Source organism: Spermophilus citellus (assembly GCF_964194105.1).
Source record: "Spermophilus citellus genome assembly, chromosome: 16".
Classification (NCBI taxonomy): Eukaryota; Metazoa; Chordata; class Mammalia; order Rodentia; family Sciuridae; genus Spermophilus; species Spermophilus citellus.
In genome coordinates, this window is record NC_138196.1 from 10298333 (window position 1) to 10369330 (window position 70998).

Here is a 70998-nt window from a genome sequence, read left to right on the forward strand (position 1 = left end):
ATGAGTGTGTGGGGGTGTGTGCCTCATGCAATGTGGGGAGGGCCAGAGGAAGTGGTTTCTGAAACAGCAAGAAGTGTCCTGAGCACTAACCCAGCCCCCAGCGAATCCTAGAGTCATTTACGGATTTTTCTCGAGGACATTCACTTAACTGTCTTAGCAAAGTGAGTGAGAGAGAGGGCCCAGCCGTCCCAGCACTGCTGCCCCCGGACCCACCACTCCACGCCTGGTGGGCAGCTCCAGGCCAGTGCACTGCTCCTGGGACTTCACACCCTCGCATAAAAATCAACTTACCATGCACTTCCATGTCCACGGATTGGAAGGGTGTCCAAGGAGCAATAGGTTTAGGACTTCCATCATGCCCACTCTGTCGGTGAGAAAACATGTAAAAATCGTCCTGCTCTTCCTCTCCCTAGTATCGAGGATCCTCGCCAAATCCAATTGGTGAAAATACCGATTTACAGGAAAAGACACCCAGGACACGATTTACAAAGTCAGATGAGAAGCGATGTCCCATATCCACAGACCTGTCAGGAACACCGGAAGTAACCCGCTGTCAGGGAGATGCGTCCTTATTCCGTGTCTTGGACCACAGGCCACCTAGGCTCCCTGGCACCTGGAGAGATCTGAGTTTGAAAAGAAAGCCACACCCTCAGTCCATTGGCATTCAGGGCTCAGGCTCTGAATGTCTGGGGTTTAGACAGACCATGGTGCAGTGATGGTGTCCGCAGGGCAGCGCAGACCCTTGCTGGCCTGTTAGGACTTTTCCCTCTCTCCCCACTGGGAACAGCAAGCGCCTCGGAGCCCACCAGGCACACCCTCCCGAGGCCCCCCTGCAGCAGGCTTCCAGCCAGATGAGAGGAGGAGGCAGCTCAGGACACATCCCATGGGGCTCGGCCTGTGGTCTCCCAACAGGCAGCATGGGCACTGGCCCATCAGGACGCGACAGGAGGCGGCCAGGAGCTGGGGACAGACATCCATGAGGCAGTCATGAGGAGGCACAGTGTGGCTTCAGGGACCCCTTCCTCACCCGCTGATCACCCCAGTGCCCTGCATTCCCCCATCTCGTGAGAGCGCTCAGGAACCAGGGGCTGTCCCTCAAGGCCTTGCCTACCTCAATAGCACTCAAGAGCCTCAGAGTGTCCAGCTGGTGCACTGCCCATCTCCTGACACTCCCAACTTGCCTGCCACCTCCCATGGCCTGTGTCCAAGCCAGTCCCCGACCCTGAGGACCCTTGTCAGGAGTCGGCTTCAGATGAACATCTCGCCCACGCAGGCCTTGACATCCTGTGGCTTGGGGGTGTGGCCCTGCTGGCAGGCCTGGGAAAAGCTGGCAGCACTGGACACAGGGCCCATCCTCTGTGGTGGCAGGTGATGGAGCAAGGTGGGGACAGGGAGGAGGGAGCAGGCATCCTCATGGGCAGACATCTGCAGCTAGACTGGACAGCCTGTCCTGTAGACTGGGCTGTGGAGGGAGGCACTGCCCATGTCTGCCCCCTCCTCTACTCTGTCACTCCTGGTCAAGTCCCCTTGACCATCAGCTGCCCTGGGCCCTAAGTTGGGTCCCTCCTGGGTCACCTCAGTGGGTTGGTCCTGCTCCTTACCCAGGAGAGGGCTGAGGCCTCGGGGCTCCCTGGAGCAGATGCTAAAAGCCTGAGTTGGGGGCAAGCAAGTCCAGAGTGGCATGTGCCCAGCTCTCAACAGCACACCACTGGGACACCAAGTACTGGACGGGCTTTCGCCCCCTCCAGCAGCTGACCCTCAACAGACACACTCCCTGATTCCAGGAAACCAGTCCTGCAGCTGGCCCGCTCCTGGGCACCTGGGGCAACACCTACCGTGGGATGCTGGCTGTGCGCGTTTCTGGGACGGTCCTCAGCTCCCTGCGGTCGCTGCAGCCTCCTATAGCTTGTAGGGAGGGCGACCAGTCCCCGGCCTGCCCGAGTTCCTCACCCCATCGCAGCGGCCCCTCGGCCAGCACATTGGCTGCACGAGAGGCCGTACACTTGAGGAGGCTGAGGCCTGAGGCTGAGGTGGTACGGCACATCATTGGCATTTACTGATGGCCATGGAGTCCCAGGACACGGTCCAGCAAGCCCTCTTGTTTCCTCCTGCCCCTTCCTGTAGGAGGGTCCTGGCCTCCCATGGGGACCAGTGTCCATCACCCAGCAATTCAGGAACTCTCTCCTTTGCTGCCCACCACCCAAAGGTCAAAGGTCCCACTACTCTTGGTGGAACTCTGACTCTGTCCCCGGGGGAAATTTCTGTCTTTGGAAACCCCAGCAGGACCTGAGGGTGCAGCCATGATAAGGTTGTTGGGGGAGAGACAGGGTGGGTGGGCGGGATGTGCCTGCACTGGCCCCTTGGTCCCCAGGCCTGGGGTTGGCCAGGCTTTACGTCACCCACTGATGGTGCATCAGGTGCAGCGTCCAACCCTGAGACCCCTCCAGCTGCTGCAGTTCCTGGCCTCCAGCAGGCGCCCTGCTGGCTCCCTGGGCCGGCTGCCTGGGGCACCCCAGCTCCTGGCCACCGGCTCTGGCTAGCTTCTTCCTGAGGAGGTGCAGGGCTGAGCGTGGACTGTGGGCTCCCCAGGAGGACTCCCTTTGGGGCTTCCTCAGGGCCTCCTTGCACAGGCCAGTGAACTGTCAGTCCTGTGCTCCCGTCCATTCCCAGCTGGCCTGCGGCCTGGGCTGTCTGGGGCCTGCACACCGACCAGTTCTGGAGGACAGTGGCAGTGAGATGGGCGTGTGGGGATCTGCTCTTGCACCTGCTCTGCTCCTGGGTCTGCTCTTGGGCTGCAGCTCGGGCCAGTGCCCTCTGGCAGTGGGTTGCTTACTGCCCACCTGGCCACAGCTCCCCGGGTATGAGGTCCACTCACAACAGGCAGCTTAATTCACAGAGGACAGTGTCTGCTAGAGAGGCAGGCTGGCGTCTCCCCCAGGTTTGTAGGCAGAGCCCTGACCCCACGTGGGAGGTGACGAGGGGGTCACCTTGATGAGGGGAGACACCGGACAGCATGCTTCCTCTGTCCATGGCAGGGCAGTGAGAAGCCAGACCCCTGCCAGCCAGAACAGTCATGCTGGGACCCTCACCTTGGACCAGTGGCCTCCAGAGCTCTGAGAGGCGAGTTGCAGGTTCCTGTGTGACGTTTCCGCAGCCTGAGCCGGGACATTGTTCGGTGGCCAGGAGCCCAAGTGCTGCTGTTCCAACAGGTGATAACTCCTGCTGCGGAACTCAGTCACGCTCAGACTCTAGCGGTCAGGGCTCGATAGGGCCCACCCGGGAGCCAGTTTTCTCTCTCCACCGAATCTGCCGCAGATGGCCCAGTGCTGTCTGATCTGCCCTGTCCCCAGGCCCTAGGTGAGGCACCTGCCCCGCAGAACTCTGCAGATAGCTCAAGAGGCTCCCCAGGGGGCTGGGGGACCCGACATGCAGTTGTGCTCCATCCGAAATCCAAAGAGGCCTGTAGTCATGTAGCCATGGTGGGACAAGCCGGTGACACCACCTAGCCTTACGAGTGCATCCAGAAGGCCTGGGGTCTGAGCCCCTGAAAGCCTCAGGGACCAGGGCTCCCAGGGGAGGGGCTTGCATCCCACCTCTGTCCCGTGTGCACCTTCCTCGGGGACCTGGTTGGCAGGTCTCCGGGCCGCAGGACACCATCGACACAGTGGTCAGTGGGCCTCTGTGGGCAGTGTCGTTGTGGACTATACTAGGGAGCAGGCTTCACAGCTGAGGCGAGACAACACGGAGTTTGGGGGTGTAAAGGCAGACTCCCCTCACCTGCAGGTGGTGCTGAGGCACAGCCACGTGCCCTGCCCCCGCAGACCCTGGGCTTGATGCTGTGGCTGTGACAGGGTCCTACCCACACCTCCCATGGTGCCTGGGCTTGCTGTGTCACCCCATGAATCGCACAGGGATGTGTGGGGACAAGGGCTGGCCATCCTGTCTTCCACGGTGGCTCTGATCTCTGCCAGCTGTCCAGGAGGGCAGGGTGGATGTGCCACTGTGGGAGGGGCAGTGCTCAGGGACTTCCTTCCCACTGGCTCTCCGACACGACTACGCAGGCCAGGGGGCAGAATGTGGTTTCGCCAGCTGCTAAGTCCCACTGACACATGAGGAGAAGGACCTGGGGACTCAGCTCAGGGTGCGGCTCTGCTCACCTGCTCAGCCAGCCCCAGCTGTAGCCTGCCACGCTGCGGTTTCCCTCCCCCCTGCAGCCTGCCCAGCTCCGAGGACGAGGGACTGCAGCCACCCACACCGGCTCTCCCAAGTGGTCCCCGCTCAAGCGGAACTGATCTCGCCTTCAGGTCAAGAGCTCCCAGCGGTGACTGTCAGGGGCGGGGCCTGGGACGGCTGGAGCTGGCCATGTGCCAGGGTGGTTGTAACAAAGTGCCACCGTGTGGGCAGCTCACGAACAGCAGAAATCCATTTCCTCAGCTCTGGAGGCTGAAAGTCCAAGGTCAAGGGGCAGCAGGGTGGGTCCAGGGAAAGCCTCTTCCTAGGGGCAGAGTCCCCGGAGAAAAAGGGCAAGGGAGTTCTCTGAGGCTCCATCCTGACTCCTGCAGGGGTGGCCCTCCTGGCTCTGCCCTCACAACCTGACTGTGCCCACGGACCTCGCCTCTGGATGTTGTACTTGGGAATAGGATTTCAACCTCTGACTCATCGGGGGGCACGGACACTCAGGGGTACTTCTGCTGTCTTCAAATGGAGAAGTTATCTGGTTGCCCATCTGATTCAACTCCAGGAAAAAGAAGACCAGACTTCTCCACCGAGTGCTTCATCTTCCTGCCGTCTCTCACGCCCACTGTGTGCAAGGCCACCTGGGCTCAACTCTGTGGAGCTGAGAACCACCATGGAGTATCATCAAGGTGTTCTTGCCCAGAGAAGGGGGGTCTTCTGAGCCCCCCAAGGAGCACGGTCACTAGATGAGTTCTGTGCTACTTGGCAAGTTCCGTCTAACACTCCCAATTGCCCTCTCCTTTAGTAAGATGTGGAAGGGCTGTGCTCTGAGTCGCACACTCAGGCCACCCTGCTCTGTAGGACCCAGGAAGCCGTCCCAGGAAACCACACAGCCACCAGCGTCCTTAAGAACCTTGCCATCACCCTCTCCCTCCTGGTCCATCTCAGGGAGTCCCCTGCCATCCTCCTGGTCTGCCTCAGAACCCAGTGCCATCCACCCTCTCCCCTGGTTCCTCGGGGCTGCAGAGAGGTGAGCTGCTGCGCAGCCTCATTCTGGGCCCAGACCGCACCACGGGGTTCTCCCTGGCCTTACCACACGTTCACCTGGTGGACATCCGCACCAGGAGAGTGGTGAGGGCCTGAGTCTCTTGCAGGGTCCCCTGTGGTCCAGAGCAGTCAGTGCTCTGGGGTTTACACAAAGTCTCCCGGCTGGCCAGTGGTGATGTCCGTGCTAAAGGACTGGCCAGACCACACCTCCCTTCCTGGGCATAGTTACCCTTTTGTGTTTATGCGGGGGAGCACCCTTCTGGCTCTGCCCTTACAACCTAATTGTGACATCATGCACCATCAGAGTGGTGAGGGCCGAGTCTCTGGCAGGGGGAGAAAGGCAACTTGTAATGCCGAATTTCTTTTTTAATAAGAAGACTTTATTTATGAAAGGAGATAGCAGCTAACAATTTAAGAAAGCTTGGAAGTGTATATGCAACTCAGAAAATATTTGGCTAAGTCATAAAATCAGCATTTTTAGTCATCTGTAAAGTGCCAAGAAATGTTTCTGGGGGATGCCTGCAATAGGCTTTTTTCTTACTGTTTTGACCCAACTTCACCAGGTACTAGCACCTGGTACAGAAACACAGGAAGAACAAACGGAGCTCAGCAGTGGCCGTGCACCCCAGCAGGCAGCATGGACTTGCAGCTGCAGAGGGCCAACCCAGGGCAGAGTGGGGCTCTCCTCTGGGCTGCTCCCAGGCCAGCAGCAGTGTCTTGCAGGGACATTTCCATGGCAGAGTGGGGGCATTCCTCTGGGTGCTTCCAGGCCAGCAGCACACCTGTGCTGATGAACACTGTGAATCCTCAGGGTGAGATTTCAAACGTGCACAGCACTCCAGGTCTATGGGGCAAGAAATGCCTGGGACCAGAAACTCAGAGCTCTCTCCTGTACTCAGTACAGGACTGAAACCCACACATGTCTGATGAGGATGTCCAGAAAGTATTTGATATGCCAAGGGAAGAATGATTTGGCATTGATGCCTGAGTCTAAACGTTGACAGGCACTGAACATTTTGGTTCAAAGCAGATTATTTGTCAAACACCATAGATAATACATTGGCTTTAACTGTTAATTTTTAATAGAAAATGCAATATAAAAATAATGCTTTGTTAAAATATATGGTACAAGCATCAGACCCCTTAGGAAAGCCCAGGTCCCTTCCAAAGGTAAACCATTCTGACTGGACTAGTGTGTGTTAACTGGCTTTTAAAAACTGTTATAAATTCTACCCTGGAACTTGCAAATACAGAACATATAAATAAGGGTAGGGAATCTGAGCCAAGCAGAGTTATTCTGAGAGCTACTATTAGTAAGTCCCACATTACTGAACAGCTACATGTCCCCAGGAATTCACTACAGGAGAAGGTGCGGGGGCATGTAGGACACCGACAGCCAGCCTGGGAGGACCAGGCCCTGTCCTCTGCACATGGAGGCAGAGGCTCACACTCTCCGAGGGCAGGCGGGAGCCAAACACACTTCAGTTGGCTCTGCTGGTGTGAAGGTGGCCTCAGCCACAGGGGCCTGCACCTGCTGAGAGGCTGTGTCCACCTAGGCGCTCAGCAGTGGGATCTGCCAGACCATCACAGAGGACACCATCTCCTCCAGGGGCTGCTGCCGGGCTTTCCGGCACATCCGCCGGTGGCCCTGGCCCCCACACACCACCAGCACTGAGGTGGCCTTGGCCTTCCTGGGCCGACGGGCCCTGCTTCTGGGGGGGGCAGTGGGGTCCTTCAAGAGGTCACAGGTGCTGCTGTCCTCAGACCTGTGCTCGAGTGAGCTGGAGCCCTGGGATAAGCTCAGAGACCCAGATGAAGAGGACAGGTCACTCTGGTGGTTCACTGGTCCCCAGGAGTCTGCCAACCAGATGGCTGTGTCCAGGTCGCCTTGGCTGGGACTGGCACCAGTGCCCTCAGGGGGGAGCACGTCCCTCTGGTCTTCTTCCTAGGGCTTGAGGCCAGGAGGTGGGCTGTCCCTGGCTGGGTCCTGGTCCTTCTTGTGTAACGCTGTGGCCATGACGATGGACTTGACAGGGCCGTTGTGAGCATGGTAGGAGACCATGCCTCTTCCTGAAAAGGGAGCAGGTCAACGGCCGTCAGTCCGTCAGTCAGAGAGTCAGGCAGAGAGCAGACAGCAGGGGGAACCGAGCCCCGCCCACCCAGGGCCTCTCTCCACCGAGCCGCAGCCTCGAGCGCTGACCCGTGCAGGTCCCTCCAAGAGAACGCAGGACCAGGCTTTTACATAAACAGTCTGTTTCCCGTTTTCCCTATTAAATACCTTCTCATTTGTTCTAACTTTCCTAAATCTTGACTTTTTTTTAAGGTCTTTGGATTTATTTTCCAGATCCTTCAAATTTACATCAAAGGCAAACACCAGCCCTGAATCTTGACTTTTTAAGTTCAAGACTAAACTGTTGTCAGTTTTAGAAACTAAGTGACTATATTCTCAGCAGCTTCTGTCAATGTTTTAAGAATTTAACCTTTCTATTTATTTATTTGGGTCTAAGTGGTGCTGAGGATGGACCAGGCCTTCCCTGCTAGGCCAGCACTCTACACTGAGCCACACTAGCCCCACTCTGTCCTGTTTCATTGCAGAAAGTTTCTGGGGCTTAGGAAAAATCAATTCTATGATTTTAATTAAAATCAGGACTTCTCAGTTTCCAGGAGTGAGATTCAGATTTTAAAGCATCACTGCTATCAGAGACCCCTGAGGCCTCCTGAGCACTGACCCCACCCAGGTGGGCCGGGCTGCAGACTGGGCCCTCCTCACCAAGCGAGTCCAGGCGGACAGGCCCCAGCTTCACCGGGTTCCTACTCTGGCCAAGGCGGGTGGAGTGGTAAAACCAGCCACCACCACTGCGAGACTCCAGCACTTGGCAAGTGGAGTGGCAGAGTGAAGTCTGCCGTGGCGGGCGGGAGCTGGTCTGCGGCGGGCAGCGGTGCTCACCCACGGGGAGGCCCCAGAGCCACCACTGTGGTGCCACCGCTGTGGCAGAGTGGTGCCTGGGGGAGCAGGACAGGCGACGCAGCAGCAGGACAGGAGGGCAGAGGCCCCCTGCTAGACCAGGCCCGGGCAGGGGCAGGGGCCGTGGCCAAGGGCCTCAGGAGGGACAGGCAGGGAAGCCCATTGCTGAGCGTCCTGCAGATCCTCGTCCGTTAACCAGCCCCCCAGGCTGACTGCAGGATGCATGGACGTGAGGATGCTCACCACGTTTCTCAGCCTCCCCTGCCACCTCAGCCACTTTCTGAGCACTGTCCTGCCCTGCCCTGGACGTTCAGGTTCTCTGTGTCCTGCTACTGAGAATGAGATGCTGGGCGAGGGTCTCTGCTCACGCCTTGCTCCTGGCTGGGCGTTTCCCAAGACGGCCTCCTGGACTGGAGGCTGGTTCTGGACTCGGGTGTTAGGTCCCAAGAGCCACAGTGCCGAGCTGCTTCCCTGGAGGGCCGCACTGAAGGGGGCCCAGCCGAGGAGCAGAGAAGCCCAGGGAGCTCCTCCAGGGCCACCACGCCCAACTGACAGAGATCAACTGGTGGGTGTGAAACGGGCTTCCAGGAGGAGCTTCTCACGGGGCCCACGACACAGGCAGCCAGACCTGCCAGGCACCATCTGCTGCCACAGCAGAGCTCACACCTGCGTCCCCCACCCAGGTGAGAAGGCACACGGGAGGCTCCTGGACCTGCAGCTGGAACAAGGGCACTTGTTCCACTACACCCGGGAAGTAAGACCAGACCAACCGGCACTTCAACTGCGGAGTCTCTCCTGGGAGGGGCGTATGTGTGGAGGCGTCCACTCACCGGTCACCTTGGGAATCCCCTGCAGCCGAGGGACCGGCAGGGCCACAACCACACCCAGGCTGGTGCTGACCATCAACAAGCCGTGGCAGACGAGGAGGCTGGTCACAGAGAGCCGCTGGTGCCCTGGGCAACAGAGAGGGAAGCGGCTTTTGTGTCCTGCAGTTGGCTCATGCGGCCATGCCCGGAGTAGGGCAGCGGGGAGCTGTATGCTGCCTGGAAACACCCTGGACTGGGGGCCAGTCTCCCAAGCCGACACCCAGCCTGGTGGCAGGATGAGCCACAGCAGAGCTCACACCTGTGTGTGCCCCCCACCCAGGTGAGAAGGCACACGGGGGAGGCTCCTGGACCTGCAGCTGGAACAAGGGCACTGAGGCACCGGCACCTCCCTGCTGCACCTGGCCAGCTCCTCCAGAGGGAGCCAAGCCCCTGGGCGTCCGCTGAAACCATGTGCTTCAAGGAAGTGCAGCTACACGTGTCCATGACACACACGTGAAGAGCCGTCCCTAACCACAAGGGCACACTCTGGCACACCACAGACAAGACGCTGCCTGAGAGAACCCAGAGTTCTGTTCAGAGAACCTCACAGACATGGTGTCAGGACAGAGGCAGGCCGGGAGTCAGAGAGGCCCCTGAAGCCCCTTGTTCTGCGCAGCCAGGGCTCTGACCAGGCCAGACAGGGCAGTGGAGGGAGGGCCTTCCACGCACCTCTCCTCTCCAGGGCAATGCCAGAGCTGCCCCAACCCTGCCAGCTCTGCACCACTGGGAGGTAGGCAGGTCCCACGCCCCTGGGCCAAGCCAGCGTCCAGGGGATGGACCCGTCTTCTGTAGACCTGAGCTGTTTTCAGTAGCTCTGCACTGACCCATTCCAGCTCCAGGGCCAAGGCAGACTGGCAGAAGTCACTCCATGAAATGTTTAGGCAACAGGAAAAATAAAGAAACAGACTCAAAACCAAGGCACTTGGTTTTATTTGAAACAGATAAAACCTGGGCTTGCCCTGTGTGAGCAAGGTGGTTTCCTTCTCAAAGCTCCCGAGAAGATTCCTCAGAACACTTGGAATGAACCACCACTTGACCCAGTTATCCACTCCATGGTATATAGACAAAGGATTTAATACCAGCACCCTGTAGGGACACAGCCACATCAACGTTTATAGCAGCTCAACTCAGAATAGCCAAGCTGTGGAACCAACCTAGGTGTCCTTCAACAGATGAGTGGCTAAAGAAAATGTGGCATCTATACAAAATGGAATATCATTAAGCCATAAAGAAGAAATTATGGGGGCTGGGTATGTGGCTCAAGCGGTAGCGCGCTCGCCTGGCATGCGTGCAGCCCGGGTTCGATCCTCAGCACCACATACCAACAAAGATGTTGTGTCGGCTGCGAACTAAAAAAAATAAATATTAAAAAATTCTCTCTCTCTCTCTCTCTCTCTCTCTCTCTCTCTCTCTCCTCTCTCTCTCTTTAAAAAAAAAAAAAAAAGAAGAAATTATGGCATTTGCCAGCAAATGGATATAACTGGAGACTGTCATGCTAAGTGAAATATGCCAATTCCAAAAAAACCAAGGTTGAATGTTCTCTGATATACGGATGCTAACCCAAAATAAGGGGGGAGAAGGAATAGAAGTTCATGGGATTAGACAAAGGGGATCGAAGGAAGGGAGGGGGTGGGAGCAGGAAAGACAGCAGAATGCATCAGACGTCACCCCCTCCTTCATATATGAAACATGACCAGGAAACTCCACACCACGTGCACCACAGAATGGGATCCTATTTGGAGCATGTCTTATGCCGTGTATGTGCAATATGTCAAAATGCACGGCACTGTCAAGTGCATCTGAAAGGAGTAAAACAGATTTCAACAAAACAAAACAAAACAAAGCTCCTGAGACAGGCGCTGAGGCAGCTGGGGTGGACGCTCGGCAGAGGCCACACCCCTGCTGCCTCTCCGACCTCGAGCCAGGCTCAGCAGGAGTGTGGAGGAGCAGGAAGATCTTCCTGAAGCCTCAGTCTGAGCCATGGTGAGTGTTCTGAGCATTAAGTGCCATCATCTGAGGAGACAGGGACAGATGTGCACAGGAGTCCAGTGAGACTCTGGGGCCACTCCCTTCGACCCCGGGACAGCGAGAAGGAAGAGCCCCGGGCTGGTGGCAGAGGTGCACTTGGGACTGATTCGCTGCCCTGCACTTCTGTTTGGATCTCACAAACAGTGTTCTCCACAACCTGAGTGCAGGACGGAGAAGCTGCTCACCACCCGTGGGAATGGGAGGCCTCCAAGTTCACAGCTGCCCCAGGGGGGTGAGGCTGCACTCCCTGCGGCCTTCTGAGGCCGTGCCTCCTCAGCCAGGACAAGGAGGAGGGTGTGCTCAGGAACGGTTTACTCCATTCCCGTGGTGCCCCACCTGCCTGTCCCAGGGGCCTGGACTTTAAGAGGGCCCAGACCCAATTAAAAACTATGCAAATGAATATAATGACTGTATTACGGTCGTTTTAATCTGACATTCAAAAATATTTTGGTTTGGGAAACAATCTTTTAATTTTTCTACAGAGGAATGTTTGAATTGAATTTTCCTCCACAGTGAATTATAAATTTGAAGTGTTGGCTTAGGGCTTTTTAAAAAATATTTATTTTTTTAGTTGTAGACGGACACAATTCCTTTACTTTACTTATTTTTTTGTGGTGCTGAGGCTCGAACCCAGGGCCTCGCACATGCTGGGCGAGCACTCTGCCCTGAGCCCCAGCCCCTGGCTTAGGACTCTGAAGAAACATCTGAAATATCTTTACAAACAACTTCAGAGACAACTAATGGGCTTTCAAAAGTCCCCTCTGAACAGTCAGATTTCCAACAAGGGCTTGTAATGTTGTTAAAAAGCACATCAACCAGGAGGGGGAGCTTCCCTGCTCCTGCTGGCCGCATGTCCTCCGGCTCCGCCCCTCTGTCAGGAGCTCCTGAATAAACACACAGGCCCATGCAGCCTCTAGGGCAGGAGGCCGGGTGGAGGAGGGCGGGAGGTGACCAGCAGCAGTGGGCCAAGGCTCTGCAGAGCATGGCCGGAGCTCAGGTTAGTGACCAGGTGGAAGCAGGTAAAACCTGGGTTTTCTTTCCTAACTGGTTTGAAACCACTGAGGAACCAGGTAAGAGACCAGTCCCCGGGACAGCTGCTTATTCGCTTTCCAAGGGGCCCAGGGCCAGGCATGACAGCACTGCTGCCCGTGTCCTGGGATGCAAGGCCCCGGGCACTGCCAAGTCGCTAGGAGGAAACCCAGCTGCTCTGCATGTCCCTTGGCACACCCATCACCTGGCGCCCAGGTTAAGCTGCTCAATGTCCTTCAACATGCTCGGTGGCTTATTTTAAATGGAAATTTTGGTGCTTTTATTAGGTCACATCACTTCTGCGGGCTACATCTGCTCGGCAGGGACACAGAAGGGCTACATGTGACCCACACGTCCTGCTTTGTGTAGGGTGCACCATGCAGGAAACATCTGTGCCTGGTGCAAAGGACCCTGGCTGGATAAGGCCTGCAGCAGGCACAGTGCCCTCAAGTCCACAGCTGCCCATTCTTCACCCTGTGCTGGACATCCTGTGAGCAGCCCCACAAATGCACATCTCAGTCCTAAACTGTGTCCTCTCGCCGCTGGATGACACCACGTGGTGTGTGTGTGGTGGGGGTGCCACGGAAGCAGCCTGGCTACCTGGTTCCACAACTGACCCACACAGAAGGCAAAGACCCGCTCTCAGGGCCCGGAGCCCCAGGCTCCAGGGTCGGAGTCGCTGCCGTCTCAAGGAAGGACAGACTGGGCGAGGCTGTGGCTGTTCCTTTTTCCTTCGAATCCTGTTCTCTGTGGGCCTGTGTTCATCGCCTGCCATCTTGAATTCTACATCCCTACGACAGCCCAGAAAGGCACCTTCGCCTCACCCTGGGGCGTGGAGTCCAGACACCAAGCACTTACACGTCAACACAGTCATGTTCACAGACCCGGCAGAGGGGACCCTACAAGACAGGAGGGAATGATCCCACACTGCACCCCGAGGACACCACCTGAGCCAGCTTCAGAGGCACAACAGACGACTCTGCCTTTGCAGTGCTGCCGAGCCCGCACTCGACCGCCCACCTTCCCAGGGGACAGGCAGCGTGGAGCCCAGAGCCCACATGGCCTCGTGGGCACAGGGGGCAGCTAGAGGAGAGGGCAGCCTGGGCGGGCAGGACTTGATTCTGTGATGCCACGCACACACTCCGCCCACACTGGCTGGGGCCTTCCTTTTCTCAGTTTCTTTCTGACTGTATCAGCAGAGAGAGGGACAGACACCAAGGCAGAGCAGGCCCAGCCTGCTGTGCCACAGGCATTTCTGTGGCTCTTTCTCAGGCTTCTGGAGCCATGGCTGCAGTGGCTGCTGGCCCGGGAGGCCCTTTACCACCATGCCCCATCTCCAGGAGCCCTGGGCACGGCAGCCAGAGGAGTGGGTGTGTGGGCAATGGTAGATCCCACTTGTCTCCTCCCAACAGTAACAGGTCCACCAGCCGACACCTGTCCCCCGGCCTGTGCTTGAGAGAGCGATCTTCAAGTCCCCACCGTGTCCACATGCCTCTGGCCAGGGGCTAAGCCACTCCACTTCTCTAAACATGCACGTTATGTTACACAGGCCTTCGCTTTTCTCACTGAAAGTGTCGTCTACACATCCTGAAGACGGTTTGCACAGCTGGCCCCAAGGAAAGAAGCGTCACCACAGCACCCCACGCCTTCACCCTCACAGTCCCCAGGCCTCCACTGCCCCATGCCCTGCCCCGTCCCCATCCCTCCTGTAGAACGACACCCTCTGTGCCTTGAATCTCTATTACTGGTCTCTTACAGGGCATCATAAATGGCCACCGCTGCGGTCATGACGGGTCCACTGCCCAGCGCCTACGATGAGGTGATGCCTCAGGAGGTGAGGCCAGGAGGGGACGGGGCCTTGGGCACCAGTGGGGGTCCTGTGTGGGGTCAGACTCTAGAGCCCACTTCCCTTTTGCCTGTGTGCACACATCCAGGAGCGAGCACTGGGCTGTCCTCAGGACCTGACACGCACGCACTGTGACCAGACCTTCAGAGCCAGAGCCCTGTCCTCCTTAGCCTGGGGCCTTCTGCATTCCATTACAGCAGCTGGCAGCAGCCAAGAAGCTCCCCAGGCCCCTCCCTGGCCCCAGGAACGCCCCACAACATGCCCAGCCCTCCCACCAGGCCCACCGAGCCTCCGCCCCCACCCCAGGCACACGAACAGAGCACACTGCCAGTCATCTGGCCCAAGAGGGTCTGACCGCTTCGACTTGCTCTCCGTAGGCGAGGAACCAAGCACACAGAAACACCACCGAGCACAGGAGGCCGGTCACCAGCTGCTGATGGAGGGGGGGCTCTGGTCCTCAGCAGCAGCTGTGCTTTTCCAAGGTCGAACCAACTCCAGTACCTACTGCCCAGTTTCCATCCCGCCACTCCCCACTCCCATTCTTGCTCCCGTCCTCCCTCACACTGTCCAGGGCAGGCAGTCTGGAAGGAGACGCCCCCCGTTCCTCCTGCTGCCTTTCTACACTGCTGCAGACAGTCTCCAAATCCCTTTGCCAGGGCTGCCTCCCATCCTGAGCCCTCAGTGACCCAGGTCAACAACATGGCCACTCATGGCCATGACAGCCTGCAATCCTGTCCTGGGGGCCCTGCAGTCCTTTCACGCTTACCCATACACACAGGCTGCACATGCTACAGACGGGCCCCTCGCCCACACCAGCTTCACACTCGCTCACAACTGCTGCACACTCATACCACAGGGCACATGCTCACGTGTGCTAGTTCCATGCTCACGCACATAAACCTCACACAGGCCACAAGCTCACACACACGAGTGCACACTCGCAGAGTACATGTGCTCACAACAGTAGCTACAGGCCTGTGCGCAGGAAGAACATGCACACCAGGGGCTGTGAGCCTACACAGAGAGAACGACCCTCAAAGTCCCAGCAGCACCCACAGGCCTCTGGCCAGGGGCTAAGGAGCTCCACCTCACGCCCTCCCTGCCCTCTGCGACCCCTCTGCTCCAGGCTCGACTCTCCGGGGCACCTCTGCACCTTGGGCTTCCTTCCTTCCTGTGTTCCTGACCTCAGGGCCTCGCTCCCCAGGGCCTGCTGACATGCGGAGAAATCCCACAGCCGCCCACGCCGCCCACTCTGCCCAGGGGTCTGACTGGCTCTGCTCGGGGCCATTGGTCAGGGTGGGCTGTCCCCTGCTGGCCCCGCCCATACCTGGCAGCACGCTGTGCACAGGGGCAGTGATGTTGACGTCCTGCAGGTGCTTCAGGGTCTCTGTGTGGAAGAGACGAAGGGTGGACCCCGAGGTAAAGGCGATCCAGATCCCCACGCCGGCCACAGCCATGTGGGAGATGACCATTCCTTCTTCCTGGTGGGCCTCCAGCTGACTCTGTAGAGGGTGGTCAAAAGAAGGCCACGCCGAGGCGTCAGGTGGCTGGAGCCGAAGCTCCATGCAGTCTCCAAGGCCACCCCAGGAGACCAAGCTGAGTGATTTCTGTGGACTGCAGCATCCAGCTGGAACCCCTCAGCGACCTGGGACAAGGAGACCATGCTCTGGAACCACGGGTCTTCCTGCAGTGGGACACCACAGGTAAACTGCTCTTGACCCTTGGCAGACCACAGTGGCCCAAGAACTCCCTGTGACACTCGGCTACCCAGGCCTCGTCAGGGGCTAAGGAGCCCTAATTGAAACAGGGCAGCCACAGAGCCCCTGCCGGGGCCTGGCCAGCACTGAGTGGCTGGCTGGGTTCAGCTGGATCTCATGGCCACAGACGTTTCACTGGGAACCGCACAGCAGCAGAGCCCCAGGACCAGGGCAGAGTGGGGTGGCCTCCAGGCTGGGCACCCAGGGCTGGGACCACAAGCCTGGAGGTGTGCACTTCAGGGGGCTGGCCCCCACAGGGAGCAAACCGGGTCCTGCCAGTGTGCCCTGGACAGACTGCACGTGTCCACCCCACAACAGCCAACCACTGCCCACTGGGGTCCCCTGTGTCCTGAGGGAAGGGGTGTGGGGACCCTGGGCAGGGCAGGGGCAACTGTAATAGGCCCTCTGCTCCGTCATGGGCAGGGCATGAGGGCGGTGGCCTCGGTGTGGCTCTCTTCCTGGACAGGTCCTCAAGGCCCATCCGTGCTGTGGTGGCAGGACCTCACCCTTCCTCGGGCAGAACATCTCCCGCCATTTGCAGAGACCAGGTTGTCTGTCCTTCATCTTGGATGGATCTGTGCAGTATTCACACCACCAATAAAACACCATGCTTGGTCACCGCGTACAGGACTTCGAGTATATGAATAAGAAGTTCTCTTGAGGATGCACCTGCGACAGGAAATGTTGAGCAGGGACACCTGTGTCCCTTCCTTAGGAAGGAACCTGCTCCTGGGAGAACATGATCCTGTGCTTCTCCACATGCCCTCCAGAACCTGCAGCACTGGCTGGTTCCACTGGCCTTTCTCCAAGGACTTCTACCTGGGCAGCTTCTCCGCAGAACTGCCTGTGCTGAGAGCCATAGCCAAGTCCGAATGACACACGGCATTTTTGCCAGAAGGGAGTGGTTGAGAGGTGATGCCAGCAAGCCACTGAGATGGTGATGGTTAAGTTAAGCTGTGTATTCAATTGTATATTAGACCCCTGCTGTCCGCCTCAGGCGCCGGCTACTTTGGAGTTCTCCCGGGGATTCCGGAGAGTTGGGGAGTTCCCGTTGGTTGGGGAAGTGCAGGAGGAAGGATTTCCGGTTGGTGTGTGGTGTGTGTGTGTGTGGGGGAAGGCCGCGTGGCTTGCGTGCGTGGCATTCGCGGGAGTTCGGAAATAAAGTTTGTTCCTGCTTGAGTGGCTCGTGATTTGTGCCTAGCCAGACTGCGGCAGTCTGTCCAGTTCCTTTGCCCACTGTTGGTTTGCTATGTGTACTGGACATCTGATCATATCACATGAGCTGTATTCATTTTATCTCATTCTTTCTACTTTCTTGTGTATCCTGAAGCACAGTTTTTTTTTAATCTTTTTTTTTTGAGAATTTTAATATTTATTTTCTAGTTTTTGGCGGACACCACATCTTTGTTTGTATGTGGTGCTGAGGATCAAACCCGGGCCGCACGAATGCCAGGCGCTACCACTTGAGCCACATCCCCAGCCCTGAAGCACAGTTTTAATTTGAGTGAAATCCAATTTCTCTCTTTTCCCACTGACACAGTTGCTTGTGATTTAGGCGTCATCTTTTTTTTTTGGGGGGGGGGACTCTAGGGATTGAACCCCAGGGTGCTTTACCACTGAGCTATATCCCCAGCCCTAATGTCCTTCCTTCCCTCCCCTCCTCCTCCCTCCCTCCCTTTCGCCCACCCCTTCCTTTCTCCCAACCGTCTTTCTTCCTTTCTTTTCTTTCAGGTACTGGGGTTTGAGCCCCGGGATGCTCTACCACTGAGGCACATCTGCATGGCTTTTCACTTTTTAGTCTGAGACAGGGTCTCACTAAGTTGCTGAGGCTGGCTTTCAACTCACAATCCTCCTGCCTCAGCCTCCCCACCTGCTGGAATCATAGGCCAGGCCACTGCACCTGCCCAGGAGTCCTACCTAAGAAGCTGTGGCTTGGTCCGAGGTCACCAGACTGGCCCTTCGGCTTCCTTTGAGAGTGCTCATGGTTGAAGCTCTTCTGCTGGGTCTGACCCACCCACATCAGCATTTGCAGGTGGCCTGGGCCCAGGGCGATGGCTGCAGACAGTCCCCGCCACTGGGCTGTTCACAGTCGGAACATGCTCTTGCTCCTGCGCTCGCGCTCTACTTCCCTGGTCTACACGCTGTCCTTGAGCCAGTGCCACACTGCCCTGGTCACTGTGGCTGTTCAGGGAGAGGCTGAGATGGGCATGGTGAGTCCTCCAATTCTGTTGCCTTCCCACATTACTCTGGCCATGCCGGACCCCTTCATTTCACACCAAGCGCTAGGATCTGCTTGCCCCGTCTGCATGTGCTGTGGCCACCTGGGACCCTCCCTTCCAATCTACAGCCACAAGGCTCTCTGTGTCTTACAGGGGCCCGGTGTGCCCTCGCTTTGGCTAAACATTTCCTAACCATGCTGCGTGGGTCTGGCCTCACTGATGCTCTGTTTTTCTGCCCAGAACACCTGGAAAAAGGGTCAAGCCAACCCATCTCACCAGTGTGACTGGTATGAGCAGGATGAAAAAAGAATAAACACCCGAGTCTTCCAGCAACACCTGATCTCTGAAGTCACACTGGCTCGCACTCACACAGCACTTACACTTGTCAGCTGAACTGGGGCTTAACACACACCAGGCCACTTTACCCACACAACTCTCTGCCATTCCCCTGAGGCCAGAGGGCCCGCAGCAGGCCTGTGGCTCCCTGGCTGTCAGGGGCTATCAGGACTGCTACCCACTCCCTGCATCCCAGACAGTGTGTCAAACAGATGAGCCAGGGCTCCAGACCTTCTCCTGCATGTGAGTGCCCCTGGACACTGCACCCCGGAGCAGGGGCTTCGGGGGCTGGCCCTCGGGTGGAGGTGGTCCTCACTGGATCACTGGGCAGGAGCTCTGCCTACTGCGAGCAGGTGAGACAGACTGACGCCAGGCAGAGCCCAGGGTCTGCTTTCAAAGCACCCTGTGTCTGACCTGCGTGCAGCGTGAGCAAGACCAGCCTCGGCTGCCCAGCTTTGTTTTCATGACTGCTATCATCGTCCAATTTAAGCATCTTAATGAAAGATCTCATTGTACATTTGGATTGTGGTTTTAAACAAAAGTAGAAATGGTCAGTTAAAGAGCCCAGACACTAACAGACTGCCTCAGCCTTTTGTGTTCAAACATTGTGCTCCCTTTCATACAACTGGCCCTGGCCAGCATGGCCACCCACCCGAGTTGGTGAAGGCCCCTGATCACCACCCCAGTGGTGGTATTGGGCAAGAGCTGCTCCATTCAGGCAAACAGGAAAGACCGCAGCCAGAGACCTCAGGAAACTGGGCATGAGCCCATGTGCACAGCCCGTCTGGAATCCCCTGGCCGAGGCCCTCACTGAGCAGAGGGCAAAGGGGCTGGAGGCTCTGTCTGGTCACTGTTCCTGGTCAGACAAGGATCTGACCCACCCAGCCTGTGTCCTCTGCTGCAGCTGGGCTGCTGACATGGCCATCCCACTTCTGGCAGGCTGGCAGGAGCACCATATCTGGTAGCACAGGTGTCGTGCCTGCCTCAGAATGCTCTGCCAGATTCATGCGACAAACACAAGACCTGCGTACCCTGAGCCTCCTGGCCCCTCAGCCCTCCAAAGGTGAGAGCTCACGGAGCCCTCATGAGTCAACACCACACGTCACACTGGAGTCCCACCAGAGGCAGATCAATGGCCGTCCATACCCGGCAGTCCCTGGGCAGAGGGAGGCTCAAGAAAGGCTCAGGACCGGCCCTCTCCAGGTTTAAGAGGAGGCAGCCAGGGAGCAGAGAGCCCGGAAGCGGGTCAGGAGCATGTGCTGCTGCAACACCCACAGGTTCTCGGTGGCTGAGCAAAACCTGGCTGCCTGCTGGGAAGGCTCTGTACCCATAAAGAATCCATGAGGGGGTGCAGACGTAAGTACAGGGTGCTCAGCCCACCTCACTGCAGAGAGAGACAGTGGACATTCCTCTCACTGTCCACGGGCACAAGCAGACAGGATGCTTACAAAAACTGAAAATCCAAACATGCTTTCCACAGTCACTCTTCTCCAGGACTAGAGAAGCCTAGCGTGTCAGAGCTACTGTGTGGCTGTGTGGACAGGTCACTCAGGGACTCCAGGTGGTCTCTACATCAGAGCCTGCGCCCACTCCAGGAGGGACAGCAAGCAGCCACATCCCTCAAGGTGCAGCTTCAAAGGGCTAGCCATGTGCTGGGGCAGCTGCCTTCCCAAGGGCTACCAGAGCCCAAGATCATACCCGCTGCAACCACTACTACAGGACCAGACCCCCTAAGACCACTCCTACAGGACCAGACCCCCTACAGCCACTCCTGCAGGACCAGACCCCCTACAGCCACTCCTGCAGGACCAGACCCCCTACAGCCACTCCTGCAGGACCAGGCCCCCTACAGCCACTCCTGCAGGACCAGGCCCCCTACAGCCACTCCTGCAGGATCAGGCCCCCTACAGCCACTCCTGCAGGACCAGGCCCCCTACAGCCACTCCTGCAGGACCAGGCCCCCTACAGCCACTCCTGCAGGACCAGGCCCCCTACAGCCACTCCTGCAGGACCAGGCCCCCTACAGCCACTCCTGCAGGACCAGGCCCCCTACAGCCACTCCTGCAGGACCCGACACCCTACAGCCACTCCTGCAGGACCCGACACCCTACAGCCACTCCTGCAGGACCCGACACCCTACAGCCACTCCTGTAGGCCCAGGCCCCCTATAGCCACTCCTACAGGACCAGGCCCCCTACAGCCACTCCTGCAGGACCCGACCCCCCACAGCCACTCCTGCAGGACCCGGCCCCCCACAGCCACTCCTGCAGGACCCGACCCCCTACAGCCACTCCTGCAGGACCAGACCCCCTACAGCCACTCCTCCAGGACCAGACCCCCTACAGCCACTCCTCCAGGACCAGACCCCCTACAGCCACTCCTGCAGGACCAGGCCCCCTACAGCCACTCCTGCAGGACCAGGCCCCTACAGCCACTCCTGCAGGACCAGGCCCCCTACAGCCACTCCTGCAGGACCAGACCCCTACAGCCACTCCTGCAGGACCAGACCCCCTACAGCCACTCCTGCAGGACCAGACCCCCTACAGCCACTTCTGCAGGACCAGACCCCCTACAGCCACTCCTGCAGGACCAGACCCCCTAAAGCCACTCCTGCGGGACCAAAAACCCTACAACCGCCCCTGAAGGGCCAGACCCCATAACCACTACTCCTGCAGGCCAGACCCCCTACAACTGCCCCTGAAGGGCCAGACCCCTTAGAAGTGCTCTGCCGGGATGGGCAGCCGCCACCTGCATGGGCACTGCTGGAACCTTGCCAGCTGTACCTGGGCTCTGCCCCCAGTGCCCGCTGTGCCTGTGTGCCTGCTGTCTGTGCTTCAGCACTGCCACCACATCCTCAGGAAGGCCCCCCCGGCAAGCTGAGACATCTCAAGTGACCTCTGAGGTCGAGCTCTCATTTGTGGACAGAAGAGAAAGAATGCAGGACTCTCCAGAGGACACAGGGAGGGGGACATGAGAAAGGCAGTGTGAGCAGCAGGGGCTGCCCGGGCTGGAGGAGCAGAGCTCTGGCTGGGGGTGCACCTGAGGGCATGGAGGGGCACTGCCCATCAGGACTTGCCCTGGCCTGGCTCCCACTGCCTGTCAGATGCACCAAGCTCCATGTCCCCGGTCTTCCACTCCCTGCTGTCCTCCACCCGCCCTGGCCCAGCTGCCAGGGTGGCCCCTGTGGACTTGGCCACGTCACCTCACCTGTGTGTGCCCTTCACGCCCCCTAGGCCAGCAGAGATGTAGCCATTAGTACTGTCTCCATGTTCTCTGTTGTCCCCCACTAGAAGCCAGACTCCCCAGGACAGACAAACAAGGGGGAGAACGATAGGACCCTGCGCAAGCCCTCCCTGGCAGTAGGTGGATCAGCGTGCGGCCACTCACCTGCAGCCCCAGCACACAGACACCTGCGTGCTGCACAGCCGACTAGAGCGCGTCTGCAGGGGTAAGAGCGGGGACAGCAGGGATGGGTTATGTGCTGGGCACTCAGCAGCATGCCCGCAGTGGTCAGCTCTCAAAACCAGGTGTGGAGGCAGGAGCGCGGGGAGAGCATCCCCAGATGCACAACCCAGCTAGACCCCTGGCCAGTCTGCATTGGCCCTCAGCAAATCCCACACCCGAGCTCCCTCACACAGACCCCAGCAGCCAGTGGCTGAACTGGCGGGAGGTGGGTCTGTTCCACTGCTTTCCTCCCCCCTGCCCCCAAGCAGTCGTCCCACTGCACCTGAGATCATGGCACCCAGACCAGGGTGGCCACCACATCACAGCCCTCCCAGGAGTCTCTGCGGGCAGACGCACACCAGGTGTCACCACGCCAGCCCAGGAGCGTCCTCTCCGGGAAAAGCCAGCCAGAAAGAACACCATCGCTCCCACTGCCAACTGCCCCAGCACCTGCGTGGGTGCCACCTTTACCTGGGGCGGCCCGTCTTTGCAGCTCTTTCTCATGACATGAGAGGTATATTCACAAAACAGAGCAGAAAGCCCCCCCCCCCCCCCGGCCGCAAGAGTCACCAGACCTGCCTCGCGTCCCGCCTTTGCTTGCCCACACTCGGTTGTGTTTCCAGGGCTAGTCCATCCAGAAGGAAGAGAATGGAACAGAAAGTTTCTGACTGGACCAGAAGAGCAAACGGAGCTACGAGTCAAACCAACTGTTCCCAAAGGTCAGAAGGAAGAGTGGGGTAAAAAGGAGAAGAGCACCTGCCCAAGTCCCAACATTGTATTTCATGCACACAAGTTCAAACTTCCAAGTCACTTTTATTTGGTACTGGGGATTGAACCCAGGGGCACTTAACCACTGAGTGACATCCCAGGTCCTTTTTATTTGTTAACCCAGGGTCTTGCTAAGTTGCTGAAGGTCTCACTAAATTGCTGAGGCTGGCCTCAAACTCATGATCCTCCTGCCTCAGCCTCCCCAGGTCACTGGGATTACTGGTATTTACCCACATGCAGGGTGAAAAGTCACTTTTATAATAAGATATTAAGGCTATGGGAGTTTAAGTAACTTGTGAAAATCCCCCCAGGGCTATAGTCCCTTCCTGCACTTAGATACCTACTGCTGAGAGTTCACATCCCAGTAGAGGGGCTGGAGGAGGAGTGGGATGCCACAGTTGTCACACTCCTAGCTCTGGGAGCTGAGACGTGCAAGTCCAGACTAAAATCCCTACAAGGAAGGAAAAGAGTGGGGACAGGTCAGACCTTCTGCCCAAGCCAGGAGGCAAGGATCTTCCTGGAAAGGCCCAGAGTCCAGCTCAAGTGCCGGGCTGGAAAGAGCCAGGAGAAATGCAGGGGGCTGGCGTCTGGAACTTGGGAGAGGGGTGGCCTGGTCACTCCTGTCCATGGCATGGGCAGGCCTTAGAACAAAGGAAACCCACACCTGCAGTGTTGAACAGGGGCTGACTGGGGGAAGGGAGGCCAGGGCACGGTGGGTGTCTGCAGGAAGGCTCTGTGGCTGGGGACAGGATGAGCAGCAGCAGCAGGTGTGGGGGCAAGGCTGCAGCTGTTGGCCCTGGGCAGACTCCTTCAGGGCAGTAGGTGGCCCTTAGCATGTCCTGCTGCCCCCTCTCCCACTCACCTGCAGACTTAGTCCCATGGAGCCCTGGGGAGGATGTCCTAGGTGGCCACTCTGGTTCAAGGCCAGGGGCCAGTGGGATCCCTGTACGAGGATTATTAAGACCATCCTCAAACATCAGGAGGAGGCCCCCATCCAGCAGGCTCCAGATAAACACGTGCCCCTCGTCCCTGTGGTGTCCATCCCTCTGGTGGCCCTTTCCCGGATCCTGGACCACTGTCCACGTGCAGGGGATGGTCCTGGCTCTACTCCTGCCCTGGCTGGAGGGGCGGCCTCAGTCCTGAGCACCAGATCCAAGGGCCAGGAGGCAGCAGCCACGCCTTGGTGACCACAGCGCACACCCTCCTTCCCACCCGGGCCCTCAGGAGAGGTGCCAGGAGGACAGCAGCCACTCCACAGCAGTGAGGCTCACCCTGCGGCAGCGCTCCCAGAGCGGCACCTGGGGAGCAGCCTTCTGAGGCCTCAGGGTGGCTTGGCAGGAAAGGTGCCACCAGGCCACACCTGTGGTGGGTGCTGGGCAGAGCCCAGACTCGATTTCTCTCCACTCACTCTGAACTGGCTGCTGGTCACCCCACCATCCCTGCACCCTCAGCAGCCTGCTCTTGTCCATGTCCAGTACTGGGCTCAACATATCAACAGGAACTGATATCCCGTTCTGCCAGCACCCCTCTGCTGGGCCCCAGCATGCCACGCTCTGCATTCCTCTCTCCACCAGTCCTGCCCTCTGCTCCCCTGCGGGCCTGCCCCTTCCTTGGTGACCTCAGTCAGCCTGCAGCTTCACCGCCACCTGGACAGGGTGACCTCACCAGCACTGTGCTCCTCAATGCAGCTGCCTGTAGCACGTCCCCAGGGGCACCTGGAAAATTCCCACCATGTGACCCAGGCCCAGCTCCGCCACCCACTGCCCACCAAACCAAGCACCCTGGGAGCCGTCCCCCATCCTTCCTTACTCTCAAGCCCAGGACCAAACCAGGAGCAGATACAGTCAGCAGCCTTCAACTCTGTCCACACACCACTGACCCTGGCTGCCTCCCAGCATGCACCACCGCACCTGTGCCCAGAGCCATGTGAAGTCTCAAGTACACCTCCAGGCCTCCGTCTGGGCCTCTGCAGGGTCACTTCTCAGTAACCCAGAGGACAGTCCTACAAAACGTGAGCTGACTGGCTCGACACCCTCCAGGCATTCTGTCACAAACCCTCTGCTGCTCTGTCACTCTGACCTTCCGTGGCTTCCCGTCACACTCGGAACCTCCACGGGCCTTCTTCATCTCTACTGCCCAGCTGGCCACAAGCCCAGGCACGCTGCCCCAGGATGCCCTTCACTGGCCTTCCTGTTGACTTTGGGCATGCCTGGCACCCCCTCCCCTGGCCCTATACTCCTTCTGCAAGGAATGCCCTTGCCAGGGGTACCAGTTGGACCTGGCCACTTCCCTCAGTGTTTCCACTGCCCCACACAGTTCTAGGTGGCCAACGTGTGGGACAGTAGGCATGCTTGGGAAAGGATGTCCACCTAGGTCCACCTGAACCCCCAAGGGAAATGAGCCATCTGCAGAAGCACTTGGCTACGAAACTAGCAATCTCCAGACAAGTGCACACAACTTCCGTCCCCCCCAGTCCACAAGGTCACCAGAGCCCCCATCTTCTGCGGGCCTGCTCCTGTAGACACACGGGGTTTGGAAGCAGCTCCTTACCACAGGAGCCACAGGCCAACCCAGCTCTCCCACGGCAGACTGCACATCCTGGAAAGCCGAAGACCAGCTTTCCAGGGACTCTGTCTGGCAAGGCTGCACCTTTCCTTCCCTCCTATTAAGTCAGAGAGAAACGCAGGTCTCCACTGTCCTCCCGGAGCAGAGGGCCTCCCTCTTCCCAGCAGGCGCCCCCAACTTCAGACCCTGGGGCCTGGGCCAGAAACTGAGAACTGTGCCACTCTGGGTCCTCCCAACCCCACAGAAGAGCTCAGACTTGAGCTCCACTAAGAGCGGTCACAGGGCCAGAGCTCCCAGAGCCAGCAATTCTCCTTGACTGCACTCTGCAGCGCCCTGCTGGCTGAATTCAGAGCCCACACGTGACATCGCGAAGCTCCTCTGAGGATCAGCTGCATGCTGGGCAGGGATAAACACTGCTGCTGGGCGTGGGCTGCTTCCTACTGGACTGCTGAGTCCAGGGCTGGAGAACAGTCATGAATGGGCTTCCTCATCACCTCTTCAGCAAGAGGGCCGCCCTGCAGTGGGAAGGAAGCAAGTGGGCCTGGCCAGAGCAGAGGCTACCACACGGCCCTGGCAAAATCCTGCCCACCTTGCCCCCGACAGGGCCAGGCTCAGGCTGCCCACACTGTGAGGAACAGACCTGTGACATCCCCATGCAGAAAGCCTGGACTTGAGGGCCATCATCACCAGCTCTGGATCCCCTGGGTGGGCTGGGCTCGCCCAACAGGCTTCCTACCACCCTCCTGCACACGCCCTGCATTCCCAAGCCACTTGGAGCCACCTCTGCAGGGAAGAGGAGCACAGCCCAATTAGGTGGGATCAGACCACTGCCCAGATGTGCTGGAAATCCAGTGGCCCAGCCTATCCAGAAACCAGAGCCTTCAGCCCTAGCTTGCAGCTTCTGCTCAAGTGGGCATGGAACACCACCCAGCGTACCAATACCCTTTCAAGTCACCTCCTCATGTTCCTAAAGGTAGCCAGGAAACAAACTGAAATCCTTGCTGTTCTCCTTTCATAAAAATTAAAACATAAGTGTGCACAGAACATTTTTATCAAAATATAATTCCAGGGTCATGGGAGTAGCTCAGTGGTAGAGAGTACTTGCCTACCACACACAAGGCCCTGGGTCAAATCACCAGCACCATACAGGCTCAAGAATGTAACAGAATTCCATTGAGAGGAGACCACGGGGGCACTCTGCTTGCACAGAGGAGCCTAACAAGTTGTTTCACCAAGTACAGCTGCCCAGGCATTTAGAGGTTGGTGCAACTGTGGTCCAGGAGGCTTGGCTACTGCTTGAGATGGTGTCAGAGCTTGGCATAAATCACACGGTACTGGTTCTACAGGAATGCAGGATGGGTTAGGGGGTCATGAAGGCTTCCACTGAGAGGCCAGGAAAAGTATAGTAGAGTTGGAGTCCTTGTGGGTTGCCCCTGAGAGAGCAATACATGGAGATGTGAAAAGGAAGCCAAAGCTGCAGTAGAGACACCTCCACCCCAAGAGAGGCCAGTAATGTGAGATATAAGCCAACAAAAGTTGTAGGAATTAAAAAGAAAGAAGCCAACAGAGAAACCGCCACCAGCAAGGTCATAAGGCAGAGCCACACCAGTCCTTTAGAGAGAATATCATGAGGCCATGTGCCCCAGATGCTGGACATGGAGCTAGACTTGTTTACCCAATTGGATTTCAGTCTTGCTTTGGTCCCATTTCTTCTTTCTAAACCTCTATTTCTCCCTTGTGGAATGGAGAAGTTACTCTGTGCCATTATATATCCGATATAACAGAGACTTGGACTTGGACTTTTGGGCAATGCTGGAACCAGGATGGAATGTCGGATTTAGACTGGGTGTCCCCCAATGCTTGTGTGTAAGTCCATGCACGCAAGAAAGCTTAGAGGCAAAATGATGGAATTATGAGTTTTTAACCGAATCAGTGCGTTAACTGGGGTGACTGTAGGCAGGTGGGGAGTGGCTGGAGGTGGGACACTAGGGTGTGTCTTTGTGGTTTATATTTTTCCCCTGGTGAGTGAAGTTCTGTCTGCTGTTTGCCATGTCTTGAGTGGCATTCCTCTGCCATGATATTCACTTGTGGCCCAGAGCTACGGAGTTGGCAGTCTATGGACTGAGACCTCTGAAACCATGAAGACCAAATAAACTTTTTCTTCTCTTAACAAGGAAAAACAAAACAAAACAAAACTGAAGGAACCTGTGAAGCTACCTACTCCAGCCCTTTGTTTATAAAACAGGCACATGAAATCAGCCACCCACAGGAGCCTCTGCAGCAAGGATGCAGTCTGCCCTGCACTTCCTCAGGGTCAGGAGTGAAGAGCAGGATCCCCCCCTGGGGCTGTTCCCCAGTGCTCTGGGAGGGCCTCCAGATGACAACCATGAGTAGGCAGGCTGGCACCACCAGGAGCACTACACTAGCTGTCTTCGCCAATTCCTGGAAAAACATCTTAGGCCACACCCCTAATGACACCAAAAGCCCCAGCTCACATGAGCCCATGCCCACTGTGAGTTCTGGGGTTTATTACAAATGCCAGAAGAAACCCCTGGAACTATTAACTCCTGGATTTGAAGGTGGTCATATAGTCAGAGGCAAGAACCCAGAGACATGTGTTCTTTCAACTTTAATACAGGTCATGTTGTGTGAACAAAACTCTTTGAGTTGGAGGAGAAAAGACCACTAGCATTCACATCTCTTCTGGAATTCAGATGGCTCCGTGTTGTTCCACCCCTAGTACCTTCTTGGGGTATGTGGACTCTGATGGATGATGGCCATAAGGCTATTCTGTCCCAAACCAACACTTCATGGCTCATGCCTCTGGTTGTGTTATGGTAAGAATCCAGTGGACTTACATATCTCCAAATTTAACAATGAACCAAGAGACTGACCAGAGACCTTGGCCCTGGTGTGGTCTGTACTTTCTGACCCATTGACATTACAGGTGCAGACCTGCTTCAAGCCAAATCCAGAGCTGTGGGAGGAGACAAACCTTAATCAGACCCTTATTCTCAACACGGAACTGCAGCCCACTAAGTTATACTGCACAAAACTGAACTGCTGAAACATACTTATCCTAAAATGACTGCTTGTGCTTTTCCCCGAGTCAGTCATGAGATCGGGGCTATGGTTCCCATTCTGCCATGATTGCATCAACATGCTCTGGGCCAATCTACCCAGCTTCGTGGGGCCTCTGCTTGGCATAGGTGGGTCCCCAACTCCAAAAAGTTCTGCCTGCATCCACCTTGTGGTGTGATGGGTACAAGTGCTGTTTCAGGAAGGTTCTGAGTAGGTCAGATTGGAAGGGACCCAAGGACACCAACACTAGATCAAGAACAGCCCAGTCTAGTGGGTTCTCATCTTAGTTTTGCTAACTAAAAGCTAAAAAATAAGCTGGGCTAGGCACACGCCATAATCCCAGCTGCTCAGAAAGCTAAGGCAGGAAGATATCAAGTTCAAAGCCAGCCTGGAAATTTAATGAGACTGTCTCAAGATTAAAAGTAGAGAGAATGCTTGGCTAGCATACAGAAGGCCCTGAATTTGATCCCCAGTACCACAAAAACTCACAAAAAAAGAAGCTAATAAAATAAATTTCTCTCTTAACCACATTAAGCCCAAGTGTCTAAATATGAGAGGAAGAAATATACAGAAGTACAGAATAGTAAAGGGCTGAAGCATCTACCATGTGCCAGGCACATTTGGCTGGTTCAATTAATTTTTAATTGCAGAGACAAAATGGTTCCCAGGTATTCTGGGCACCTTTTTGGAAACAGGACCATATCTAAAGGAAGAACTGCATACAGATCAAGCAGGCAGGCCAGAGTTGAGACACAGTAGGCCCTGTGGGAAGGCCCAGGCAAGGTGCCAGTTACATACGGAAACAGCAGATCATAAACACCAGAGCATCACCAATTCCCTCACCTGATTCAGTGCTCAGACCTCCTGGTTATGCATGTCCCCACAGCAGTGTGCAGAGAGCCCCTGGGCAAGCCTGTGCATTGGTCTCCCAGTGCCATTCAGCATCCTCCAGCTGAGAAGGCAGAAATTGCCTGACTTGTACTCAACTGCCTGAGCCTGAGGGTAGAGAGCCAATGCCCCCACCACCTCCGCCCCCCCCACTGCAGGGTCCCAGGATTAGCTGGTCAGCCTTCCCAAGAGTCCTGCAGAGCCCTGAAAGCTGCTGTGAGGCATCTATCCTGAGTCACCAGGTGGGAGCCCAGAGAGGTGCTGTTGGGCCTTTGTCTGGTGGGCAGCACAGATGGCTATGTGACAAGGTCTAGTTCTCCTTCTGCATATATTTCTACTCCCTGGCCTGACCACTTCCCTCTCACCTGAGGCAAAAAAGGCTGCTGGGGTCACCACTGTTCCCCCTGCACTCCTGCCTCCCATCAGCCCAGAGTGAGGCCTAAAGTGTGCTGCACAGCTGGCGTCACCGTGGCCTCTAGGGCTGCAACCAAGTCCTCCCGTTCTCTTCTCTGCCCTTTGGCCTCACTGGTGGAGGCAGAGCTGGGAGAGAAGGGAGCCTGAAAGTGCTGCCACATCAGGACCAGCCTAAAGCCCCATCTCTGAAGATCTCTGCTTTCTTTGGGAAAACATTTTTTCAACCCTGTTCTTATTCTTTCTCTGATAAGGTTCAGTTGTTCTACTTCAGTGAATGTTGCCTTTAAAAAAGTTTGAATACAAATTAGTAAGAGTGCCAGTCCTGTGCTGCCATGTAACCAGGTAGCCTTGTCACCAGGAGCTGGGATATAGCAGTCACAGGACCCTTCATCTCTGCCTACCCCAAATCTGAAGACAGCTCCTGCTCATTGAGGATGCCAGCATTTTGTGTTTAAGGTAGTTCATCCAAGCCAGTCACGGTGGTGCACACCTGTAATCCCAGCAGCTTGGGAGGCTGAGGCAGGTGGATAGTGAGTTCAAAGCCAGCCTCAGCAACCATGAGGCACTAAGCAACTCAGTGAGACCCTGTCTCTAAATAAAAAACAAAGTAGGGTTGGGGATGTGCCCCTGAGTTCAATCCCCAGTAACTGCCCCTACCCCCTGCCAAAAAAAGTCATTTATCCAAAACTTGGAAATGAAGTCAAAGAGGGAAAACTTTTTTTGCCAAGCCAAATCACTGTTTCAGAAAACCTTCAGGATCACTTGACTTTTAGGAAAACTAAACACACTTATTTACCACTGATAATGACCAGACAGTCACAATCTGCAACATCGGGGTTAACCTACAGAACACTGATAAGGTTAGTTAAATTTCCTTTCCACCCAGGATGAAGAATAATCCCAAAGGCTGGGTTTCATTACACAGTGATACCAATTCTGTAACCAACCCAGCAACCATATTTTAGTATTCCTTTTATTCACTCACTACAAAAATCCTACTTCTGCATATTATCTGTGAACTGGCATCGTCATCCTGGTAGGTCCTTTATTAATGAGCTAAATAACAATGGCATGGGCTGTTTGCATGAGAATTATACTTCTAATATTTTGAGAATCACACATGGGCAGTGGATAAAATATTTTTCCCAAAATCAAAAGAAATACATGCTGAATTAACAAAATTTTAAAAATATAAACAAGCATAAAAACACAGAAATAAAACCTTGTAATCCTCCTACTTGGCTCTAAGCACTATTGCAAGTTTTTGCTACCTGTTGGGTCAATCTTTTTTCTAGATACACATCCCCTCCCCCCGGCTTTTCTTAAAAAAGGATAAAAGTATATAAGCTACCTGTTTCTTTTCTTTAGTGATGTGTTATCACATTTACCCTGCTAATCCTCTTCCAGGTACTTGTGTGTGGCTGCAGAGACCTATCTTAGGGATGTGCTCCCAATGCCTCAAGGTTTTATCAGTTTCTACCATAAAACATTCCCTAGTGAACCTCTCCGAGGCCACCCAGAGAACCTGCTGTTTTACCACTTTTCAAGGAGACTGAATGCTCAGGGAGATCTTCATAACAGAAAGGGCTTAGAAGAAGAGAGCCAGTTCATCACTGTTTCCATAGCAACTAGGGTCTGGGGGCCAGGGCCAGAAGGCTAGTGCTGTTTCTGGAAGGTTCAAACTTTTCACAATTCCTGAAAAGTTTAAGTAAAAAACAAAATATGGAAAGGAGATAAGCAGTAAATGGATGGTGGCAGATCACACAGAAGGTGAAGTCAAACTGCTTCAGCAACTGCCACCTCTCCCCAGTCACTGGAGAGTCTACAAGGGCAAAGGTGGCACCCCGCGGTGACTCAGCCAAGTCCCAACTCTGTCCCTCCTCTCCTACTGGGACCTGCTCCCAGTCCAGAGTCCTCCCACCCAGTGGCGACCCAGCCCTCGGCGCCCCTCGCTGTCCCTTCGCACCCCGTGAGGAACTGGCCCACAGCTCCCCTCGCTGTACCTCAAATCCCATGAGGACACGGCCCACGGCGCCCCTCGCATCCCGTGGCTACCCGGCCCTCGGCGCCCCTCGCTGGCCCCTCGAACCCCGTGAGGACACGGCCCATGGCGCCCCTCGCTATCCCTCCCACCCCGTGGCGACCCGGCCCACGGCGCCCCTCGCTGTCCCTCCCACCCCGTAGCCACCTGGTCCAGCGCGCCCCTCGCTGTCCCTCCCGCGCCGACCCCGCCCGCCGACCCAGCCCACGGCGCCCCTCGCTGTCCCTCCCACCCCGTGGCTACACGGCCCTCGGCGCCCCTCGCTGGCCCCTCGCACCCCGTGAGGACACGGCCCACGGCGCCCCTCGCTGTCCCTCCCACCCGGTGGCGACCCAGCCCACGGCGCCCCTCGCTGTCCCTCCCACCCCGTGGCTACCCGGCCCTCGGCGCCCCTCGCTGCCCCCTCACACCCCGTGAGGACACAGCCCACGGCGCCTCTCGCTGTCCCTTCGCACCCCGTGAGGACACAGCCCACGGTGCCCCTCGCTGTCCCTCCCACCCCGTGGCCACCTGGTCCAGCGCGCCCCTCGCTGTCCCTCCCGCCGCGCCGACCCCGCCCGCCGACCCGGCCCAGGTCCCAGCCCCGCCGCGGCGCAGGCCGGTCCGCGCCCCTCCGCGCTGGGCAGCGGGTTGGCCGGGCAGCGGCGGCCTGCCCGAGCCCCCACGCCCCGCACTGCGGGCAGCTCACCGCGCCGTGGCACCTGACCCAGCCGGCGCTCACCTGGCCGCGGCCCCTCCGGCGCGCCCCCCAGGCCCGCGCCACCGACGCCACCGTCGAGCGCTCACGCCCGCTGCCGCAAGGGCGCACGCGCACCGCGAGGGGGCGTGGCGACGGCGGGCCCCGCCCCGGGCGTTCCGCGGTTCCAGCCCGCGGCCGCCTTTCGCGTCCTGGGCGGGTCGCCGGAGCCCGCGCGGCTCGCTGAAGGGGGTGGCGGAAGGTCTCCGGGGCGAGGTCTGCCTGTCTCCGTGCAGGGGCGTCTCCGGGAGCCGCGGGACCCCCGGGGACCCCCTCACCCCGACCCACAAGATCCCGCCACGCAGACCCCTGCGGGGTCCTTGCCCACCCGAAAGCCCACGCACACACACCTCTCGAGGCCCTGCCCTGGGGAGCGCCTGGCCTCCGAGGGTCCTGGAGGCTGAAGGGCCTGTGCAGAGGTGTAGGGGGGTGGAGGCACACCCACACGACATGTCCGACCTGTCCTCTGGGAGAGAATAGCCTCCAGCCTGTCCCAGAAACTACCCAGAGCCAAGGACATCCTGGGGAGACAGGTGACACCTGGGCCCGTGCAGCCTTTCCCTTAAGAAAAGGTGACATGAGAAGTGCGGAGCTGTTCTGTTAGTCTGAGTGAGGCTGGCCCTTGAGGCAGAAGTTCCTTAGAGTTGGCCAGGGCCTCTGCCTGCTGGCGTTCTGAAAAGAAGTTTGCCTGCACCACCCTCCTGTCCAGAGACTGGGCCTGGAGGCTGGCCTTGGGTGTCCTCGAATGGGACCCTTTAGAGCAAAGACTGGCAGATTCTGGAGAACCCAGCCTAACACAGAGAAGGTGGCTCTGGAGTCAGACCCAAGGCAGCACAGCCTGCGGTGTGCACCTGCTTGCTTCTGGGTCCCGGAGGTCGGTGCTGCAGTGTGGATGCAAGACCAGCCAGGTGCTTTGGGATTTCTGGACCTATCCAGGGAGGGCAGGTGACCAGGAGCAGAGCCTTCCCTAAGGCCTTTTGTAGCTAGATGACTCTGTCACCATCAGCCACACTACAGTTCTGTTTGTCTTATTTATTTATAAATAAAAACATTGTGTGGTTGTTTTATTTATATGTTATTTCAGTTATTTGATTTTCCTGTTTCTTCCTGCTAAAATGTGAAGCCTGAGAGTGGGACCCCAATTTTGCTCCCTCTGTCCCCACACCTAGAATACTACCTGCCACTTAACAGATGATCAATAAGTGTTGAAAGAACAAATGAAATTAGGTGCTTTCTATAACAAGAAATCTCCACCCACCCTGCCTGCCCCCACCCAAAGCCTGTTAGAGGAGAATCCTTCAAAAATGTCTCCTGAGGCGAATTAAAAACAGGATGGAACCTGAGACTTGCTTTTCCCCCTTTCCTGCAACATGTCAAAGACACCTGCCTTATCACCCTCAGGACTGTTCTGGGCATGAAATAAGTTTAAATCATGAGTACAGTGTGAGCGCGTCTCCAGCACCTGCTGAGAAAAGTTGGCATTCTCTTTCACCTCTGGTGGTTGCTCTGATATTTCTTCTAGGTTTGCTGCTACCCTGCGTCTGTAGGTTTGTATGAAGACAAAGAGTGTGTGGGTGCTTGCTGCAGGCCAGCATCCAGGCCGCAGCCCTCCCTGCTCCTCCGTCCATCCTCAGGGTGCTCTAAGGAGGGATGTTGAGACTGCCCTGAACCAGACCTGTGGCTTAGAAAGATGAGCCCTGACCTGCAGGTTAGGTCCTCAGCCTGCAGTTAACGATTGTAGGTAAAACCCAGGACACTCCAGTCGGACTTGAGGACTTTGGATGAAGTCCAGTGTATTCCTTCTCTCATCAACTGAGAAGCCCATGTTTACCACCTGGTCACTCACCTCCACCCACCCATCTTGGTCACCTGTCCCTCAGCTGCTCCCTCCTACACATGGAACAACAGTAAGGACATTCCTGATGAGCTTACTGTGCAGGACACGTAAACACTGGCCTTGCTTTGTTTGTTCAGGTATCACAGGGTCTGCGCAGGCACCCCCAGTGTCTGCTGAGGTCCAGGTGAGTGCAGCTGAACTTGAGAGACACCCCACAAGTCTGGACCTTGAGATACTATTGCACTGATAGTGTGGAAACAATTCACATGACTTTTTAAAGGAGGTGGCAATGAACATTCTTTTCCTGATCACATAGGCAGAACATGCTCCTTGCAACGTTTGGTTGTTTCCTTAAGAAAGACTTTTAAAAGACATTCGCAGACTGGTGGTGCGATTTCTCCTCTCCTGCCTATTTCTTTCTGCTGAACTCAGCAAATGAGTTTTCAGAGGAAGTACCTCAGGGTGAGAGAGGGAGAAGAGAATTCCCATTATTTTAGATCCAAGAGCAGGAGTTCATTCAGTGGGCCCCAGAGATGGCCCAGTGCTTCCTGACAGGACTTCACACCAGTAGACCCAGGCCATCAGCAAGCCGGAGGCTGTGCAAAGCCAGTCCAACATGTCAGCTTTCCACCTGCCTGTGGCAAAGACACCCTGGACTGACTCCAGGTGGGATTCTAGAGGCCCTCAAGGAAGAGGCGTGGGCCAGTTTCAGCAGGAATCCTGCAGGATCCACTTAGTGAAAAATCCGCCCCCCTTGGTATCTGATTAAATTCCTCACCTGCCCTCAGTATCTTCACCACTTAAGCTTCCTCAGCAGGAATCCTGTTGAGTCCACCCTGCAGGGGTTAACCCCTAAACTGGATGTTCCCTCTGGGAGAGGTTTCACCTGACCGCGCCCTGCTCCTTGGCTGACTCCACCTACCCTGCATTCCAGTTGAGCCCACTGTCTCCCCTGTGGCAAGACCCCACTGCAGTTGCCCATCACCATCCTCCCTCAGTCTGAATAAGGATCTTGAGTAATTTCTCTTTAATTGTAGAAAATTAAAGATTCCTACAAAGTAAAATCTCATCAGAGAAATCTGTGTCTTCCTGAAATCATATCTACACAGGCAAGCACACTTGTGTCCATTATTTTTTCCTAAAAGCACATTTTTCTAAAAATGTTTGAGCCACAAAACAGTGCCTAGGGCTTGGATCCAAGAATACAGTAAAGGGCTCTGAGCTTCCTCGGGGAGCTACTGGCTTTTTGACCTTGGAGGGTCTGCTTGGCCTTCCTGAGCTGCCCTTGTAACCGGAGTGGGCAGGTCTCTGGTGACATGATGGATGCTCTGTGATCCAAGTCTGTGCTGTTGGGGTGTCCACCACACCACTGTGGGCATGATGTCCCTGAAGCTAAAGGTGACACATGATAACCCTTCCACTTGGTGGGCCAGACTCTGCTATAACAGCCGGCGCTACAAAATGCCCTGAGAAGCCTGTGCTGACCCAGGGCCACAAAGACAGGCTGTGCTATATGGCACCTCCTCCAGTCAGTACCTGGGTTCGTCCATGCCTGGAGATGGTTTTGGCTTTCACAACTGGGGGAAGAGCTGGGGAGGTGGTCCTCTTCTCCAGGAGAGATGCCACCAGACAGCATCAGAGCAGCTCATAGCAGAAAAGCTCCATCCCAGAATGTCAGCAGTGCCCAGGTGGGAAATGCCTCCAAGTAACTCCACTCCCCTCAGAGAGGGACACAAATGTTCTGGGTGGGACCCCCATTCGAGGCAGGAACTCTAGGAGCAGGCACAGTGCTCCAGGTGGGAACCCCAGGACAGGGCACTGTGTGCTGGGTGGAGTAAATATCATCAGAGAAATCCTGACAATTACAACTCTTTACCTGATCCCAAGTGGGACTTAGGTGACCTAGAGGGTTTTAGGAAAACTTTTTCTTGTTGCCTCTGTTTTGGGATAAAACCCAGTACCTCCCACAAGTACTCCTCTGCCAAGCCACATCCCCAACCATAAACAAAGTTCTTTTTTTTTCCAAAGTGGGGTCTTCCTATATTGCCCAGGCTAGCCTCAAACTCCTGGGCTCAAGTGATCCTCTTGCCTCAGCCTCCTGAGATCTTACTTAGGGCAACTTTAAGACATGCTTATCTTCTTTCCTTAGATATAGATAACCACTTTGACATATTTTCCAACACAGTGACTAGTTTAGGAACAGATCTATAGGCTCAAAGACAGCTTGCCTTCCCCATCAACACAAAGGATAAAGTGATGTGAATGGAATATACAGGCATATAAAAGAAATCTAGTGTTCAGAATGTCAGGTGAAGAGCTATAAAGTGGACAAATCCAGCAAATAACACACTGAATCAGTATATTTGTTAATTGACCAACAATGAAAACTTACCTAAGAGTTTTCTTTCCAGATTTTCCTCCTGGAGTATATTTGTAGACAATTACACTTGAAATAAAATGAAAAAGAAATTTGTAGACAAGGGTGTGAAACTGGAACAGCTGCACAGGAACCACCAACAGGAAACACAACTGCCCAGATCTCATGAAGAGCGAGGCTCCAGATGTCCTCCCTGCCACCACATTGCCTATCTTCTCACAGGGACCCAGACAGGAGAGGTGGAGCAAGCTGTGACCTAAATAATGACCTGGCCAGCACAGAGTTCATGAGCAATGAGGCTTGAGTCACTTGACATGAAGAGAGGAAGCAGTCCTCCCAAGAAGGAATGGGGTCACGATGCGTCCCACATGCTGGGCCACCTCTGGGTCCAGCCTCCAGCCTGTTGTTAGGCCTGTTACTGTGTGCGTCCAGGTGAAGAGATGGATGGGGTGCCACAGTGTGCAGAGGGCCCTGCCGTGGGCACGCAGCCCTCCCGGGGGATGTGACCCAGACAGAAGAAAGCCCAAGGCCATGTTTGACTGAGAGCTTCAGGTCCCCAGGAGAGTGCAGTGGGATGGCTTCATCCCGGCATGAGAGGAGGCCTCTGTGCTTCATGCCTTTCATGCTGTCAGAGGACACAGTCATGACTTTATTTGCTATTCTAGACGTGGGCAACTCTTCATTTCATAAAACAGAAGGAGTGTTCCAGTGAGCGGAACTGGGAAGTTCCCCTGATGGACAGGGAAGAGCTGAAGGAAGCAGAAGCAGAGACACAGGGAGGCTGATGGTTTCAAAGTTCTTTCCTTGTTGTTAGGGATGGGGAGACAGCAATGGCACATACCCACATGGGGCCGGGGCGCGGCTCAGAGGCAGAGGGCCGGCCTGGCAAGCCGAGGCCCAGACTCTGTCCCAGCACTGAAGGAAGAAGAGAGAAGAGGGCAAGAGCTGTGTGGGTGCTCCAGGTGGTCTCCCCTGGTGAGGGGGAAGCAGAGGGGGCTTCACTGTCCAGCTCCCCCATCACACTCTGATCCGACAGACCTGTGTGGAAACTGGCTGTGATCTCTCTTTGTCGCCGTTTCTCTGAACATCGGATGACAGCCAGTTTATGGTGAGGGACTGGACTTCAGCCTCAGTGACTACTCATTGCTGGGCCAGTGTAGGAGCCTCGTAAGAAACAGCAGCTGGCCTCCTCTCATTTTATTTAACCATCTTTTCCACCGATGAGTGTTAACCCTGGAAGTCAATCAGCTGCTGACTTCTAGGCACAGAGGAGCAAAATTCTTGTCCACACCCAGTTTATTTTTCTTTTATTTTTTTCCAGAAATTTGTGCTGTGTTAAAATTTGTGCAGGACTATGCTCTTCCTCGGTGCTCAGGCTGCTTCAGCCTCAGGAGCCTTGCTACCCTCCTAGGGGGTGGCAAACTCCAGACATGGCAAGTAAACCCTGCCCTACCCAGAGCCCGGCTCGCCCTGACTAATCCGGTTCTTCCGGCTGTGAGATGGAGCTCCCACCTCCTGGCCCTGCTGCTGAAACTCACCAGTCCAGACCTGGTCAGCTGGTTTGCCTCGCCCACTTCTTCCCTCAGAAACCACAATAAAGCTCTCCTGGCTCCTGCCCCGAGGCTGACCGGGCCTTGCCTGTGTCCTGAGTGGCTTGATGTGCTTCCCGTGTCTGGGTTCTGTGAGTCCAGACTTCTCCTTTCTCAGCAGTCCTTCCATGTCTGGGTCTGGCCATGCCTGCTCAAGTCAAACTCCGGGTGCACTGTTAAACAATCTGCTAAAACTCACAGACGTTTTCAGAAGACCGAACAGTTCCATCAACTCTGTTAAAGATCAATGAAAAATAAAACAAAGACCAAAGAAACGTCCTGAAACAAAATCACCAACGCCTTCAACAACAGCAAGGGCTTGGCATGTACGAGGTGCTGGGTGACACTATATGCACATGGGAAACATCAGGAATGATGCACATGAAAGAAAAGAGCAAGAGCCAGAGCCCCAACAGGCCAGGTGTGGCAAAGACAGCTGGAGTGCCTAGGTTGAGACTCAGAATTATGTCAGTGGGGTGGCACTGCTGCTGGCACCAGCATGATAACAGAGAACTGCTCATTTTTGGGAGCAGTGTGTTGGGGAAGGCAGCAGAAATTGAGAGGCAGGATTGAGTTTGGCCCTAGGAGGAGGTTGGGTAAAAGGACAGTGTGAGTTGGAGGGCCTGGGCAGATAGAGAGAGGCCAGGGCACACCCCAAAGCCTGGAGACTGCACTTGATGTCCAGGGTTGTGGAACACCACCTCCCCTCTTACTCACAACTGAGAGCAAGGGGCATTGATAAGTTCAGGTTGTGTGCGGCTGCATCCAAGGGGGCTAGGCTAGGCACCTTCGTTTCCTTGACTCAGGAAGCTGGGAGTCCAGGCTCCACTGAGGCTTGGCTGGGAGGATCGGAGTCTGAGTTCATGCCTGTGTTCTTGGTGGGATCCATGTTGGCTGAACTTCAGGGCTTTTGTAATGAGAGGATGGGTGAGTGTCATGTCTTTATCCCAGGACACACTTGCTAAATGGACTTGTTTGCTCTGAGGAGGAAAGAGAGAGGGGGGAGTGGTGCTGGAGACAGGGATGCAGACAGGGGTCATGGACTTGGCATAACTCAGTCTTGGAGATGATATCCCATCACCTGTACCCACTTCAATTCCCATGAATCCAGAGGCTGAGCCCCCTTGAGGTGAGGGGTGAACTGGTTCTGGGGGGCAGGATGCTGTGGTACCTCGGAGTCTCTGTGAGACCCAACACTAGACACACTTGGCCCTTTTGAAATCTTAGGAGAAGCCTTGGGAAGTTGTATGGCAGAGGGGAGCAGCCTCTGCATCTCAGTCACCTCCAGCTTGCCATGGTGTAGAGTGGGAACTGCAGCCACGATGGGACGGACATTGGCCACGTCCCTGTGTGGGACACAGGCCTGATTGAGTTAGGGTGCATTCTTTGTCTCTCCCCTTCTTGTGATTGTCCCATCTCTACATTTGCGCTTCAGCCACCTGTGAGTCCCATCTCTGGTTTCAGAGAGAATAGAGGGTGTTATGGGCCAATAGACACAATAAACCCTAGAGATTAGATGCTACCCTACTTTCCAGAAAAGACTGGGCACACCATGAGTTGCACAATGATGGGACCAGGGTCCAAAAGCTGCTGAGAGGGAAGGACTGGTTGTGAATGCAGTTTTGAAGGCTCCAAGCTGGAACTCTAGTGGCACCAAGCAGGGGAGATGCTGGTGGGGGTATTTGGGTAGCTGTTGGTGAACACCTGCACATCTGAGATGGGTAGGCATGGAGGAGAAATCAGCAGCCCATAGGGCTTTTGAAAGTGGTCTTATGTGAAAAGAGGCTCAGGTATGGGCACAGGAAATGACATCATTGCCTTGACAATGGATCAAACAGAACATGGAACCCTGGTATCCAGGCACCCACTTCACTGACCAAGCCATCTGAGCTCATTTGGTTGAAGACACTGGAGTAAGAAGGATGTTCCCCTGTGGTTGCAAACAATGCCGAGCCTCAGGCTCCCAGGAATCTCAGGGGGGCCAACTAGCCCTTTTGTGGATACACTGGGTGAGGCTTCATCTTAGACGCCAGAGCCTCTGGAGATTGTCGCAGAGGAGCTCAAGAGTAACAGTGAGTAGCACAGGGCAGGTGAGCCCAGCAGGCCCTCTAGTCTGATCCCTGATGAATGGCCCAGGACTCCTATTCTGACTGTGTGTGTGTGTGTGTGAGTGTGTGTGTGTGTGTGTGTTTGTACTGATGGGAACTGTCCCATTGTGCTTTGACTCTAGTGTATTGGCACAAGTCATTTTTCTGTTTGTCACCATTTCCATTTTGAACCCACAATTCTTGGTCCCAACCCAGGGTGAAAATGATCAGAACACAGAGGAGCCCTTCAGGGTACAGAGCCTTGAACCTTACAGGCAGGACCAGCTTAGGAATGAGCTCCTGCCTGTCATTTGTGGGAGGAACCTACATTTCAGCAGCAACATGGGGTTCATCTCCTGGGATTCCATCCCCACCCAGCAGGTGCTGGATCTCTTGTTCCCAAGGTAAGCACCAGACCACCAAGCCCAAGTGTGTAGCCCCCTCATGCCTGGGTCTTGGGGCTGCCATGTACCTCTCAGGGACCCAAAGGTTTGTGATACCTAATGAGATAGAGGACCACACTCATAGTGGAATGTCAGCCCCGAATGGGACGAGTCCTGGAGGTGCCTGCCACAGCCTTGCAAGGGGAGTGAACTTTCCCTCTCAGGCCGAGAAACCATCCTGACTCCAGCTGATCCACAGAGGTCCGTGGAGCAGTCCCCACACACTGGGCACCACAGCTCAATGGTGTGTGCTGAGCTCATTCCCAGGTGTACTCAGTGAGGCCAGGTGGTCTTTCTGGTTGATGTTGGCTTTGTGAAGAACTTAGATCTGTGCCAGAGGCGTCTCAAAACTCGGGCCTTGGAAAAAGCACTTTTGGGTTAATAAAGACATGTTAGTTTCCATAGTGGGACAGAGCGTCGTAGCTGGGACATAGCTGGACAGGGGCTTTGGACATGGCAGCTCCCACACCCAGAGATATGTGGGATTCAGCAGTTTGGGCTCATTCACTGATGAACATGGAGAAAGCACCCACTGTGTGAAGACACGTTTCCAGTCACGTTTCATAACTCAGTGAAAAATGCGGTGCAAATGACTGCCATTGTGTCCCTTTTCATGGGGGTCAGCCTAAAACCGCAGGTGCCATGAGTACATATCCTACATGTGACTGCATCCCTGACTCCATGGGGCATAACTGCACGTTGTCCTCTTCAGTGACTATGGTGGACCCCTGGACCAACTTCAACATAGAATGGGCTTGGGGTCAAGAGGGTGGGCTCCTGTTTCCAGAATAGGGACCTGCAAGGTGATTTGACTTGGGAAGGCTGAGGAAAGACTGCTCTCCCCAATTCTGTTTTCTGCCTGCAGTGTAAGGTGTGGGGCTTCAACAGTAGGAGGGGTAAGGCAGGGAGTTGTAGGTGGAGTCATGGTCCTCTGGGGAAGCCCCTGGGACAATGGATCCCCCCAAACTACACCTCCCTGTCCTCCCCCAGGGACACAGAGATGTGGTCTGCACTCATGGGAAAAGAGAGGTCCACCGCTACTCAGGGGGACTCAGTGAGAGCTCACAGAGAATGAGGTAGCCTTGCAGCCCATGCCAGGGGAGGAGGTGTCCCTTGAGCCCTGAGAAGAGTGGCCAGGAGGACAGACACTCTTGGAAGGTGCATGACAGGTTGGAGAGCACATAGCCAAGGGGAAGAAGAGTGTCAGGCCTGCCCAGAGGAGGGGAGAGCTGGTCATACCATGGATCAAATGCTCCTTCTTTGAAGGTTCTTTGCCTAGCAACCTGTCCTGTCCCTGCCTGTACAGCCACTGTGTCTTGTCTGAGGCAGACTGGTGTATTCAGAATCAGGGACGGTTCAGAAGTGTAGGGTCAGAGGTTTGATCTGGAGGCCATGGTGAAGGCAAGGCCAGGATTTTGCTGACTCCACACCTGCCTCCCCACAGTGCCTCACCTTCCTTCCTGGGGACCTGGGTGAACTTCCACACCGAGGCTTCCCATCAGCCTCCAGGCTCTCTGAGTCTGCAGCTGCTGCTGCCGTACATGGGGCTCTTGCTGGTTGGCTTGTACCTGGAGCTCCAAGCACACCACCTCCTGGCCCCAACTGAAGATGGCATATCAAGCCAGGCAGAGCCTGAGAGCCAGGTGGACAGGGGTGAGTACCTAAGGGTATATGAGGAAAGGTCCGACTGTTGTCCCACTGCAGGGAGTCTGTATGCCTGGTGTTGGGCTGGACATTAGGATAAGCCTTTGTCCATTCAGGAAGTGACCCCAGTCTGCAAAGAGGTCCTGTGTGGGCTAAGGGCCTGAGTTCTTCCTGGCAGCAGGGGTATTGTGTGTCTGTGCGAGGGTCAGGGCAAGGCAGTCATGTTGGCATCTTTTCTCCTCTAGCTACAAGCTCAGTTCCTGTCACAGCTCCTAAGCCAACCCCAGAGCCAGAGCCTTCTCCCTGGGAAGGGGCAGAGCCGGAGTCCAGGACATCAGGGGTCTCCACTAGGTCCTCCCCACGGCCCCAATATAACAAGCGGATGAGAGGCAGGTGCCTCATTCACGTCTACCTGGAAAACAAAAGGACAACACAGTACAAGAGCATCCTGGTGAGTCTTCGAGCAGGGGAGTCTCCTGGGAGCCCACACTGGGGAAGACTGAGTCCACAGCAAACACCTTGGACTAGGCCTGTCTTCTTGAACTGGAGCTTCTGGAAGGTCAGGATGGAGAGCATAAAATGAGGAAGAGAGAGGCGGGAGAGCAGCAGCATGCCAGGTCTGGGTGGGAGTGGGCCTGCGTGTTTTGGGGTGTGCAGGTCAGAAGTGCAGGAGTGAGTGCTGGGTTCAGAGGAGGTCAGAGAAATATCGAGGGTGCAGGCCATCCTCTACTGATTTGGATATTGAGGAAGAGTATATTGAACCGTGGAGGTTGAAGCAGAGGAGTTGGCAGTCATTTTCTTGTGTGTGGGAGGGGACATGTTGCTGGTGGAAGGGAAGGGAGCCATTGTAGAATGATTAGGGTGGGTAGGTGTGGGTCACAGACAACTGGGTGTCTTGGAGGGGCCCATTAGTGTCCTAGTTTGCATGTATGTGAATAGAGATTTAGCGGCTCTCTCTGCAGAATTTTCCTGGGTGTGGAGTATCCATCATGAGACTCCGGTGTCCACCTCCAGGGGAGCCATGTTGAACCACTGCACCTGCTGGGTCCAAACCTCCTGACACCCCAGCAAGCACTGACACTCTCGAGCCCAGCAACTTCCATGCCTATCATTAAAGAGTCCTAGTGTGTGTTGTGCCCTGGCTGTCAGGACCAAAGCACCTAGGGTTTGTGCCTGGTCCACACAAAAATGCAGCTGCATCCCAGACCAGAGCAGGGATATGGAAGTCCACTGGACCATTCCTCCCATCTTGATGGGACTAGAGTGTGTCTGTACAAAGCCTTTTGGTCCTTATTCCCTTGTCCCTGTAGGGCATAGCAGGTTAAAGCAAACTCTTGTACCAAGATTGGACTAGAGGCTCATAGGAAGACCCCACATGATCACATGAAGGCCTCAGGTAGCAGGGTAACAAGATGGTGCCCTTGTGCTGAGAGCTCTCTTGTCTCTGGTTGTCCTTGAGCACTGTCCTCTGGGTAGCTACTCCCAAATTCCCTGTCTGATGAGCTTTCTCCAACCCTGCTCAGGTAACCTGCCAGGACAGCACTCCAGTCATCATCCGCAGGGCCTTAGATGCACACTTGCTCCAGCAGGAGGATCCAGAAAACTACGAACTTCTGCAAATTGTCTCAAACCATCAGAGTAAGTGGAACCATCAAAGGGTAGGGAGCAGTGAGTCACAGTGGGCTCACGATAACTGGGAGCCAAAACACCGTGTGCATTGACCCAATGCTCAGGAAGAGTATGGTGGGACTTGTGCACAAAACAAAGTGTAATGATGGGGCATAAATCTGCAGGTTCTTCATGTTCCCCAGGGGCTGTGGACCTGCCTATCATGTTTTCTTTCCTTGGCCCGAGGAGCCATTGCAAAGCTATTATCCACAGGGGGCCAAGAAGAGAGGCTTCTTTGTCTTGTGTCAAAGAAGACAGACAACCACAGAGTGCCTACTTTGGCAGCCTTTCCTGACCTAGACGAGTACATGAGAAAAGCAGTTTAATGAAGAATCATTTCTGGCTTCCAATCTTTCTATTCATTGCAAACTGAGTCCACTTAGGACCAGAGGCCATTTCTAGAGAGAAGTATGTGGTAGAATAGAACCCTTCACAGCTTGTAAACTCTTCTTGGAGAGAGAGAGAGAGAGAGAGAGAGAGAGAGAGAGAGAGAGAGAGAGAGAGAGAAAGAAGAAGAAGAAGGAGGAGGAGGAGGAGGAAGAGGAGAAGGAGGAGGTGGACGATGAGGATTAGGAGGAGGAGGACGAGGAAGAGGAGAAGGAGGAGTAGAAAAATGAAAATAAGTTGAAGGAGGAGACCATGAATAAGAAGGTCAAGATGACTATAAGAAGAAGCATGAGGAGAAGATGAAGAAGAACAATAACAAGGAGAAACACAAGCCGAACAAGAAGTATAACAATAAATTGATTAAATGTGAATGAGAATTATACTCATGAGGAGGAAATGCAGAAGTGGGGAACTCAAGAGAAATATATTGCTCTGGATGGCACAGCCCTGCTATGGACATCCTCTACCCACGCTCAACACACCTCCAAACCATACCCCTCAAATTAGTGTAGCCCTGTATGAGTGGATGAATCCACTGGCAAGGTGGAGGCACCCACCATCAAGTGCTTTTCCCCAAACCCACCTGTGATCATTGCTGCAGTGGGGAGAAAACCTTCAACACATGAGTCTTTGGGGACCAATCCAGATACAAAGTCTAGCTGTTTCTCTTTGGTGGGTCCAACGTGAACTAAGAGGTTCTGGGGTACAAGGGGCTATTTCCTTGAAAGGTGTTCCTGTAGTGGACCTCCTGTGCATAGAGGGTCCTCAGGGAGGAATCAGTGGAGAGAGTCTTTGGTGGAACACTAGCTGGATTCGCGGGCTCTCAGGTCTGTGTGTGAGACCTGAGCTGGCAGAGGCTCTCAGTTGTGGGGGATGTTGGGTAGTGTATTCCTTGAGTGTCACCTACCACGCCTCTGCTCCTGCCTCTCCAGAGCTGAGGATCCCTGCTGATGGGAACGTATATTACGACCTGGATGGAGGAGTGGATTATAACTTTCTTCTTCGGGAAACAGCTTCCAGCAAGTCGTCGAAGGTCAAGCCAAAGGAGGTAAACAGCCACCTTCTTCACTCTTTACTCCTGGTGCCACTCCACATCCTCTAAGGGGACAAGAACCTCAGGTTCTGGATGGATGTTGTAGAATGCCCACAGAGCCAACTGCCAGGCTGGGTGGGGTGCAGGTGCTGGGCTTTGCTGATGTTGTCATCCCCCACAGTTCTTGGAGCCTTCTGTGGCAGTGGCATCCAGGATCCCAGCAGCTGTGAGCAGCAGCTCTGCAGTGGCTGCAGGATCATTGCCCCAGGCCACCCAAAGCAATGAGTGGTGCATGAGAAAAGTCACCAGTAGCAGCTCCTCACTGCTTCACTCCAGCGAGCAGGTGGAAGACAGCCGCTTTGTTCACGTCCTCCTAGAGGGACAGAGCCTGAGGGAGACAAAGTGCATCCTGGTAAGCCCGACAGCAGGGCTGCCTCCTAGGTGTCCACACAGTGGAAGGCAGGAGACACAGCCAACCCCGGGGCTGTGGTGGGAAATAAAGAAGAGAGAGGTCCGTCTTAAGGGCTTGACCTGAGGAGGGAGAGCATCAGCATGCCCAGCACCAGCGGTGAGTGGGCCTGTGTATTTTGGGTTTTGCAGGCCAGAAGTGCAGACGGAAGTACTGTGGACAGATGAAGTCAGAGATATGTCCAGGGTGCAGGCTGCAGTGCCTAGAACTTGGTATTCTCAATGAGTGAGGTTGGAGCAGAGGAGGTGGCAGTGACTTGTCCCATGTGTAGGAGGGGATGTGTTCCTGGTGCCAGGGAAGAGAACCTCCTTAGCATGACTAGGTGTGGGAATTTGGGGTCAGGATCACCTGGGGGGTCATGCCAAAGCTTCAGAATGTCAGCCTTTGCATGTATGTAAATACGAGCTAAAGGGGTTCTTGGCAGTATTTCTATGGATGTGCAGTAGACACGCTAATGCTGCAGGTGTCCAGCTGCAGAGGAGACATGTTCAGTGACTGCCAGTGCTGAGTCAAGTACCTCATTACAACCAGACCCTCACCGAGCTTCCAGAGGCCAGGGCCTCTCAAGGCTATCATGAAGCACTCAAGTGCACACTCTTGTATCTGAGTCTGTTTTGTGTAGTGGCAGTCAGGACCAACATTTTCAGTGCATCTGCCTCTTCCACCACAAAGGCAGCCTGCATCCCAGAGCACACTTGGTGCACAGATCCCTGGCCCATTGCTGTCATCTCAGTGAGATGAGAGTGTGTCTGTGCATAGGCAGTTTGGTCCTTTGAGCTGAGTGGAATGTGGCTCCCCAGGGGGAGGGGGGATGGCAGGTACAGGCAGATATTTGTACCAGGATTGTTCTAGTAGCACATTGCAAGAACCCAGGGGGTATATGGAGGCCACACTCAGGTAGCAGGATAACAAGCTTGTGCCCTTGTATATGTAGCTGAGGTTTCTCCTGAATGTTTGACCACAGTCTTCTGGGTAGCTCCTCTAAAAGCCATTCTCTGATGACATTTGTCCCACCCTGATCCAGGTGACCTGTGTGGATACGGTGACGAGCCTCATCCGCAGGGCCTTGGACCAAAATTTGTTGCAGCATGAGGATGTGGACAACTTTGAGCTGCTGACATTGATGTCTGAGAATGAGAGTAAGTAGGACAATCAGACAGTGGGGAGACATGATCCACAGTGGGCTCAGGATAACTCACAGCCAAGAGAAAGTGGGCCTTGGCCCCAAAACACCAAAGTGTGGTGGGCCTGGCGGAGACTCTCAGGGGTTGTGGGTGTTTTGTGGTATAATCCTTGAGTGCCACCTAACAATTCTCTCCACTTCGCTCTGCAGAAATCAAGGTCTCTGACCACTCACTGGTGTGTCTGTCCATGAATCCGGGAATAAACTATTTCATCGTGAGGAAACGCCCCCAGGTCAAGGGAAAGGAGGTAAACACCTACCTTATTCAAGCTGTACTTGTGCTGCCATTCCACTTCCACCTGGGCAAATAAGAATCCTCATCACCTGGACACATGTGCTAGAAGCCCATAGAGCCAACTGACAGGCTGGGGTGGCTTTCTGTTTCTGGGTTTGCTGATGTTCCATCCCCCACAGTTCTCAGAATCAACCTGCAAGTCCTCCAGGCCGCTTTCCCACAAGCAGGTGGGAGACACCTGCTTAATCCGTGTCCACTTAGAAACGCAAAGTCCAAAGATGGCCAAGACTGTCCTGGTAAGCCTGGGAGCAGGGGTGTCCCCTGGTGCTTACACCTGGGTGGGGAGCAGACACTGGTCCAATACCATGGACTACTCATGCCCTCTTGAATTTGGAGCTTCTGGATGATCAGGAGGATAGATGGGAATCAAGAAGGGAGAGGTCAGTGTGAAGGGCTGGAGCTGAGATGAGGGAGAGCAGCAGCTTGTCCACCGCCATGTCTGAGGGAGTCTGTGTGTCAGGTGGCAGCATGCAGTCCAGAAGGGCAGGGGCAGGTATGGGTAACAGATGAGAATAGGACAGGACCTAGGTTGCAGGTTCCCTTGTATGGGATGCTGATGTCTATGGAGGAGGACAGCAGTGTGAGCTTCTGCATGTTCCTTGAACAAGGAGCTGAGAGGGTCTCTCTGCAGAGTCGATATGGATGTGGAGCAAGCACACTAAATGTCCAGGTAACCCAATGACCACCCTTGCCGGATGAGGTGCCCTCCTACACCGCAGCCAGCACTGAGCCTCTGGAGGCCAGGAGCTCTTGTGGCTATCTTTCAGCACTCCTGTGTGTGGTCATGTTCCTGGGTCTGTTTTTGGCCCTGGCTACCCTGCCTCTAGGTTTTGTGCCTAGGCCATTCCCAATGCTGCCTGCATCCTCGGGCAGACCTGGGATCTTGGAGGCTATTTGTCCCATTCCTCCCAACTTGTGGGATGAGATTGCATCTGTATGCAGGTAGTGGGGTCCTTTCACTTCGAGAGGAGTGCAGCTCCACAAAGAGCAATGGCAGGCCCAGGAAGTCCTATGTACAAGGATTGGGTTAGTAGCCTGTGGGAAGAGCCCATGCGATGAGCAGGAGGCCAGCCTCAGGTAGTAGGGTCATGGATGTTGCCCTGTATTTAGAGTGGAGGTGCCTCCAGAATGCCCCTGCCCACTGTCCTTGAGTAGTCACTTCAAGGCCCATTTCCTGAAGGCCTGTCTCCCATGCTGCTCCAGGTGACCTGCCAGGATAGGGCTCCTGACGTCATCCACAGCGCCCTCGATCTACACTTGCTTACTCAGGAGAAGCCGGAGGAATATGAGCTGGGCCAAATCATCTCTCACCGTCAGAGTAAGTGAGACAATCAGATGGCAGACAGCAAGGGTCAGGAGGTGGACTCAGGTCAACTCTTAGCACCAAAGAGTAGTCTCTGACCCCCAAGAACACTCCAACAGGGTGTGTTGGGTTCGTGCACAAAGACAACTGCACTTCTGCTGGTGGAAGGTCTTGAGGTCCAATGGTACACCCCAGTGGATATTGTGGCTCCCCACCAGGTGCCTCCCCTGGACATGAACAGGCATCCAAAGCTGACATCATTGAGAAATGAGGCGGAAAGCCTCTTTCCAGGAGCAGTATGGCTCTGTGGTCTGGGATAGGAGTGGTTTCAGAGGAACATGGGAATGCATGGGCTAAAGATGGAGCTGGCATTTTGTGGACTGAAGCAGTACGATTGAAAGCCTTCTGTGTGACCAGAAAACCACTGCCTGGGCAGAGCATTGCCAGGATTCTAGCAAGCAGTAACAGGATGAAATTGGGAAGAAAACACAGCCTGGGAGACAGCCTGAATCATTTGTTTTTGCATAAATTCCATGGTCTTCCGCACCTGAGTCCACTTGCCAAGGAGTGATCACAATAGCCAGGTTATGACCCCTAACTAAAGTCAGATGAGGGCTTCCTGAGCACTTCGGCCACAGAGGTCATCTGATAATAATGCCAGTGCTTTTTCGTTGGTTGGTTGGTTGGTTTTTGTGAGCCAAACACCTCAGCAGCCATTATCCCAGCCTATGTACGCTGAAGACCACCATCCCTATGAGTTCTAGGATCACTTGTCTCCTATCTTAACCTACTGTTAGGTTAGTAGAGTCTATGGAAGAGGAAGTCTGTGTGGGGCCTTGGTAGCCTAAGAAATTCATAGCAGAGATCCCCACATCCAACCCAGAAGGGATGGAGAACAGGCTCTAGGTTAGAGGAGGGTGACAGGAAACAGGTGTTCAGAGGAAGGAGAAGCAGGCTGTTGTATTCCCCCACTCGGGGTCATGGCACCACTGGGCCATACACCATGTTGGAGGGAAGCATTCCCTTTGCTGATCTTTGGAACCATTGTTCTCAGTAGGGCAGCATTTGGAATGTGGCCTCCATTCTCAGAAGCCTGGTTCACATGGAGGCAGGCTCCACCAACACAGAAGCATGGCTCTATTGTGGTATCCATGCTGGTCAGCCTGTCCTCACTGTGGCCATACTTGAGGAAAATAACTCAGAGGAGGAATCCTAGTCCTTTTCTCCGGGTTTCAAAGCTTTCTCTTTGGTTGTGCACTGAGGCTGTCCATAAAGCTCTAGTGTGTGGCAGTGGAGAGCTCCTCAGCCCTTGCCACAAAGGCATAGACTGGGAGAGAGAGAACGAGGCTGGCAGAGAGGGAGAGAGAGAAAGATGGAGAGGAGAAGGAGGACCTCTACTTGGAGAATGAGGATTCAGTGGAGCCAACAGGAACAAGGTACTGTTGCCCAGGGCGCACCCCTGTTTAGGTCTTCCTCCACCCATGCTCAACTTTTCTTCCAGTCCCTCCCACCTCCCAGTAGTGTATTCATCTTGAATGAGAATTTCATGTTGACATTAGAGCACTCACCATCCAATGCTTCCCTCCAAACCCACCTATGAAGATGACTCATGTGGGGACTGAATCTTCGGCACAGGAGCCTTTTGTGGGAGATTTCCGATGTGAATCTAGTGGTGTGCTTTGGCAGATGCAAGAGGACCTGAGATGTTCTGGAGTCCAAAGCCTTTGGTAGGAACAGACATTAGGTCTGTTGAAGTGCTCTGCCTAGTTTTTCCTCAGGGAGGACTGTGGAGGCTGTCTTTGTTGGTATTGGTGCTGAATTGGGGAGCTCTCAGGTGTGTGGCTCTGGCCTTTTCTGGCACAGGCTCTCAGATGTTGGGGTGTCTTAGGGAGCACCTCCTGAGTGCCACCTTCTTTTTGTACACCCCTCTCTCCCCAGAGCTGAGGATTCCAGCAGAGGCCAATGTATTTTATGCCAAGAATCCTCACAAAAAATCCAACTTTGTGCTGAGGAAAAGGAGCCTCTCCCAAAAGAATGATGAATGGATCCAGCCTCAACCTCCCTCTGGTCCTGCAAAGAAGGCTCCAGCCCTCCTGAGGATGCTTGCAAAACCATTCTGCTGCTGTGTGCCTGGGCGGGGCTGAGGCAGCCCAGGAATATTTACATTGATTACTATTTGCTTCAAAGTTTGAATCTATAGTTTGCCATTGTCCTTGACCTTGTTTAGTAACACAGTTGTTACTCTATCCTGTATTTGTTGTTTCCATTAATATATTATTATTTTAAAATATATATGTTTTTGTTACCTGATCTACTGTGATGATTTGAGTATACTAAATGTAGCAGTGATTCCTAAAGGACACATCCAAACCAACAGGAAGGAATGTTTCCTTGTATCAGCAAGAACTTTGGTTTTTAGGAGTTTGGCAGATGACATTATCTGAGTCAGTTTTCCAATGGGGGCAGCTATCATGGTACAAACACAAACAAAGACACACAAACACACACAATAGCACACACACTCACTGAGAGATAGATAGACAGATGGAGTTGGTCTCTGCTGAAATACTTTGGAGACGTGGTTCTGATTTCTCCCATTTTGGAGTATTTTCAATTGCACATGGTGTCTTGCAAATGAATCCCATGTCTGAAGAAGACATGCATGTGTACTTCACATGCCACTTTTCACATAGCAGGAAGGTCATGTCATGTAATATTTTTTATGCAGCTCTGTTTTGACTGTGAACCATCCCATGAGGTCAGCTGTGGAATTTTCCACTGGTAGCATCACAAAGGGGATCCACTCTTTGCATTGGGGTATATTTTCGATTTTCTTGATTCAGTTTGGAATTATATATATATATATATATATATATATATATATATATATATATATATATATAGTTTTTGATGGAAATTCTGCATTTGATGGTAATGAATGCCATGCATCTAGGAATCTGTAGACTGCAGACAATGAATGGATGCCTACTGTTGCCTGGACTGGTCTGAAAAGTCCTGTAGCATCTGAGCATGTGTGAGGGCTGTACAGGTCTTGCAAAAAGTCCAGGTCAGATGATCCTGCACAAAGCTGAACTCCTAGTGGTCTCCACAACAGTGTAAGGGCCAAGGAGAAACACACTTCCACACAGAAGTTGGGAAGCTACCTTATGAAGGTGATCATAGGTATGGGATCCTCTTGGTAGGACCCATTTTCTATTGGGCCAGAACTGTGCTCTGAATGTGGTTGCTGAGAAGAACTTGGAATTTTCTAACTGAAGCAGTTCGTGCAAGCTGCTTCCACTTGCAGGAACAAAGTGTGTTCTCGTTGAGCACTTTAGGCTGTCCCTGGTTGAACTAGAGAGTCAGAAGCACTTGTAATGATTGGCATTCACGGTTTCACATTGAAGCCTCTGTGCCACCTGTCAACCACTGATGGCTGCAAGTGGGGAACGGAAGCCATTTGCTGCAAGCAGTTTCAACTTGCAGGACTAACTTTGTTGTAAGTGGGCACATGGTGTTTTTTCTGTGTGAGCTAGAAGAAAGCAAAACTGCTTCTTACAGGTGACAGGCATGCTTTCACATTGAAGCTTTTGTGCCGTTGATCCAAAACAGTTCACTCATGTGGGCACCTGCACTTCAACTGTATGTTGTAAACAAGTGTGACAAATGGATGTCAGTGAGACTTTGGAGAACGGACCTTCTCAGCTGGTCCTCTTTCCTACTGCAAGTTGGTGATCTCTTTCTGTCACACTTTGTGTTTCATGCCTGAACTGTGTTCTGAATGTGCTTGATGAGAACAGTTTAGAAGTGCAGAAGTGAAGCTGTTTGCAGAAGCAGCTTCAAGTATCACAAGCTAACTTGTTCTCAGTGAGCACATGGAGATTTTTCCCTGGTTGAAGCAGTGTGAATGAGAATGGCTTCTCAGAGCTGGTAGGCATGTTTGCATTTGGCAAAAATTGCCATCTATCACCCAGAGTTCCTTGCATGCAGAAACCTTCTTTTTAAGTGTTCTCAGAAAGGTATGATGAGTGGATTTCCATGGAATTTCGTGGAATTGATCTTTTCAGCAGTCCTCATTGGCTTCTCAAAATTGGTGATCCTGGGCACAAGGACTCTCTTGCCAGCCAACATTGTATTTTGGGCCTGACCTTGGCTCTGAATGTTCTTGCTGAGAGTAGTTTGGGAGTGCAAAAGTAAAGCAGTCTCTCAGCAGCTTCAACATTCAGGAGCTCATTTTGTTCTCAGTGAGCACATTGAGGTTTGTCACTACTTAAACTAGCATGAAAAACCACCGCTTCTCAGAGGTGGCAGTTTCCCTCTGAAGCGTCTGTACAATTGGTCAATTCGAGTTCAATGTAGGCAGGCACGTGGATTTCAAGTGAATTCTGTGACAAACAATTGAGTAATTGATTTCAATCCACCTTGGGGAATTGCTCTTCCCAGTGGGCCCACAGTTCTCCTCCAGTTGCTGAACCTAAGTCCAAGGGCTCTCTTGCTAGCACTCTTTGCATATGGGCTGAAACTGTGCTCTGAGTGTGCTTCCTGAAAATATTTTGGAAGTGCAAAACAGAAGAATTTTGGCAAGCAGCTTTCATATTAGGAAATGACATTTTTCTCATTGTGCCCATTGAACTTTGTACCTGGCTGAAGTAGCCTTAAATCCAATGGCTTCTGAGAGCTGGCAGGCCCAGTTTCCATTGGAAGCAACTGTGCTCTTGGTCAATGGCAAGTTGGTTACTGTCAGGTACCTGCAGTTTCAATGAGTTTTTAGAAGAAGGAGACCAAGGGGACAAGATGAAACTTGTGCAATTCATTTCCTAATCAATGTTGGTGATGCTAGACCAGAGTGGACTTTTGCAATGATACTTTCTCATGTTTTTTGCAGGAAATGTGTTCTGAATGTGCATCCTGAGATGCATTTCTAGGGGGCAAACAGAAAAAGTTTGTGCACAAAGTAGATTTGTTCTCAGTGAACACGTGGCGGGTTTTCCTTGGTTGAACATGCAGGAAGCAGAACCTCTTGTCAGAGCTGATGGCACCATTTCACTTGGAACCATCTATGCACTCAATAAAGCAGGGGTCATTGCAGACAGGCTCATGCAACTTCAAGATACTTTTCAGAATCCGTTTGAGGAATGGATTCCAAAGAATCTTTGAGGTATTGATCCACCCATCAGTCCTATCACTTCCTATCTGAGCAAGTGCTCTGAGGTACAAGGGCTCTCCTGCTAGCACACTTTGGATATTGAGCCTGAACTATTCTCTGAATGTGCTCAATGAGAAGAGTGTGAAGTGCAGAAGAGAAGCAGGGTGTGCAACAGCTTCAATTGCAGGATGTAAAAGTGTTTCTAGAGAGCATATTGGGATTTGGGCTTGGTTGAACTAGTAGGAATTGGAACCCCTTCTCAGAGCCAGCAGTCACAGGCTTTACTTAGAAGTTTCTGTGTCTTGTATAAAGCAGAGTTTGTTGCTCATTGGTACCTTCATTTCCAGTGAGTTTTCAAAAAATTTGAGAAAAATATTTCAATGAAACTCTGGGCCATTAATCTTGTCAATCGTCCAATGTTCCACGTGAATATTGGTGATGTCCCAAGGGATCTCTGGGTAGCACAATTTGCACTTTGGGTGTAAACGTTGTCTGAACGTGCTGGCTGAGAAAAGCTTGGAAGTGCAGAACAGAAGCATTTTGTGCAGGCCACTTCCAATTGAAGGAACGGTCTTGTTCTCTGTAAGCACATTGAGGTTTGTTTCTGGTTGAAGCTGCATGAAGTGGAACCGCTTCTCAGAGCCAGCACTCTCAGTTTCTCTCTGAAGCATCTGTTCCATTGGAAATGTAGTTTCCCTTCAATAGGGCCTCATCTAGGGAGCCTGCCCATGTGCCTCCCACTTGATTCAAACTTCTCCAGTGCACTTGTGGTCAAAGCAGGGACTCTGAGGAGAGAGGGGCTCTCCATTCTCCACACTGAAATCTCTCAGCAGGGAGGACTCCTCCATGCTTGGATGGCAGGGCTGTGATCACCTGGGAAGATGGAAATAGGAGGCTGGTGGTGTTCCTGGCCAGGATGCTGGTGACTGCAGTGCATTTAATCTATGGATCTCAAGGAGCCTTATGCTGCAGATTTGTGAACTTCTGCATCTGTTTGCACACAGTTCTTCATGGGGGGAAAAAGCAGTGTTCTCAAAGTTTGCTTTATATTATACTCAACTGGTCATTTACAAACCCCAGTGTCCCATCTTAGCCCAGAGCCATTCCATCAGCCCAGGGCCAGTGGGTGGTCCAGCGGTCAGTACTATGCACAGCTCCCAGGTGGCTCCAGTGTGTAGCTGAATTTGACAGCCAGTGTTCTGTAGGATTTGCCCTTGAGGTTAGAATTCATTGACTTCCTCTTATGTCATTTGACTAGTCAGGATGTCTCATTAACTATCTGTGAAATCTTCAAGTTAGCCATCTCTGATCATTTCTGCCCTCTGAGGCACCTGGTTCAACAGTTGGTCATGGTCATGGGTAGTCCTGGGTCACAATGAGGGAGAAGAAGACAATAATGTGGAATGGTGGTGTAGAGAGTAAGGGTGGGGCCAGAGCCCACACTGTGGTTAGGGCAGGGAAGGGATCTGAAGAGACTACCTTGAAAGTGAGCTCTGGTTGCAGTTAACCAGGAATCAGGGCCTGGAATTGGAAGCCATGACAGGGCTTCTGACTAGAAAGGACACATCCTTCTGGGCTGAGTTGGGGGTCCATCGAGGCAGAGGAAAAGAGAGAGGATGCAGGAGAGCGGGGGATGGTCTAGATCACAGAGCAGCTCCATCATCATATCTTACAGAGTAAATTTTTTTCTTCCAGTTGTTGGTAAATGCTGATTTATTCACGTGTTACATTCACATCTACCTTGTCCATTGGAAAGGCCGCTCAACCACCACAGGCGATGATATCTTGGTGGATGTGTGCATTCTAAAAGGAGGTGAGGTTGGCGCCAATAGAGTGTGTGGGCACTCAGGCATTGGCAAGCTTGCTTTGGAGAGTGAATCCTCTAAATGTTATTGGGCTGGCTTTTGAGAGCTCCTGTGGTTTGGCTAGATGTAGACTTCTTCCACACAATTAAGCCTGATGTACATTTTAGAGAGCATTTTCACTGAGGGGCAGGTTGTGGTGTGAAGCCGTGAGCATTAACATCTATCAAGTTTCTCACCTGGACTTGGCTACCTACAACTGGTGACAGTGTTTTGCTACTGCTGAGCAATACTGAACAAGTCTCTGGGCCAGTAATCCATTGCTGAACTACATCACCAACAAAAAGACACTGAGTGGAGGTGAGGACCAGAAGAGCCCGGGAACCACCTGACAGCAGCCCTGAAGTCCTGAGCTCTGGCACATCATATGCCAACTCAACTGTGTATCAACCTCTTCCTGGGCTCATTAGAACTGTGTGCTTCAACTTTCAGAAGCAAATGCAGAATGATAGAATCTTCTCTGAGGACACTTTTCTAAGTCTTATTTGCAGCATGTCTTCACTGGAATGAGTAGTCATTTGGCATTCTGTTGTACTTAAAATTCATTCTACCCCTACTTGGTAGGTTGTGTGAAAGTGACTCGGCCTGAATGCATTTTACATGCCAAAATATGGCTTGTCTTTTCTCCTAAACCTATCAGGGCAGTCAGAGCAGCCAAGGAGTACTATAAATTCAGGCATAAAATGGCCAGATAGACTGGGATCACTGTACATCTTTCTAGAACCTTCTTTCATGCTCTGGCTTCCCTGAGGTAAAGTGTGGGGACTCTGTGATCCAGATTTGTTAGAAAGTAGTTTTCTTGGGAGGCGATGCTAGAAAACTCCAGGTGGGAACAGGAAGTGATTAGGAACTGGAAGACAGGGTGTACCAGCCAATTGTTGTCACTAAGTGACTGGGCACAGTCCTGATAAGGAGTGCTGGGAGTCCATGTAGATCATGCTACTAATAGAAGCCTTCCTACAGGGTGAGAGAGCTGGGGGATTCTCCACCCACTCCTGCCAGCCATGACGGGAAGCTGCTGCTGGCCTTCACTGTAGGCAAATGGTCCCTGGGGCTGGGGGCTCTAGGTCAGCTGGGGTGTGAAGAGATGGCATAGTGCTGGACAATGTCATCCAGCTTTGAATCCCCAGACTGGGGTCTTTAGCAGGGCAAGGTCAGAGACTGTACTCAATGCAGCGTCTACTTCTCAGCATAATGCCAGGCACACAGCAGAACTTCATCAATACCCGTGGAATGCGCTGGCTCGCAGCAGCCCTGCTCCAGGCCTCTCTCAGCTGGCCTCTCTCTGCTGGTCCTGTCTGTTCTAGTATATTCAGCTCTTGCTTCTTTGTATTTCGCTTTCCTGAATTATGTCCTATTTCTCCACACTCCTGTGGTCACTCTTTCTCCACACTCCTGTGGTCCCAAATGGCTGTCTGGTGGGGCTGTGGCAGAGAGATCTCATTACTACCAGAGATGGAGTTTTTAAACCAAATAAGACATGTGCTCTGCTGCTTAGGATTGTCTTCAGCATAATGTGAGGTAGAGGGTTTGAAATTAGGATTGTCCTCCCAATCTCAAGGCATGTTATCCCTGTGTGCAGACCAGGAAGTTCCCTGGGAAGAAAGGCAGATGTGGGTTTGGAATCAGAGACCAGCATGAGAAGAACACTTTCACTGCTTACTAGACAATGAGCTTGGGCATGTTCTGTAACCTCTTGTGGCCTCAGTGTTTGCATATCTGAAATGGGGATAGTTGTATGACTGACTTCAGGAGGTGAGTAGAGAGAATACTAGAAGTAGAGGAAGAAAACACACAGCATCTGTGAAGCACCCCGCCCCCATCATTAGTCTTTCCATGATTTTCTAAGCGTATGTTGATTGGCTGTTGGTTACAACATGCCTGTAGATCTACCTGAGGTCCCGTCTAATCCACACAGATGGGGAAGCTCACTTTTGCCCAGTTGCCACATTTGCAAGGACACCTTCTAATAGAATTGGATCTAGGAAGCTGGGGTCCCTTTGCAGAACATACAGGATCCACAGCAAATTCAAGCCCCTGAGACAGAGGGCTTCTGCTGGTGTCCTCATGTCTTCATGGGCACTGCAATGCCTTTCTCCACCGATGTTCATTGAGAGCCTTGTCCAGGCCAGGCAGGGCTCCCTGCTGAGGATGTGGCAGAGAATGAAGTACCTGCCTGGCTGGCTTGTAGGGGACACAACAATCGGGGGCAAGACAGGCAAGTATTGGTGAAAATGAGACCAGTAGGTGACATGTCTGAAGCTCTTGGTGCGGAGCACTCTTCTAAGTACCTTACCATAAAAACTTCCTCATCCCTCAATAGATGCAGGAGGAACAGTGCTTTTGTTGTCCATAGGTAGCAACTGAGGCACTGACAGATCAGGTCAGTTGGCCAAGGTCATGGAGATAGCACACGGGGAAGTGTTGGCTGCAAACCCTCCCAGGTGGCTACAGCTTTGGGCTCTTTATCCCCCATGGCCTGCAACCTCTTGGTCATGCTGTGGCCCCTGTGACTTGTCTGTCACCAAATAGTGATTCACTGCAGGGCCTTTCCCGAGTCCTCTTCCACCTCAGAGTGCCTGTGTCTCACAGAGAGTTAACCAGTTTCCTGGGCCCCACTGGAGTTCCTGGTTTTGCCAATCGGGGGCGGGGTCTGAGAATGTGTGTTTGCAACAAGGTCCCAGATGACCATGAAGGTGATGGGTCTCAACACAGGTGACTGTCCCCCTCCCCTGGAATCATTTGACAATGCCTGGAGACCTTTTTGTTATCACAAGTCAGGGGTGCTGGTGCAAAACTCAGGTAGTGGCCCTGGGTGCTCCTGAATGTCTACACTGCACGGGGAAGACCTCTACAGACTAAGAAGGATCTGGCCTGATGGGCCAAGGGCGCCAAGGTGAGGAACTCAGTGTGGAGTACAAGCACATGAGCTTGGGTGTGTGCAGGTATGGCCTCGGGGCTTGTTTCAAACGTGGCTTCTGTCAGTGCAAAATTCCAGCACCTCTGAGTGGCAGCGTTTCTGACAAGCTCTGAGCAGGGATGCTGGTGCTACTGACCAAGCGACCCCACTTTGAGTAGCCAAAGTGACATGGAGTTCTTAGGACACCATGAACTCCTCAGAAACGCAAAGTGGATATCTCCTGCATTGGTTCAGAAGGAAAGAAATTCTGATTTGGAATAATCCTATTTGGACTCACCTAGTTGCAAGTTTGCCCTTAAAGCAGCACTGAGACTGCAGGGCCAGGTGGGGGACAGAGCTCCACTCCTCTCCTAGCCACAGGCAGAGGCCTGCTGAAAATGAGGAGGGAGAAGAGTTGGGTGAGAACTACCTTGCTTCAGTCCCCAAGCATCCAGTCTAGTCTATTGTCACCTGGAATGGTGGCTTCTTTTCCAGGGCCCACGCTAGCATTGGGGTTTGCATCTGCCTGACTTTCAGTTCTGTGAATGGAAGGTGGGAACTGGCTGCTTGAGACACGGTTGCTCTCTTGGGAGAGGGTATGGGAGAAATGACAGGACGCCCAGCCCTGCAGAGCCCGCACCCCTTCCCCTGTGATAAATGGCAGCATTAACAAGGTTTGGTTGAGAGGGTCCCCACAGATTTGTGACTTCCCATGTCAGCCAACAAATGTCACTATGGCTGGCAGAACAGAAGGCCTTTCAAGAGTGAGCTGGGGGGAGCAGAGAGGGGAAAATATCATCAAATAGAAGGCAGAAGCCAAAAGCACCATTGGCCTAGCGGGATATGATCCATACTATCATTTTAGGAATGGGGGACATTCTCCAATAAACCCACTATCAGGTTTTGTCATTGAGGTCCAGTTTCTGAGATTTAGGCAGTAACTCTCCAATGAAACACAAAGTTCCTGGCTTCTCTCAAAGTCTCCAGGTTTTGGCTCCTGGCCTACATGTATCATGAAACATTTTCTTGAAGGAAACAAACACGTTGCACTGAATAAACATATATTCGTTGTAGCTTACCCCGAGACATCATATTGACGGGTTTTAAAAATCTATTCATTTTACAAATTCAGCAGCTTATTCTGAAGTTCCATTGCCCTCAAAATCCCTTATGATTGGCACATTAGCCAACAAGCAGAATTCTCTGAAGCCCCAGCAAGACAAAAATAAAGTCAAATTCCTATTTGTTGACATTTGAGGAAAACAAGGGAGAAGCAAGGGGCCCCACTCATTGGTGACAAGGTCTGGTTGAACATCTTTTATCTAAGGCTTACCAAGAATGGTAGCAGAAAGAGCACCGGTTCCTCAAACAGGGCAAGAGAGAGGTTGACACAGATGAAGAAGTACGTGGCCATCCGCATGGCCCAGTGATTATAAAAATAGTAAAGTCTGGAGAGGAATAACAGTAAAGGTGGTTATAACCACTGAGCAGGAGTTATATAACACTCAAACTTCTGTGCTAAGACAAACAGGGGCCGGGGCTGGGACGGCAGCTCAGTGGTAGAGCAGTACCCAGCACGCACCAGGTCCTGGGTTCCATCCCCAGCACTGCCAAATAAACGGGTAAATAAACAAATAAATAAATAAGACTCGTGATGGTTCACATGCCCTTTAGGTTCTCAGGAGCAGGGGTGATATTACTTGAGCTCAAACTATAAAACACTAACAGAAAACATCAAGACGATGATCATATCTCAAAGCACACTTGGTGGACAGTCTTGAGCCAGCTTTAGCACCTTCTTTACGGAGTTGTTGTGACAGTAATAAGAGAACACTCTGAACCAGAGACTGACAAGGTGAACCCTCAGTTAAAGTGACCTAATGCCATGTGGGCGTAGCTGAGTCCAATGTGAAAATGTGCACAGCCCGTCTCAACGCGGTATACTCAGGACAGATGTGGCTGCCACATGCCAGATTCCTGCAGGGTGGGACAGTCCCCCACTCCTGCTTGGCAGCCTGGGCATATGAGGTGTTTGTTGCTTTTGGAGACACTGACACTGAGCGCTGATGTAAGAGAGGGTTTTTCCTTACTCTAGCCGAGGGCTTGGTCTTACTTGAAGCTTTAGGGGGAGATAGAAAAGGCTGGATTCCCAGGAAAGGAGTGAATGTGTGGGTAGCATTAGGAGGTGACAGAAGGGAAAAGAAAAGCCCTCCCTTGCACTCCAGGTAATGCTGGCTAGGAAGAAAGGTGGCCATGTGCGTCCAGCTTGGGCACTCCATCTCCTGGCCTTGGTGGTGTCCATTACCCCCCCTGATCTGCTCTTAACTGACCGGATGCTCCCTGCACGTGGGACACTGTGCTCTTAGAACTTAACCCAAACCACCAGGCTCAGGGGCTGGGCTGCAGCTCCGTGGTGGAGCGCTTGCCTAGCACTTGCCCATCTCTGGGTTGGCTCCCAGCACCACAGAAAAAAACACTCTTGGGTTTTACCCAAATGTATGTAGACCCCTCTGAAAAGTTTCTGTGGAAAGAATGCCTACAAGTTTGGCTCAACCTCTAGAACTTAAGGTGGACACGTGGAACAGCTGGATGCTTTACTTACCTGATAGCCCGAGGGGACGTTTGGAATGGAATATTCCTGTTGTACTGGGCATCAGAAATATAGGCAGCTGCCAGGAAAGGTTCTGGAAGGAGAAAACGTCAGACAGGAACTAGACTGCTTTTTCCTTGTGGGAATGCATCAGGCACGGAGGGGAGCCCTGCCCCTCCACCTCCAGCCTGGCTCCCTAGAGGTTGCCACCATCAGCAGAGCCATGGGTGCCTTTCCTGGTGGGTCCCCTGGGACCAAGGGTCCTGCAGCAGAGCTGGCCACATGCACACTGCATTTTCTAGAACTCAAATACAGGTTCTCATTTGAGGAAAGAAAATAAGAAAGCACTGAACAGAATATGTACAGTGGCATATTTACACATAAATAAAGGTTGCATCTGTCCAAATATACATATGAGTATGTGCACACAAACCCAAGTATAGAAACCCAAAATTATATTTAAGCCACTTGGTGGGTTATTGAAGGGATTTTTGAGGCGAAATCTGACAAGTGAATTATCCATGTCTTCCAAATCTACTTAAGGTAGATCTCTAAACATACATGGAACTGAAAACCAGTCACATGGCTTTCATGTAACTCATAGTGGACACTTTTCAGCCAATATATTCTGGACTTTATCCCCCTGTCAGGACACAGAGTTGTATTCTTCTTAACAAGCAACTTATCATTCTGATAGTACTCATTTTTTTTCTATTCAAACATAGTTTCATTACATATTCTTATGGGGGTGGGTACGACGGAACTCAGGGAGCTTAAGCACTCAGCAACATCCCCAGTCCCCACCCTCCCCGGGCCTTGAGACAGGGGCTTGCTAAGTAGCTGAGGCTGGCTTTGAACTTGCAATCCTCCTACCCCAGCCTCCAAGTGCTGGGATTACAGGCGTGTGCCAATGTGCTCAGCTCAACATTCTTTTGTATATTATACACACACACACACACACACACACACACACACACAAGAATATCACACGTGCACACATAAATATCTTGGGGCCCTATGAGTGTTTTTGTAGGGTTAAAAAAGTGCATTACTTCTTGATGAAAGAAGACATAGATATCCCACAGGCTTCCAAATGGTATGGGAAAGAAGACATATGCAGGTAAGCATGCACATGCGCGCGTGCCCAAACACATACACATGTGCGTGCACGTTCTCCTGCTTGTCACTAAGGGTGATGTGATTTTAAACAGTGTCTAATACCGACCAGCCAAAGGGGCTTCTAGAGACTTTGTTTGCCTTTCCTTAGGACCAGGACTGCTGCCTCCCTGTGTGATGATTCACATTCTGATTCTGCATCGATGAGATAAGAACATACACACACTGACCAGCTATTTAGCCCTTTCCATAGACTTCAGAAAGAAAAATAGTCTGATAAGCTAATTGACTGCCTGAGCTATCCAGTATAAACAGAAGCCATCTTCCTGCCTGTTTTGAATGGGTGTCTCTTACTGGTCAGGCAAGTTAATCTTAAAAATGCATCACGTATTCATAGGGTCAAAAGATTCCAAACTGTATGCAGATGGTCAATCATAGTTCTATAAAGCTGTTAAAAATTATCCAAACAGAAAAGAAATGCTTGAATTAAAAGTTGATGCAGAACAATATCCTTAGAGATGGATTCACTGCTGTAAGAATGGATCGCTTTTGGAGTCTCACGCATTCCAGGGCAGGAGGACACTTCACCAGGGCACATTACCAAAACATAAGATGCACTATATATGTTTTTGACACATTATACATTTTTCTTTAACATATCTAATAAAATATTAATAGAAAAACTATTAATATCAATTATTTTTCCATCAAGCATCTTTAATATTGAGCAATAAAGAGTTTCCCAGTATACTCTTAGAATTCTGTTTTAGGTAAAAACATCTTGTATCAATAAGAGTTGATTTGTTTCTAGCTTTTTTTCAGTGCATGCACATCAACTTTAAGAAAATTCTTTACCTTATATAAATGTTAAAATAGATTCTACTGTCTTTTATGCCTAAAAAAGAAAAAGAAAAAAATAAATATATGTTTAAAAAAATAAAGTCCTATTAAACCTCAGAAAGATCATACTGGGGCAGCAAAGAATTCTGACTTTTTAAAAAAGTATTTACAGCAATATCTTTTTAAAGTTGCTGCTGTTCCTGGTTTGAGAAGATGACACAGGGTTTGGTGTAGAGTGTGTGTTCAGCGTGTACAAAGCCTGGATTTGACTGACACCCAGGAAAAGAAATTTAAAAAATGAAGCTATTAACATCCTATGACTGGACCCTGAGACAGGAGCCCTTTGACACTCACAAGCTTGAGGTAGACCATTCACAGGCCCTCCAGAGGGAGGATGGGGAAAACCACTCCCACCATCCCTGGGAGCCAGGCCAGGGGATTATCTCCCTGAGACATCATCCAGACCATAGACCTTAATGAGACCAGCACAGGTTTCCCTCCAGTGCCCCTGGCCATCCGGACACCCCTGGTTGTCAAGATCTGCTCAGGCTCTGTAACACCAAGCCTGCTCCAGGACCAGCCCACAGAAGTGCTCTCGAGGCTTTCCCTGCCTTAAGAGGAGGCACATTTCTGACATCTGTCTCCACTTGCAATCTCCTCTATTCTGCCTTCTGGGCCTACTTCCCTCCTTCCCATTACTGTGCAACTTCTTTCTCCTGCCCATTTCACTTGGGAAATGTTGTTCTCAGCAGATGAACTGTAGTAAGCACGCTTACTTGTACTAAAGCCATTTGTGTCTTCCCAGAAAACAAATTCTTTTCATCCAACCCAAGAATGTGACATATCTTAGACACCCCATTCTAACACTTTATACTTTTCAAGTTCATATGGTGTATTAGTTGGCTTTCTGCCACTGTAAGACCTGAGGTTGCTCATTTATAAAGAGAAAAAAGTTTATTTGGCTCACAGTTTCCATATCCAGTTCACATTTGATTGACCCTGTTGCTTTAGACCTGTAGTGAGGCAGCACAATATGGCAGGCAATGCATGGTAGAGCTACCCACTCACCTCCCAGCAGCTGGGAAGTAGAAAGAGAAAGCCAGGAAGGGACCAGGGTCCCAATATGCCCTTCAAAGGCACACCCTTAATGACCTAAGATCCCCACTGGACCCCACCTCTTAAACATTCCACTATCTCCCAAGAGAGTCACAAGCTGAGGATGGAGCCTTTAATATATGGGACTTTGGGGAACATTCTTGATCCAAATGATAGCCTTTGGGAACCACTGTCAGTATCTACCATGAAAATGGCAACCACCAAATACAGATGCTCCCCTGGAGGCACCTCATACAGGCTGCACCAGCCCACAGAGGGCCCTGGTGGACACAGAGGTTCTCAGTCCCCACGGCAGGGCTCAACTCCCTGGGGAGCTTTCAAAGACCCTGGTGCCAAGAACACCCCACACCAGCCATGTCAGAACCCACAGGAGGCGGGACCTGGGATCCGCTTTTTAAAGTTCAAATGTGACTTGACGGTCCAGTGACAGTGGGAAGCAGGGTCTACACTGGCCTTTCCCTGCAGCTTCCCTCCTGAGGCTGGTTCTCACTGCACCATGAGTGATGCACCTCCCCGACTCCCTTGTCTCCTCTTCTCATAGCTGTGAGGTCTCCTCTTCTCCTCGAGATTGAAAACTGGATTTTAAACAGTTGTGTTTCCTCCCTCCCCTCCTGACCCAACTTTGTAAGCCTTAGAAGGGAGGGGAGAGCACAGAAAGGAGGCACAGATGATTCCAGAGGTTCTCAGGGGAGAGCAAGGGCGTTCCTTCCAAACACCCAGCAGACACCCTCTTCAGTCTCCCCTGCCCTAGGAGTGACCACCGCGAGCCCCAGATTCCATCAGGCAGGCAGGCGACAGGAGCAGGGAATCTGAAGCTGCTGATGGAAGTGCTTTGAAAACACACTAACATGTCTTGTTCATGTAGATAAGAAAATCAGCAAAACTAGCCGTATCTCAAGGTCAAGAGAAGTCCCCACATGTTTAACTTACATTCTTCCACTTGGGTTTTTCCTCCCAATGCCAACACTCCGTCTGTCACTACAAACAGTCTTGACCCCGTCTTGCCTGACTCCACTCCTGCCATAAACTCATCCTGCACGTGGATAAACAGAGCAGGCCCCTGTTTCCCAGGCCCCCCTGTGCGAAAGCTGCCAGTGACTTCTCTTCCCTTAGAGCTACTCTCCTTTGCGCAGATAACCAAGTGGGAAATCCTTGGCTTGGCCTTTAGGGGCCCCACAATCCCCTCTCTCCAACTTTCTCTCCCTGGCTTTCCCTCCAGGAACAACGTTCTCTGGAAAAAACAGATGGGATTCCTTGTCCACTGCCCTCCACGGGCCCCCTCTCCAGGCCTGATCTCATGCTCAGGTGCTACCCTCGCACTGTCCTTCCTTGGACTCCATCTCATACTGCACTCTCTCCAGGAGGACGAGCCATCCCACATTTCCACATTGAAAGACCACCCAGAGAAGCTGGGGCAGTGCCCGTACAGTGCACATCCCGTACAGTGCGCATCCCGTACAGACAGCAGCCACAGGTGGAGGGCACCGGCCACTCTGACAAGAAGGGTGAGTGAGTGAGTGACTGCAAACAGGCATTAGGACAAACACCTCGTGTCCCTCAGCATAGCCACTTGCAAACCAACAACCCACAGGCCAAGTGCAGTCTAAAGGTATGTTTTGTTTGGCCTGTAGAATGTGTTTACAATGTTGGCTACTAATTCAATTTTTTTTTCAAAACTGGAACTTACACAAAAATTTGAAATTATAATTTCTATTTAAAAGATGGGTAACATCTGGCAAGGTGGGGCTGTTATAGTTAGTTTTTGCTGCTCGCCCTAATACTTCATCACCTGAACTTAATATTTTCCCGTGTTCTGCGGGTCAGCTGGGCAGTCCTTTTGGAGTCAACTTAGCTGATCTCGAAGGTCATGAGCACTGGGTGTTCTAGGAGGATCTTTCTCACATCTCTTGGCCATGTGCGTCCAGAGCATCAAGAGAGCAAGCACCAACACTCATGGGCTTCACACACCTCTGCTTGTGGACATCTGCTAATGTCCCATTGGCCAAAGCAAGTCCCATGGCCAACTGCAGGTTCAAGGGCTGGAGAAATGGACCCTAACTATATGGAAAGGAATTGCAAAGTCACCTTGCAAAGGGGGCCTGAATTCAAGGATCAGAAGACTTGGTGAGCATTTTTGCAGTCTATGATCGACCCCATGACATAGCTGGAGGTGGGTGACTGTGCTTTTCTTAGGGCAAGGGACATGCCCTCCATGTCATCACAAGCCCTGTCCCCTCTGTCACTGAATCATTCCCACCTAGCTGGCTGGTTTTATGTTGCTCTTGAGGGCACTGCAGATTAAACCAACAGTGCTCTCTGAGCCCAGGGAGCCCTGGCCAGCCCTCTGCAGGCTTCTGGTAACTGCCATCTTCCCCTGACAAGAACTTCTCTGCAAATGGTTATAAGGTAACACCAGGGACCCAAGAGCTTGAAGACAGAGTAATCACAGACCTGCATGAAAAAGTTGAAGAGTGAGAACATTCAAATAGAAGCACACAAAATATCAAGAGGTGACCACAGAGGACAGTTGACAAGAAACAGCATGGGGCACAGGCTCTCAGCACTGGCTGCACCTCAGAATCCCCCAGCAGCCTTAAAGTTACTGGTGGCATGAGCCACATCCTGACCAGTAAAATCAGAATCTCAGGGGCAAAGCTGAACAAAGTACCTTCCTAAAAACTTCCCAATGAGTCTGACCAACAGTGAGGTTTGGAATCCCTAGCACTGGGATATTTCTATTTCAACTCTGAAAGTGAGGGATGCTGATGCATTTTTCAGGAACTATGCAGTTTCCTGTTCTGTGACCCAAAGCTAACTTACAAAAGATTAACCCAGTCACCCACCTCCCCAGATCTAGATGTTCTGCCGCCTCAGAAAATATGGGGCTCTGCTGAGGACTGTCTGTTGGTACCAGGTGCATTACCCATGGTGCCTGCTGCCTGGAGGAGGTCTCTGAAAGACCTGGAGTCGCAAAATCTCTGGCTTCTGTAGACATGCATTAAACAAAACTACTCACACTGGAGTCAGCCAGGACTCTGACTTATTTTCTGTTCTTCTTCTATTTGCTAAGTTGCTGAGGCTGGCTTTGAACTTGAGATCCTCCTGCCTCAGCCTCCCCAATTTCAGGCCAGTGCCACCATGCCCAGCTGTATTTCTTGATCTCTCAAAGTATTAGTCATTTGCATGTGTCTCTTATTTAGACAAAGAAATATGAAACACACGGAGGGCATCGAGCATCTCTGGCTAAAATGATTTTCTCTCCACTGAAGGCTCTCATGATCACAATGAAGCCTGTCATTTTGTAGATGCTGGGACCAAGGGCAAGACTGGGAACCAAGAAACTATCTCCTCCTCCTGTCCTTTGCCTGATCACTCATTCATTCACCCACTCACTCACAGAGAGGACTTAGTAGAATGCACCTGTTGGAAGTGGCCTGACTTCTGTGGGAGAACAGCAGGCCAGATGGGAAGCCCAATGTTCCATCCCACACATAAGGGCCCTGTGGACTCTCTCCACTGGGAAGCAAGGGAGCAGGGGATGCCATTCAGCTCAGAGTTGGATGACAGGGCCAGCCCAGGAAAGATGGGAAGCAGGACTAAAGCACTCTGACCTCCTACACACTTGCATGGCCTGAAGGAAATGCCTAGAGTCACTGTGTGCCAGACACTGGGTTGGACCCAACCTGTGTGGTCATCCACCAAGGTGACTGCAATTTACCAATCCCACCTTACAGAGGCTCAAGGAGGAGACCAGCCCATGATCTGGAAACTGCTCCATCAGAACAGGGGTTCTTGCCTCTCTCTCCACCCTCTGTTTCTTATTCCGCCAAAGGGCCCAGCCCAGGAGCAGCTGCTTGGAAGCTCCAAGTCATCCAGAGGAGCCTGTCTGTCACAGCAAACACACAGAGCCCACCCTGGAGCTGGGTCCCACAGGCCCAGGAAGAGCCAGGGCTGCAAACCCCATCCTGCGCAGGGACCCTTGGTTGTTTTCCTTCTGGTACAGAGCGCAGTGCGCGGCTCTGGAGCCAGGCCAGCAAGACCTGGAATCAGGTCTCCACGCAATCCAGCTCAGTCCCCGCGGATGGGAGGCCTCTCCTGTAGCACAGACTTGACAGCTCCAAGTGACCACCAACTCGCAGGGCTGACCTCCAGCCCACTGTGCGCTTTCAGGCTTCACAGCTCTCCAGAGCAGCCAGGGCTCTGGGGTCGCAGAGGACAGAGAAAGCGCCCCGAGCAGAGGGGCTCCCTGTCCCATGCCTCCACACGGGCCCTCGTTCGCAGCAGCCCGTGCTGGCTTTTAGCCGGTTCGTTTTCTCCCGGGGGCTTTTCTCTGGGGAGGCATCGGGCGCGGGGAGGGCGACCGGACACGCTGTGATCCGGGCGACCTCGGGCACCCGGGATGGCGTCCCTTTCCTTTTGGGCGAGAGGCTCATCGCGGGGCTCCAGAAGTAAGCGACTCACCCCCGCAGCTGGGCCGGTCCGGGGCATCTCGGCTGTGGCGCACCAGAAAGGGATGCTCCAGCGTCCGGGCCGCGCCAGCGGACTCTGCCCCCAGCAGGCTGGCAGAAGGCCCCGGTTGCGCTGGGCCCTCCACGTGACAAGGCGGGTCGGCCCGGGGGCGAAGGACCTGCTCTGGCCAGCGGCGAGAGCTCCGGAGGCCCCTTCCAGGACGCGCTGGCCAGGGCAGGGAGTGGCGGACCGCGTGCAGGGCCACGGGGACCGCGCGGGTGGCCTGGTCAGCAGCCCTTGGCCCAGCCCGCAGACTGTGCGCCCCAGCGCATCATTGTGTGTGCCCTGCTTTAGGATCAGTGGAATAGGAAGGGAATCTTCCTCCAGAGCTTCTTTGGAGAATTAAATGAGCTAATATATGCGCAGGGGCTGCTGCTGCTGCTGGGCGCTGGTAAATATTGGTTCAGTCCTGCCCTGGTGGAGTCCCTGAGAGATGGGGTGCGGCCTCCTATGGGGGATACCCCCAGGGAAAGAGATGTGGGTCCTCCTTTCTTCTCCTGGGACTTCCCAGTACCAGCCTGACCTGGAACTCTGGGTTGCCAGAAATGCTAAATTTTCAAGAGAAAATGGAAATGTGAATTTATTTATTTATTTATTTTGTGTACTAGGGATTGAACTCAGGGGCACTCAGCCACTGAGCCACATCCCCAGCCCTGTTTTGTATTTTATTTAGAGACAGGGTCTCACTAAGTTGCTTAGAGCTTCGCTTTTTCTGAGGCTGGCTTTGAACTTTCAATTCATCTGCATCAACCTCTGGAGCTGCTGGGATTATAGGCATGTGCCACCAAGACCAGCAGAAATCTGAATTTTCATGATCCTGTTCCTGAGTTTTTTTCTTTTAATGTTGGCTATGAATTTAAAACAATGATAAATCCTTCCATGCCACCAAGGGCCAACAAGGGCAAGTGTTGCTGGACACCCGTACCAACCAAATCCCTGGTCACCTCCAACAGAAGGGCGAGGCCTGGAGAGGCTGTGACTGGCTCTGTCACCTTTAGGCACATACTGTCCTTCTGGATGGTTCAGCAGGAATCTGCTAGGTCCTGATGGCTGGCAAGGTCAAGGTCAGAGAGAGAAAGATGGGCAGCCTTACAGCCCCAAGGATTCTATCCCTTATCCCTGGAAGTGTATAATCTATTTCTTTTCAGACAAATGAGAAGTTTACAGATGTAATTCAGGTTCCTAATCAAGTGACTTTAAAAATAGGGAGGTCACCCTAGATGACCTGGGTTGGCCCCATGGAATCCCAAGGGCTCTTAATGTCAGCAGAGGTCGGAAGGGGAGGTGAACCTTTCCAAGCCCACCAAGGATCCTGGGCAGGTTGGAGAGCTGTTACCTCCACCTGCAGGGGCAGCCCCAGACCTCCAGGAAGGAGCAAGGCTCAGCCCGTGCATTTATGGGCGCCTGTGAGACCCCACTCACAGGATGCGGCCTCGCCTCACGGACCTCTGGCAATACAGGCTGTGTGAGAAAGTATTTCAGTCTCCTCAGTGTGTTAAGGTGGAAACCTGGCAGAACGCTGGCCTGCACCTCAGTGCTCACATCATGCTCCAGTCACAAGGCTGGCCCGCAGAGCCAACTGTGTGGCCGCAGCTCCTCGGGGGTAGCCAAATCCCACATCTGAAGCCCCACCTTTGATTGTTCCCACCCAGGTCCCACCTCACATCCCCTCTGAGCCCTTCCTCAACTTCTCAAGGCCAGCGGATCACGTCCTCTCTGGTCCTGACTCTTCATGAAGACAGCCACGTGGCACTTTGCAGATGTAGTCCCCACCACCCCTCAGGCCACAGCATCTGTCAGAGGAAGAAGACAGGCAGGCTCTATCTTTGAATTCCCAGCACCTGACCTAGAATGGTAAAGAAAATTCACACTGGCTGCTGGCCACGGAGCTGTCTACAGGATGTATCAAAGACTTATCTTCGAAACTGTTGATTGAATGGATTATATAAAACTGCCTGCCTGCTCTTGAGAAAGGCCAAATATTCCATTTCTATTTTAAGTGACAACTTATAGAATGGTTGTTTTATGGTAGTGTCTTTTAAAATGGCTTTTTTTTTGTAAACGTGTTCAGTGTGAAGAGTTAAAACAACTAATCAAAGATTGAGGCCACTGTGAGCACATTTTGATGGACAGCCTTCCCTACAGCTCCTTATCTGCATGTACACAAGCAGGCACACATGCTTCTGTAAAACAAATATCCTACCTGCACCCACTGTGGATGGCCTTCTACCCTGCATCCCAGGCTCAGGTCAGACTTTCACCCCTCTGTGTGGGAGGCCAACCTTACAGGTGACTGAGTTACACTCCCCAGCTGGGTGCTGAGGCACTTAGTCACAGAAATGGGTGTGTCTTGCTACAGCCCCATGGGTGAAGCTATGCTCACCTGTTCCTTTGTAATA

General features: G+C 53.1%; 2 protein-coding genes across 2 annotated transcripts in view; one reads left to right on the top strand and one right to left on the bottom strand.

The window, feature by feature from the left end:
* The window catches only part of LOC308635080 (kelch repeat and BTB domain-containing protein 11-like), a gene marked incomplete at both ends in the record, with an annotated part of 4957 nt that extends 2913 nt beyond the window's left edge, over positions 1-2044 (bottom strand). Inside the window, 1 exon segment of the mRNA XM_081269335.1 lies at positions 1836-2044. Within this exon segment, the coding sequence (XP_081125461.1) occupies positions 1836-2044 (209 nt within the window).
* A 43307-nt stretch (positions 2045-45351) lies between these two features.
* Positions 45352-48792, top strand: LOC308635081 (uncharacterized protein; the record flags this gene model as incomplete). The annotated part of the gene is made up of 6 exons (XM_081269336.1): positions 45352-45683; positions 46765-46879; positions 47074-47171; positions 47338-47454; positions 48422-48536; positions 48740-48792. The coding sequence occupies exons 1-6, from the start codon at positions 45564-45566 to the stop codon at positions 48790-48792; spliced, it is 618 nt and encodes a 205-aa protein (XP_081125462.1). The 5' UTR covers positions 45352-45563.
* Positions 48793-70998: the final 22206 nt, after the last annotated feature.